The sequence below is a fragment of the Heteronotia binoei genome, chromosome 5 (assembly GCF_032191835.1).
Source record: "Heteronotia binoei isolate CCM8104 ecotype False Entrance Well chromosome 5, APGP_CSIRO_Hbin_v1, whole genome shotgun sequence".
Classification (NCBI taxonomy): Eukaryota; Metazoa; Chordata; class Lepidosauria; order Squamata; family Gekkonidae; genus Heteronotia; species Heteronotia binoei.
Genome location: NC_083227.1, coordinates 78,709,290 through 78,781,378, shown reverse-complemented (window position 1 = coordinate 78,781,378; position 72,089 = coordinate 78,709,290). Strand labels below are relative to the sequence as shown.

Here is a 72,089-nt window from a genome sequence, read left to right as displayed (position 1 = left end):
AGCAGATAAGGTGGTGCTGGTCCAAAGTAGGGTTGCCAAGTCCAATTCAAGAAATATCTCGGGACTTTGGGGGTAGAGCCAGGAGACTTTGGGGGTGGAGCCAAGATCAAGGCTGCGACAAGCATAATTGAACTCCAAAGGGAGTTTTGGCCCTCACATTTAAAGGGATGGCACACCTTTTCAATTCCTTCCATAGGAAATAATGGAAGGATAGGGACACCTTCTTTTGAAGCTCATAGAATTGAACCCCCTAGTCCAATCTTTTTGAAACTTGGGGGTTATTTTGGGGAGAGGCACTAGATGCTATACTGAAAATTTGGTGCCTCTACCCCAAAAAGCAGCCCCCCCAGAGTCCCAGATACTCACGGATGAGTTCTCCATGATTTTCTATGGGAATAAATCTCCATAGGGAATAATAGAGTTCCCAGCAGACATTTCCCTCCCCTCCACCCGCTTTCTGACAACCCTGAAGCGGGGGGAGGGCCTCCAAACCGGGGGATCCCCTGCCCCCACCTGGGGATTGGCAACCCTAGTCCAGTTTTTATTTATTTATTTATTCATTCATTCATTTCATTTCCGCCCTTTTCCATACGGGCTCAGGGCGGATCACAGTCATGGTAAAACAGTTACAATACAACAATAAGTTAATAATGTATGAATAAAACATAACTCAAAAATATACACAGGCAGGCAGGCACATATTTCAGATGAAAACATAATTTTTTGGCTCATTGTGGCTTTTCAGCCCATTGTGGGGGAGGGCAATAGATGGTTCAGACAGTGGAATGAGAGGACGTCCATTTGCCTCAACCAAAGGCCCAGCGAAACAGCTCCATCTTGCAGGCCCTACAGAACAGAAGCAAATCCGGTAGGGCCCAGATCTCTACAGGGAGCTGATTCCACCAGACCGGGGCCAGGGCTGAAAAGGCCCTGGCCCTGGTCGAGGCAAGCTGGATGTCCCTTGGGCCAAGGATGGCCAGAAGGTGCTGATTGGGGTGAGGCGGTCCTGCAAGTATGTTGGTCCCAAGCCGTGTAAGGCTTTAAATGTCAATACTAAAAGCTTGAAGCAGATTCGGTACTCAATTGGTAACCGGTGCAATTTGCACAGCATCGGCCAACTGCTTGCCCATAGAGGCAATCTAGTTAAAAGTTGTGCTGACACATTTTGCACCAGTTGGAGTTTCCGGATCAGCCCCAAGGGCAAGCCTGCATAGAGCGAGTTACAGTAGTCCAACCTGGAAGTGACCGTTGCATGGATCACTGTAGTTAAGTCATGTGGGGGGCGTCAGATAGGGCGTCAGCTGTTTGACCTGCTGAAGATGATGAAATGCAGATCGCACAACTGCTGTGACCTGGGCCTCCATAGAAAGGGAGACATCCAGTGTCATGCCCAGGCTCCTCACCTTCTGGGATGGCACAAGAGGAGCACCATCCAGGGTGGGGAGGCAGATGTCCGATCTTAGCCCCCGTTGACTCAGGTACAGGACCTCCGTCTTTGTTGGATTAAGCTTCAGCCAGCTTTACTACAACCATCCAGCCACAGCTTCTAGCACCCTGGTCAGATGATCTGGGGCAGCGTCTGCATGGCCATCCATCAACAGATAGAGCTGGGTGTCATCTGCATACTGGTGACAACCCAGACCAAAACCTCAGGCAATCTGGGCAAGGGGGCACATGTAGATGTTAAACATCATTGGCGAGAAAATAGCTCCCTGCGGCACACCACATTCAAGTGAGTGCCGTAGGGAGATCTGCTTGCCAATCCCCACCCTTTGTCCTCAATCACGGAAAAAGGAGAACCACTGTAAGGCTATCCCCTGAACTCCAATATTGGCAAGGCGGTGAGTCATTAGATTGTAATCGACCGTGTCAAACACTGCCGAAAGGTCTAACAACAATAGCAGTGCTGACCTGCCTTGATCCAGATGCCTTCTAAGGTCATCAGTGAGGGTGACCAAGGCAGTCTCCATCCCATGGCCAGGACGAAAGCTGGACTGGAAGGGATCAAGGATAGAAGTATCCTCCAGGAAGGCTTGGAACTGCTCTGCCACCGCTTTCTCAATTATTTTACCCAGGAACGGTAAATTTGAAAGGGGGTGATAATTGCCCAAGACCATCGGGTCCAAAGATGGCATTTTAAAGAGTGGACGAACCATTGCCTCTTTAAGTTTAGCTGGAAAAGTCCCTGTTTCCAGAGACAAATTAACAATATCAGCTAAAGGACCTTGCTTTAAGGCCCCAAAAACAAAACAAAAAAAAAAATCCAATTTATTACCCTTCATAAGAAGAGGATATAAGCTTATTCAGCTAGCTATATTGCATGTATTAGCAGAAAGGAGTGAACATTCCGTGTCAGATCTAATCAACCCACACAAAATGGAAGAAAGGTCAGAAAGAAGCTTGCACTTCCCCTAAAAACATTTTTATTTCCCTCCTCAGGAATCTCACCTCTGATTTTTATCTTCAGATTAACAGAAAATTGTGGATATACTGGCATGCAGCAGTAGTCAAACAAATGGTCCATTCTAGATTTTTGGGGTCATTGTCTATGATATGAATTGAGGGATGGCAAAAAACCACTCTTGGGATGTTATCTGAGCCATGAAAGAGGAAAATATATATATTGAAGACAAAAGAGGTATCTGGTAGGAGTTCCAGCCTTTCTTGGTACATAATTTTTATTTTTTGTTCACACAAATTGCACACAGCTCTAGCTGTATTCTGAGAACAAATTTAAAGTGATAAAATCCCTTAAACAGAAGGCATTTTTGAGCAGGCTGTGTTTGGATAATCACAGTGCATCCATTTTGCTGCAGCTCAATGTGATGATCTGCATGTCTTTAATGCTTCTTTTGTTTCCTTGTAGAAATTCAGTAATGTTTGAAGCAGTACTAATTATGCAGCTGTCGTGTTCTTTCCCTCACTTTTCCTTTGTTGACGTTCTCCATTTTTAGATTTGAAGATTATGGCCACAATGTTCTAAGGAACAGGCATACTTCTTAAAACCACTTATTTCAATGGTTTTACACAGTCTATTCTGCTCTGGATTATAGCCCAAGAGCTCTTCCAAGTCATCACAAACTTTTACTGTGAATGCATCCATCAACTCAAATAAGCAATGTGCTTTTCACAGAATTAAACCTCCCTTTTATTTTACCTATCTTATTTTCAAAGTCTACTTTTCAAAAATGGTTTCTTTACATTGTGATTACTTCACCCTCAACAGAAATGCAATCTGGTAACAAAGAAGATGCTCTGTTAGTCACAATCCTCCAGGTGGCAGGTTTTGCTAGGCTTTCTCATTCCCTTTCCAAAAGACACATGAAGCTTTTAGGCAGGAGTTTTAAAATATTATATGTGAATCCAGAGATATAGGTTCGGCTATGCAATTGGTGAAAAACATGTTTTAAAAGTACATAACTATTATTGTGAAAATCTAAACTATGCTGCTGCCTTGATAACAGAATTAATTGCCAGCCGGTCAGGAGGAAATAAGCCCCTCTTGTCTCTTTAACAAAACTTAATGTTTGGAACTGAGCAGATAAAGCTTTTCAAGGGATGGGTAAATAAAATTACCTGGTATTTGCTACAGATATTAGAGGGAAGCTAGAGGGACCAGTTTTTGCAACCCTATTGGGTAACAGAAGCCAAGCCAACCAGCTGATATGTTTATTCTCCAGGTGCCTGCTTATTTGTTATAATTTATCTGCCTCATGGAGTTCAGAGTGATGTATATAGTTCTCTACTGCTCTATTTTATACTCACAACAGGGTCAGCTGAGGGAAAATGACTTTCCAGTACCCTCTAAGTTTCATGGTACAGTGAGAATTCTTAGTGGGTGACCTTGAACCACTCTTCCTATTACACAAGCATAAACCAGTGACAAGTGGGTGGGACAAAAACATTCTAAAAGCACTGGATGGATACAGATCATAATCTTGTCTACTCTACTGTTGACATATTTTTCCCCATGACAACAAGAAATCTTACCTATTTTGAAATGTGTACCTTTTACAGACAAAGTAATTACTCCACATCAAATCCAGTAATCAAACCAGTTGTGAACTGGTGGCAGTCAAAAAAATCAGGGAAAAGAACGAGGGCTTTTTTTCTTTTAGCAGGAACGCACAGGAACACAGTTATGGCTGGCTTGACATCGGGGGTTTGCATAATATGCAAATGAGTTCCTGCTGGGCTTTTTCTACCAAAAAAGCCCTGTGTGGAACAATGGTGATGTCAGGGGGTGTGGCCTAATACGCAAATAATAATAATTTTTAATTTATATCCCGCCCTCCCTGCCGAAGCAGGCTCAGGGAGGCTTACATAACATAAAATACGACATTACAATGGTACAATAATAAAACACCCCAATTATATAGCAGTTATTCCTCAATTAAATATACAATTACATTAAAACCATCAATTAAAACAACAATTTAAAACCACAGGTTAATTTGGTGCTACGATCTTAGTGTAACATAGCTTTGTAACGATGGTACAATAATTTCACATTAAAAAGCCAGCTGGAAGAGGATGGTCTTGCAGACCCAGCAGAACTGGTTAAGGTCCCGCAAGACCTGTACCTCTTCTGGTAACTGGTTCCACCAGTGGGGAGCTGTAGCCGAGAAGGCCCTCTGCCTTGTCATTTTCAATTTCGCCTCCTTCGGCCCTGGAATTTTCAGCAGATTTTGTGAGCTAGATCTCAGTACTCTCTGGGGAATATATGGGGAGAGACGGTCCCTAAGGTAGGCAGGTCCTCGGCCATATAGGGCTTTAAAGGTAATAACCAGCACCTTGTAACGAATCCGGTACACAATTGGCAGCTAGTGCAGTTCCCGCAGCCTAGGCTGTATGTGCTCCCACTTAGGGAGTCCCATTAACAGTCTGGCCGCCGCGTTCTGCACTAGCTGCAGTTTCCGGGTTCGACACAGGGGCATCCCCATGTAGAGGGCATTACAGCAGTCTAACCTCAAGGTGACCGTTGCGTGGATCACTGTTGCCAGGTCATCACACTTCAGGAAGGGAGCCAACTGCCTCACCCACCTCAGATGAAAAAAGGCGGATTTAGTAGTGGCTGCTATCTGTGCCTCCATTGTCAAGGAAGGCTCCAGTAGCACCCCCAGGCTTTAGACCCTGTGCACTGTTTTCAGTGGCGCACCATCAAAGACTGGTAGGGGAATATCCCTTCCCAGGCCACCACGGCTCAGGCACAGGACCTCTGTCTTTGCTGGGCTCAACTTCCACCTACTCAGCCTGAGCCAGCCTGCCACGGCTTGCAGTGCCTGGTCCAGATTTTCTGGGACATCACCAGGCCAGCCATCCATCAGTAGATAGAGCTGGGTGTCATCAGTGTACTGGTGGCAACCCAGCCCATACCTCCAGGCAATCTGGGCAAGGGGGCGCATGTAGATGTTAAACAACATCAGGGAGAGCACCACCCCCTGAGGCACCCGACAATTAAGTGGGTATCTCTGGGACAGCTCTCCCCCAATCGCCCCCTTTGTCCCCAACCATCAAGGAAAGAGGAAAGCCATTACAAGGCCAGTCCCTGAATCCCTGCGTTGGTGAAGCAGCGTGTCAGTAACTGGTGGTCGACCGTATCGAACGCAGCCAATAGGTCTAACAACAACAGCACTGCTGAACCACCTTGATCCAAGTGCCGCTGGAGATCATCCATGAGGGTGACAAGCACCGTCTCCATCCCATGGCCCAGGTAGAAACCAGACTGGTGTGGATCTAGGATGGAAGCGTCATCCAGAAAACTCTGCAATTGTAACGCCACTGCCCTCTCATTAATTTTGCCCAAAAAGGGCAGATTTGAGACCGGCCGGTAATGTGCCAATTCGGTCGGGTCTGATGTAGTCTTCTTAGGAGGGGGCGGACCACTGCTTCTTTAGGAGGTGTTGGAAAGAGGCCCTCCGAGAGGGATCTATTTACAATGTCCCGTATAGGACACCTAAGCTCCCTCTGGCAAGCTTTAATTAGCCAGGAGGGGCACGGGTCTAAATCGCAAGTTGTTGGACGTACAATAGAGAGAATTCTGTCAACTTCCTCCAAGCTGAGTATGTCGAAGTGATCCAGGATTGAACCAGAAGACAGGCACGGAGCCTTGAGTTCACATACTGTATCCAATGTGGTGGGGAGGTCATGGCGGAGCGACGTGACCTTGTCTGCAAAAAATTTCGCAAAAACCTCACAGCCTATCTGTAATTCCTTAGCATTTGGCCTGCCTTGCAGCAGTGTCATAAGGTTCCGAATTGTCCTAATCAATTGTGCTGGGCGTGAATTTGCAGGTGCAATCTTAGCTGCAAAGTAAGTCTTCTTTGTGGCTTTGACTGCCATCTCATAGGACTTCATAAACTCTCTATAAGATGTTCTAGTCGCTTCGTCCCGAGTACGCTGCCATTGCCGCTCTAACCGTCTGAGTCCTTGTTTCAGCTGTCGCAGCTCCATGGCATACCATGGGGCCAGCTTAACGCGGGGGCGCAGAGGGCATTGAGGTGCAATCTCATCAATTACTCTGGAGAGCCTGCCATGCCAGGAGTCAACCAGATCATCAAGAGAGTCGCCAGGGGGCCAGGGATCCCGTAGAGCTGTTTGGAACCGCTCAGGGTCCATCAGACTTCATGGGCGAGCCAAAATAAGCTCGCCGCCCAAACGGGTTTGGGGTGGAGCATCCACATGAGCCTTGAGGGCAAAGTGGTCCGACCATGACACTGCCTCTGCAGTTATATCATCCACCATAACCCCGGCCGCAAAGATCAAATCTAACATGTGCCCTGCCTGGTGAGTGGGCGATGCAACAAATTGGGAGAGTCCTAGTGTCGCCATGGATGACACCAGATCCATCGCCTGACTAGAGGCTGCGTAATCAGCATGGACATTAAAGTCACCCAGGATCACAAGCCTTGGGTACTCCAAGGCCCAGCCTGTTGCGGCCTCAATTAGAGATGGTAAGGCGCTGGCTGGTTCGTTAGGCGGACGGTACACCAGCCAAATCGCCAACCCCTCCCCAACATCCCACGCCAGACCAGCACATGAATTCCTGCTGGGCTTTTTCTACAAAAAAATCCTGAATAGTATCATGCTGTGAGGAAATAATTGAACTATATTGTGTATTCATAATCTCTTTCTTGTTCTGTCCTGAAGTTTCAGAAATAGCAGTATATCCCTAGCTTCTTTTTTAAAATCCTTGCATTAAACCTGTGAGCTGTGTTAGGTTGACCTCACTAGGTGCTCTCTCTGAAAGGTAATTTTAATGGTGGAATCAGGGCTTTTTTGAGCAGGAACACAGTTCTGGCTGGCTTGGTGTCAGGGGTGTGGCCTAATATGCAAATGAGTTCCTGCTGGCTTTTTCTACAAAGAGCCCTGTGTGAACCAATGCTGACATCAAGAGGTGTGGCCTAATATGCAAATGAGTTCCTGTTGGGCTTTTTCTACACAAAAAAGCCCTGAAAAGAACTATGAATAAGGTCCAGGACTCTCAGATCTTGATCTGCTTCTCTAATCACTAGAAACTACTGGTTTCCTTCCCAAAGAAACTAACCTTGCACCAGACACCTGAGAAAAATGAAAACAGGGTGGCAATTAATGGCAAGATAGTGGGTGAACTGGGCATGGGCAACATTATGTTCATATGCCTGTCTTAAATTGACGTTAACATAAAGTATGAGCAAACAAGATTCAGGTGGGTATAGCCATGTTGGTTTGAAGCAACAGAATGAAGTTTGAGTCCACTGGTACCTTTAAGACCAACAAAGTTTAATTCTACATATCTGAAGAAGTATGCATGCACAAAAGCTTATATATAGAATTAAATTTTGTCTTAACTATGCCACTGGACTCAAACTGTTATATGAGTAAACAAGTATGTTCCATTGACTTTAATGGGCTTAGAAGGGTGTAAATTTGATTACAACGCCACTGTTAATTGTAATATCCCTTTGATATCTCTGCTTCATTTCTCAAAATAAAAAATTACAAGTAGCTATGATACAATCACTGTAGAAAACATCTAGAAAATATTTTTAAAATAATGTCAAATGGCAGGTTTTGTTTGTTTTTCTGGAATAAAAAAGTAAACATTCTCTACTTGACAACTACAAATGTACTTTTATATCTAACGACTCTATCCATTGGAAGAATTATGGGTGTAGGAAATACATTCAAGTATATTATTCATTCAAATATTGTCAATGCACAGGGTCCAGCACTGTCAATAGGGCTGCCAACTCTGGGTTGGGAAATACCTAGAGATTTGGGGAGGTGGAGCATGGGGAGGGTGGGGTTTGGGGCAGGGAGAAGACATTGAAGAAGAAGACATTGGATTTATATTCCACCCTCTACTCAAGAGTCTCAGAGCAGCTCACAATCTCCTTTATCTCCCTCCCCCACAACAGACACCCTGTGAGGTGGGTGGGGCTGAGAGGACTCTCACAGCAGCTGCCCTTTCAAGGACAACCTCTGCCAGAGCTATGGCTGACCCAAGGCCATGCCAGCAGGTGCAAGTGGAAGAGTGCAGAATCAAATCCGGTTCTCCCAGATAAGAGTCCGCACACTTAACCACTACACCAAACTGGCTCTCAGGGAGGGACTTCAGCAGGATATAATCCCATTGAGTCCACCCTCCAGAGCAGCCATTCCCTCCAATGGAACTGCTCTTGCTTGCCTAGAGATCAAATGTTTTAATAGCAAGAAATTGGCAACTCTCCCTGTCAAACAGATCCACACATGTATAGGGGCAATTTTCACCAATTCCTCCTTCCTGTGCCAGTGTTCCAGCACCCTTTTCATGCTTTTCATGGGGCTCAACCATCCCCCATGAACAGCATTTCAGGAGACACTTCCAGTTGCAGTGGGAGAGGGGAGGGGAGAACACCATGCTCTGCAAAAGGAAATTCTACTACCATCGGTAAATTTTGACAAGAACAAATACATATTTTCACAGTTTTTATTGAGAGGCATCACTCCAAGGTTTGGTTGCATTTGGTCCTGCAGGCAACAGTTATACCCTTATCTATTCCTGCTCAAGTGAGAAGTGCTAGGCTAGCTAACAACAGCTATTTTCATGGTTAGAATCAGATAGCTTCTGTTGATGCTTTTTAACAGGAAATATTGGTCATTAAAACATGCAGTTTCAGCCCAGTTAGCTCCTGAAGCAGTGAACTGTACTATCTCCAATAGTTTGAAACTATTTTCTTTTTAAACACCTCCGTATCTTCTTGACAGAGATGAAGTTATTTTTATTCAGCCAGAGGTATTTTTACCAAACCAGGGCTACTAATAGTATGACTCATCTTTAATATTAGACTTTATGTCCTGCTATTGAGTTGTTACTTGAAAGACCTACTGAATATAGCGAAGCTTGCTCCTAAACAATGCTTATATGATTGCTCTATAACTTTAGAACATGTGACGAGCTCTGCTGGATCAACTGTATGATTCAACTTAAAAGTATATTCTTCCTCACAGTTACAGACTCTTTTATGTTTTCTCTCACATTAACCCCGCTGTAAACTATTATTATTTGCTGTCAAACAGATTGTATGCAACTCAATAATTAATATAATAAATAAATAAATGCACAATGCAGACTGTGAGATGTAAATGGGTCAAGTTCCGAATGAGGAATTAAAATGTGGCTCAAGCTCCTACTTCCTACTCACACACAGATAATATGAAAATGCAATATTCACCTGGCTTGGAACCATCCTATTGACTTTTGATAAGATGAACTCCCTACTCCAGGAGATTTCTTGATCCAAAAGAAAAAGTAGGGTATAAATATTTCAATTAATAAATTTTATTTGCCCCATTCACAATTGGCCGTCTCCAAAATTTGTTTGAACTGTTTAGTCCAGGGGCATTTGATAGCCTTGACATGGTTTTGATTTTACATACTTTTACTCAGGAGTGGAATTCCAGCAGGAGCTCCTTTGCATATTAGGCCACACACCCCTGATGCAGCCAATCCCCCAAGAACCTACAAAAAAGAGCCTTGTAAGCTCTTGGAGGATTGGCGACATCAGGAGTGTGTGGCCTAATATGCAAAGGAGCTCCTGCTGGAATTCCACCCCTGCTTTTACTACTGATGAGTATTGCTGGGGTTTTCTGTTGTTGTTATTTTTCAGAGTTGGATTAATTGCTTCTATTATGCATTGGTAATTTACTGCTGTTTTTACTGTTGTTAAGGTTTTTTGTTATTAAGTGTTGTTATGCTGATGATGCTTAGGGAAATGTCTTTGGTTTTTTTAGTTTATTGTATTATTATATGTTTGCATACCTATTTCTACACTGCATTCAATACTTTTCTAGTAGGGCGAGGAAGGCATCCTCTACAGCAGGGCTTGTTAGATGGGATTTTCCACTCCCCTCTCTTATAGCATTTTTGAGCCCTTGGAGGTTGGCGGACTCAGTGGCATGGAAGGTAAAGTCGGGGAAGACAGAATTAGAACCCGTGCCATGCCAAAGGAAGTACCATTCTACTGTTTTGCCAGCAGAAGACAACCTTTGGATCCAAGCTATACACTAAATGCAAAATCTAAATTATAGTCTAGAAGAGTTATATTCTTAAAGTAAATCATACACTATTAACATGTTAGCTCACACATTTGAGTCTCTGTAACAGGACCATAAAGATGAGAGAAGAAGCAATCCAAATAAATATCCATGGCCAGTGCAATCCTAAGGGCTGCTGGGCACGGTTGGCCAAGTATTGACACAAAAGCAATGCCACTGATCCATTCCCTATGAACATTCTGCAATGAGAAATAGCAATATGTGCCCCTCTGCAGAGCACAGTTGGCATAGCTGGCACACTGGAGTCCATCCTGGCTAGGGTTTATGACTGCAGATGATTAAGGATTGTGGCTGTAGTTATAGCCAGAGCTTTTAGATGGGGCTACACTTGTGTGTGTGTGGGGGGGGGGGTGTTATGGTAGGAAGGGGAACCTGGCCTTTTCTGTTGCAAGGACATTTACATTGTTTTTGATGGATTAATTTTTTGCCAGCTGGGGCAGATATTCCCAGATTGGGGCAGTTTAGGGAGCTGACTAACTTCTGCCATGTCCATGGGCCTGCATCTTTTCCACAAGCACAGTGGCTTGATGCGGTGTTGTTTGGTGGTATTAGCATGCTGATGCCCAGATGGGCCACAGTGCTGTCAGGACACTCCACCAGCCCATCTTCATGATATACCAACATAGAGCCTCGTTGGGTCCCCGTGTGCTTCCCTGCCTACATACATACAGAGAGAGAGATGTAAATCTATTATTCATGTGAAAGAAATAAATCCAAAATGTGCTGCATAAGTTAGTTTTCACAGTCACTATTGCAGTGGTTGTAATTTTTTCCTATTTAAATATGCCTATCTGTTTCCCAGGTAACTGGGATCCAAGGTGGGTAGCAGCTTAAAAACCATATACATCTCAGAAAGGTTAAAGCATAAAATAGCCAGCAGAAACTGTACAAATCACATCCATAAAAGAGCCCTGCCACATGAACCAAAAGACTAGAGAAGTCAGCAAGTGATGTCCTGCCTTACCCCTCTTCAAAACTGCAAAACAGATGGGGCCTTCCTAATTTCTTCTGGGAGGCTATTCCAAAGGGCCAGAGTGGCAACAGCGAAAACAAAGTTGACAAAATAGGTGTGACATGAACCCTACAGCCAGTCCTAGCCAGCAGACAGGCTACTACATTTTGTACTAGTTACAGTTTACAGCTCATCTTCAAGAACATGTTAACAATAGTCAATTTTTGAGGTCAATGTTGCATAGATCAGCAGATCCATCAATCTCCAAATAAGGGGAAAGCTCATGAGCCAAATGTAGTTGGTGAGAAACACTTTTGGCCACTGTAGGACCAGTTCCTCCAGTAATATAGCTGGGCTCAACAAGACACCCAAACTCTTCACAATGTTTGTTAAAGAAAGCTAAACTCCATCTAACATGGGCTGATGACAGGCTTGCCAAACCCCTGCTGGGGGCAGGGGATCCCCTGGTTTGAAAGCTCCGCCCCCGCTTTCGGAGCATCCGGAAGCGGGGGACAAAATGACGGACATTGGCACCATAGAGACTAAGGAACATGCTAGAGCGTCGCTGCTGGAGGACTAACATCCTCTGTCTCCTCGGTGTGTTTTGCAAGTCCAGAAAGCAGGCTTGCCCCACCTTCCTGCTTAAAGAAGGCCCCCCCAAGCAACCTTCATTGAAGAGCAACAGATTTCAAGCCATTCCTCCATTTACTTCAACAGTATATTGGCTACTGTGTTAAGACATTACTACTGATTGAACTTAACAAAGTTTTATAAAGCAGTGGATTTCATTACAGCTCTACTATTGTCATTTTTTTCTCAAGATTTCACTGTCTCAGAGAACTCAGCAGTTCCTCTTCTTGCTGTCTTAGTAGTGCATACAAAGTTGTGACTTCTCTGTTCATATAATGAGAACTTGCATGGGTTTATTTGAAATACATTGAAACACAGAAACAGCTGCAACAAAAACCTGGAATGGATTTTTTCCAGGAAAGTCAAAAGATACTACAAGTGTCCTGGAATGGAATTGTCAGGGGGAGGGTGGGTTGCCACACTCTGGGACTGCATTGCCAGGGGACAGGATAGAAGGGCAGCCTTGGGGACTGGAGGTTAGCAAAGTACATTTTCCCCTGTCAATCCAGTCCTGGAGGATGGCAAACTACCTTTTCCCCTGTCAATCCCCTAAAGGCTGGCAGATTAGTTTTTCCCCTGACAATCCAGCCCCCTAGCAATGCAGTCCCAGAGTGTGGTGACCCACCCTGCCCCAGGACACTTGTAGTATCGTTTGACTTTCCTGAAAGAATCCATTCCAGGTTTTTGTTGAAGCCATTTCTGTGCTTCGATGTATTTCAATGAAGCCCATGCAAGTCAATGGACAATCTTCTCTCCCATTATATCCTATGGACAATCCAGGCTCTGCTATTGTTTCCTATGGACAATCTTGTCATTACATATTTAGTACTAATTACATATTTAGCTTTTCTTAAAAGTTTGTTAAAGATTAGATAGAAATAAAGAGTCTGTAACTGAAGAGCAACAGATTTCAAACCATTCCTCTATTTACTTCAACAGTATATTGGCTACTGTGTTAAGACATTACTACTGATTGAACTTAACAAAGTTTTATAAAGCAGTGGATTTCATTACAGCTCTACTATTGTCATTTTTTTCTCAAGATTTCATTGTCTCAGAGAACTCAGCAGTTCCTCTTCTTGCTGTCTTAGTAGTGCATACAAAGTTGTGACTTCTCTGTTCATATAATGAGAACTTCAGAATTAATAGGAGGGCTTATTTCTATGAGTTGATGTCTGACTAGCATTCTTTGATTTCTTTGCTATTAAGTGTTCATCTCCATATTTCTGAATGCTGTTTATTAAACATACAGGGCTGGTTCAAAACTCTGGTTTGGTGGTTTTAGAATACCAAATGAGCAGGGGAGACCTGGGGAGAGAAGGTGACAGGCATAGGTTGTATCTTTTGTCACCTTGCAGCCCACCCTTCTCCAATGGTCAGCAAAGATATTCTACAGCCATTTGGAGCTGGGGGTGGAGGTGGGGAAGAGACAGTAAATCAGTTTTGCTAATTATTTGGAAATCAAAGAAGAGAACTGCCTATGTAGCTGGAATTTTATTTCAGAGTTCTCAGCATCAATTAGTTCCAAATGCCCTCAAACACAAACCTCTGTGCAGTTTTCAGTACACCTTGCCTGGTTAGCAAAAGAAATTCCTGCAGTGAAGAGTGCAAGCAAAGCTCCTGCTGTGTATGGAGTAGTTCTTTCCCTTCATATTATGTACCCATCCTTTGGATTCCAGCTTTAGAGTGCTGGACTAGGGTCTAGGAGACCTGGGTTTGAATCTCTACCTTGCCAAGGAAGGTTGCTGAGTAACATTGGAATACTCTCAACCTCTCATGGAAGCAGCTTGGGTTCCCACTAAAAGTAGGGTATAAATCAGGATTGCCAGCCTCCAGATGGTGGCTGGAGATCCCCTGCTATTACAACAAAGGTTTGAGGGTCAGAAATCAATGTAAAGTGAGAAATTTAAATTTGGAAGGGGGAAATGACATCACAGGAAGGCGTTTGGATGCAATGTTCTGTAAGTGACATCATTTGAAGGGGCGGTGCTTGGAAATGACATCACTTGACCTTTGACCTGGAAGTGTCATCACAGGATATGACATCACAAAGTGATGCCACATCCTTTCTCCTGGCTCCACCCCCAAAGTCTCCTGGCTCCACCCCCAAAGTCCCCAGATATTTCCTGAATCAGACTTGGCAACCCTAGCTGATGACTTAACAGCCTCTGATTTGTAGAATTTGTTTTCAGTGTATTATTTTCTAGCCATCTGTCCTCAGCAGTCAGACATCAGCCGGGGGTTGTTCAGTCGCACAGTCTTTTTTTTTTTTTTCCAGGTTAATAAATGGTTTATTTGATAAAATTCTTAGTACAACTATAACTTGAAATAATACAAGGTTGCGTATATCTTAATGAGTTTGGTCAATTAAAAACAGCAAAAGAAAAGAAAACAAAAAAGAACATCCAACAATAAACAGTACATTTTAACCAGCAAAAGTTATATAACCAAAACAAAAAAAAGAGGGACAAGCCAATGTTAAAATTGTGTAATCATATACAGTGGAATGAGTTATAACCACAAGAAGTCTTTATATAATTTACTTTTGTTATAAGAATTTATATAAAATGGATCACTATCAATTCTTTCCAGGATAGGAAACCAAATTGCAATGTATTTAGAATAGGCTTGGTAGGGGTCGGTAGTGTCTAAAGACGCCTGAATCTTGTCCATTGCTATGTGCTCCCAAATTTTTAGGAGCCAGGTGTCGAGGGATGGGTTGTTAGAGTTTTTCCAGGATTGGGCTACCGTTGTTTTTGCGGCCGTTAAAAGTTTGGTCATAAGGGATCTTTTTGAAGATGACAATTTGGAACCAGGCCAGTGATTGAGAAGTATTATATTGGGGTCTTCAGGAATTATGGTTCCCAGTAAAGATGAAAGATGAGAGCAAATTGAAGACCAAAAAGGTCGTAATTTAGGGCATTCCCACCAACAGTGGATATAGGAAGCTTTAAGACCGCAGTCTCTCCAGCAAACTGGGGAAGTCGAAGTAATCATATGTGAGAGTTGGATAGGAGTAAGATACCAACGGGCAATTAATTTAAAGTTCTGTTGTGATATATTTATAATGTTGGTGTGCAAAATTTCGCTTTCCCAAATGGCGTCCCATTGGTCTGGAGAGAGCGTGAACCCACAGTCCTTGTGCCATGAGGTTGTGTATGAGGGTAGTGAGGATTCCAGTTTGGATAGGAGAATGCGATATATTCGTGAAATAAGACTCTTCGACCTTTCGGGGTCCTGCAGGTGGAGGATCAGGTATTCGAAGTCTGTTGTTGGGCGGGAAAGTGATGGTTTCAGTTGGGAGTCTTGAAGTAGATGTCTGATTTGAAAGTATTGAAACCAAGGTGAAGGGTTTGATAGTGTTTGGTCTAACTTATCCTTGGGTAAAATTTGTCTGGAAGAAGAAAAGAGGTTAAAGAGGAAAACTTTCAAAGAGTCACGCCAAATTTTGAAAGAAGAAGGGAGTTGAGCTGGGGGGAACCAGTTTTGGCCCATAAATGAGGAAATAATGGAGAGACCTGGTGCAAGGTAAGAACGTTCTGAGTCCCAAACAGAAAGAAGTGCCCTAAGAAATGGGTTTACAAAATGCCATAGAGGGCGATCTGATTTTTTGAGCCATAGAAGCTCATAGTATTTGAGGGGAGTAAAATGGGCCTCTTCTAGGAAAGACCAGGGTGGAGGGGGGGGGGGGCTGTTGGTATAAAATCTTGATCATTTGTGAAAGAATGGTGGCTTTGTAGTAACGAGTAATGTCTGGAACCGCCAAGCCTCCTTTAGCTCTTGAGCGACAAATAGTTGATAGCTTAATTCTGGCTTTTTTGTATTTCCATATGAAGGCAGTCAGGGTTTGCTGCCAGGAGTTTAGCAGGCTTTGAGGTATCTCAATAGGAAGGGCTCGAAATAAGTATAATATACGAGGGAAAATAAAGGATTTAATAGTATGGATTCTTTCCATCAAAGACAGTTGTCCATCAAAGTTGTTTCAGTCGCACAGTCGAGTCCGACTCTTTGCAGCCCCATGGACAAAGTCACGCCAGGCCCTCCTGTCTTCCACCATCCTCCAAAGTCTGCTCAAATTCATGTTTGTTACATTAGTAACGCTGTCTGGGGCACATAGCATTTAACTATATATAAAGCTGGATGTCATGCATATACTGATGACAACCTACAGTTAATCTCTGGATGAATTCATTAAAGAGAATTAGAGAGAGCATGGATAGAGTGTGGAACCCTGTGGAACTTCCCACAGCAGGTCTCACAATTTCTCATCTCATCTCCTGCCATCACCTTCTCAGCCTGAGCAATCACAAAAGACTCAATACACCTCAGAGCTACACCACCAACTTCTATATTTGATCTCAAATGCTCCAACAGTTGCAAGTGATCAACCATATCCCAAAAAGTCTGATAGGGAGACAATTTTCTTATCTAGCTGTAAAAGGAGATTTTTCCACTGAAGCCATCTGTCTCAAAGCCAGACCTCAAGCTACTGAGAGAATGATTTGACCAAATATACACAAGGAATCCATGATGGGACCTGATGCCAATTTTCAAAAGCCAGCTCTTTATCTATAGGACTATGCAGATTCTGCACATCAATCTGAAAGGCAGCCGATGCACAACCATGTATGTGGACAGTAGGGAATTTGCATAGTGCTTTCCCGAAATCCTGTATCTGAGCAGGGCTTTTTTGGTAGAAAAAGCCCAGCAGGAACTCATTTGCATATTAGACCACATTCCCTGATGTCACCATTGTTTCACATAAGAATTCATTTTCATATTAGGAGCAGCCTTCTATGGGGACTTTGTCTTGAGTCTGGCTGTTGTCAGGCTGCTGTTGCTTAGCTCTCTCCACAGCTATTCAGTCCTTCCTGGTCTACAGCTCTCTCAGCTCTTAGGTGTCTTCGACCTTCTCTGAGAATTCTTTGCTGCAGGGATCTAGATTTTCAGCTCTTTCCCTGTTTTCTGAAGTCTTCTAGAGCTCTTCCTTTGCACCCTCTTTCTGACCAAGCTAAGTCTACCTTTACATTGATGGGGGAACTGAAAAATCTAACTATAGATTGGTTCCTATCAAAGTTTGTTAAAGGGGACAATAGGATTGCTCAGGGCTTTTTTGAGCAGGAATGCACAGGAACAGTTCTGGCTGACTTGATGTCAGTGGGTGTGGCCTAATATGCAAATGATTCCTGCTGGGCTTTTTCTACAAAAAAAACCACCCTGTGTGAAATAATGGTGATGTCAGGAGCATGGCCTAATATGCAAATGAGTTCCTGCTGGGCTTTTTCTACAAAAAAAGCCCTGGGATTGCTACATTCTTCCTGCTGTCTGATTGGTTCCTCTCTAACCATGCTAAGGGATCAATATGACAGCTCTCCCCCCCTTCCTTCTTCTCTAATTGGTCAGTTTTACAAACTCTGAATTTACACGGTTGTTCAGCTAATACATATACAGACCTTAAATTCATTCTAATAATATACTTTTCTATGTACAATTATATATACAAATATATACATGGGGGGGTTATTACTTCACAAGACCATTCTATAGATTTGTTTGAAATCAGTTGGTCCTTTGGGATTTGTTATATGTTACAGCCAATTTTATGATTTTTCTTCAGCTTTTGTTGTTGTTTTGAGGCTTAGAAGGATAAGTACCACTCTGCCCACATCACCCTTCCAATAGCACCTGGCACCCACATCTATACTGGTATAGTAGTCATGCCAACACAGCATCAGTACACCTTGCCACTGATCTGTGGAGACATTAGCATAACTCAGAGCAACATTGTTGTAGTGCCAGAGGAAGTGGCAGCATTGGATGGCAGACACTATGGCATCACATCCCCGCAGAACTCTCTCTCCAGGCACCGCTTCCACCTCTGCCATAGACCAAAGTGGACTGCCTCCACACAAGAGAATAAATGGAAATACTCAGAAACCAGTAAGGGAACTTTTTATCCTGCTGATCATTCAAGCTTTTGATAAAGTTCCTCATCAAAGGCTCCTTAGAAAACTTGAGAGTCATGGAGTAAAAGGACAGGTCCTCTTGTGGATCAAAAACTGGCTTAGTAATAGGAAGCAGAGAGTCAGTATAAATGGGCAGTCTTCGCAGTGGAGGACGGTAAGCAGTGGGGTGCCGCAGGGCTCGGTACTGGGTCCCATGCTCTTTAACTTGTTCATAAATGATTTGGAGTTGGGAGTGAGCAGTGAGGTGGCCAAGTTTGCGGATGACACTAAATTGTTCAGGGTGGTGAGAACCAGAGAGGATTGTGAGGAACTCCAAAGAGATCTGTTGAGGCTGGGTGAGTGGGCGTCAACGTGGCAGATGCGGTTCAATGTGGCCAAGTGCAAAGTAATGCACATTGGGGCCAAGAATCCCAGCTACAAATACAAGTTGATGGGGTGTGAACTGGCAGAGACTGACCAAGAGAGAGATCTTGGGGTTGTGGTAAATAACTCACTGAAAATGTCAAGACAGTGTGCGTCTGCAATAAAAAAGGCCAACGCCATGCTGGGAATTATTAGGAAGGGAATTGAAAACAAATCAGCCAGTATCATAATGCCCCTGTATAAATCGATGGTGCGGTCTCATTTGGAGTACTGTGTGCAGTTCTGGTCGCCGCACCTCAAAAAGGATATTATAGCATTGGAGAAAGTCCAGAGAAGGGCAACTAGAATGATTAAAGGGCTGGAGCACTCTCCCTATGAAGAAAGGTTGAAACGCTTGGGACTCTTTAGCTTGGAGAAACGTCGACTGCGGGGTGACATGATAGAGGTTTACAAGATAATGCATGGGATGGAGAAAGTAGAGAAAGAAGTACTTTTTTCCCTTTCTCACAATACAAGAACTCGTGGGCATTCGATGAAATTGCTGAGCAGACAGGTTAAAACGGATAAAAGGAAGTACTTCTTCACCCAAAGGGTGATTAACATGTGGAATTCACTGCCACAGGAGGTGGTGGCGGCCACAAGTATAGCCACCTTCAAGAAGAGTTTAGATAAATATATGGAGCACAGGTCCATCAGTGGCTATTCGCCACAGTGTATGCGTGTATATAAATTTTTTTGCCGCTGTGTGACACAGAGTGTTGGACTTGATGGGCCGTTGGCCTGATCCAACATGGCTTCTCTTATGTTCTTATGTTCAAATAATAGCTTTAACGAGTGCAATAGTTAAGAAATAGAAGTGTTTCAAAGGAAGGCTTTCACTAGAAACTGCTCATGAATTTACAGGCTGATGTAAGACTTGGTCACAACAGAGGATGGCAGTGGCTAGCTCACTGACAGTCCTTTCTTACAGGCTTATTTATGCACACTGTTCATATTTATCCTACTTTACTAATTCATCCACAGTTGGGAGCAGTTCACACCCATTCTGAGTGGATCATTTACCTAAAGAGAGTTACACCAGTCTAAGCCTATTCATTTTAATGGGCTTAGACTGGAGTAAGTCTCTTTAGGATTGTACTGTTACTCTTTTGAATGCACCTTGTTTTATTTCTATGTGTTCTGCAATGGAATGGAACACACTTGTGCCTTGGAATACTGGGCCTGCTGGCATCTCTTTGTAATAATAACACTCCTTCCCCCGCCTTTCCATTTAGAGGTTTGTGGGCATGTATCAGTGCCAACTGAACGTACATGTTGTGCTGCTGGCTCAAGAAAACTCTTGTCACAAGACTTTTTTTTTATTGTTTGGTGGCAATGCAGCTATTCCTCTGGAACATCATGCTAACAGGTTAAAAACAAAACAGTAATGCTGTGAGCTGCTTTGAGCACCCTGGTCAAAACTCTGGGTGCAAAGATAACAGAATGAGGACTAGTTTAAAACAAGTTTATGAAGAGAAACTAAAGCACCTTGGGCAGTAGCTTCTAAGCCCAGTTACAGAACAAACTAAAATCATTCTTGGGCAAATCCACAAAGCGCCAGCTCGTTAATGCTGTCTTTAAATTGTTAAATTACTTAGGAATGTCGGCATACAAAGAGTGGCGCAAGCTCTTTCCACACATGCTTTGCGCTGTTGGTGAACTTGGTGACTGGAGACGTTGCTGGGGGGGGGGCGGTATTTACTTTGGCAAAGGTAAAAGTAATTCCCTGTACACACATACCTCATGTTTCCCCCCGATTAAAAACCAAGTTGTTAAAATTATTACTATAGCATGCGTGGGAAGGTATAATTTATTTTTATTTACCACAATACTTATAATCATATATTCAAGTATTTGGGTTACTTAAAAAAAAAACAGACATGACATCTCACATTATGCATAATAATGATAAAAGTGGGGTGATATCAACTGTAATCTAAACTCATAGTGCGAAAATCTTGTTGGTCTCTTAAAGTACGCCTGGACTCGAATCTAGCCGATCAGCTAGAAAGCATCAGAATTTGACGACGGGTCGCAATCTGTCCCTTTAAGCCCCAAGTGCCTCAGCGCCCCTTCCATTCGCTCCCTCTCATTGGAGCCAACCCTAGCAGCCTCATTCTATTGGTCCGTTTCCTCCGAAAGGCATGTGAGTATCCCCCATCGCGGTTTACGCGGGTCCCGTCTCCTCCTCTTCCCCGCCCCTGTCTGGTCAGAGTAGGTGGAGGGCGGTGTTAAACAGAGCTGCTTGGTTATCCCCCTCTTGCGCATGCGCTGGTTTACTGCCTTAGCTGAACCTTTGTCGTCGTTGTCGCCGCCGTCGCTGTAGTAGCGGCTGTATTTGCTCCGGCTGCATTTAGGCAAGGGCCGGACATGCCGCCCCCAGGCCAGGTCCGGATCCCGGACAGGGACTCGCTGAAGCTCCAGGTTCAGGCTATGATTGGCTCCCACCAGGTCATGATCTTCAGCAAAAGCTTCTGCCCCTACTGCACCAAGGTAAGCGGCAATGCGCCTCTGCTGGGGGAAGGGTGGACAGAGACGAGACAGCCGCCGCCTCTTTCTCTCTTCCCCCCAACGGCAACGGTCCATGGAGAAGGCGAAGGGAGTGGGGCGCGAAGGAGGCCCGGGTGGTCAGCCCCGCCAACTCGTTGCCCTTCTTTGCTCCTCGTGGGTGGGTGTAATATGGGGCCCCTTTCTTTCGGGAGGCTTTTCCGTCTTCCTCGAGATCGGGGTATTGCCCTCCCTCAAGCGCGGCGTGAAGGTCCCCCAGAGGTCGGGTGGGGGCCTCTCCTGTTGCTTTCTCCTGTGTACCTCCTGACTGGCTGGGATAGATGGGGAAGGGCTCGCTTTTGAAATTTCAGTCTTCGAGTAGATTCGACACTACTAGGGTGATAAGGAGCCTGTGTTGTTTTTTGCTGGAGTAACTCTTATCTAGTACTGGTGTATTCGGGTTTTTGTTTTAAACTTGATTCAGAATCAGGTTCAGAATCTCATATGTGTATAAAGTGGTCTGTAGTGTTCATTTAATTTTTCTTTAAAGTTAAAGGTAGTATGTGTAGGATTTGCAGATGATCTCCATCCAGGTGCTTAGAGGCAGACCTTTTCATTTTCCACAAGGTTTTTATTTTGATTGCTCACAAATCGTGCACTGGTATGTAAACATGTTGCTATAGAAGTAATCAGCGGGACCTGTGTTGTACTCAAGTACTGTAATTTGACTGATTTGGGAAGTGTGATTTATGGGCTTCCCTTAGGATTCAGAAAAGGAAGTTGAAGTACTAGGTGGAGATGCCAGGGTGGGGAAGCGGTACCTAGACCCACACTGAAAAACAAGAATTCTTCTTCAGTCTATTTCACAGAAAATCTGGTCCTCCTGTGAACTAAGTGCTGAAAGTCTTAAATGACGGCCACTTGACATAAGTCTGATTAGCTGAGTAAGACATTTAATAGGCCTAATGTATTATTCAAGGACTGTGTATTTAGCCCTTGAAATATCTTTCAAAATTTTCACAGTGGGGAGGGGATGTGACATAACTAGGTGGAAGAAAATAAAATAATGGAAATTAAGTAAAGGGTATGTTTTCTTTTTACAATTTTCTTTATGTATCTTTCTAACCACCCATGGGTTGTGGGGATAGACTTCCTTGATAGTAGGGTCTTTAATGCCTGGGGGCACCTTGAATTCCAAAAATACTCTAAAACTCTATCATATTTCTGTGCTTGCAGTTAATATACATATGCGTAATTTAGTCAAATAAGTATGACTAAAGCAACTTACATGACTTGAAGTATCGAGTGGATCACAGTCAGATTTCTTCTTTTATATCACTTGAATGTTTTATGAATTGCTGGTAAAACTTTTAATGTGTTAAGGAGCATTATTAGTTAATCTAGCTGTAAAAATACCCCATGTTGGTATCACTTCTCAAGTCTAGCACTAATATTTTTATCCTAAGGAGAAACTGCAATCACTGATGTTCAGGAAAAGGCCTTAACTTTTCTTTAACAGCTATTCAGTAAGACTGATGAAACCATAAACCAGTCTTCTGTTCTGGGTTTTGTTCTTTCTGTGGTCATCCTTCCGTCTCAGCTTCCTTATCACCCAGAGATGCCCTGCTTGCCCCTGCCCACAGAATATATTTAATCTGGCTTAATGTTTATCCTATTTAGGAGTGCTTTCCCCATCCCATATTGTACCATGGGGAGGGGAGGTCAGAATTCCTGACACTTTTACACTCATCTTGATTATAGGACTGAAGGTCCTGCATTTATTTTCACAGCCTTATGGAGTCCTATTAAGGGCTGGAGAATTTATCTTAGAAGCAGAGGATAAAGATCTTAGATAATCAACTTAGTAAGGAAGAGATGTTGGGGATATAATTATAGTGCACAAGATTGGTTCCTGCTAAGTAGAAAATGACAAACTGTTTTATCAAAGTAACTCAGTGGGTACAAAAATGAGTTTTGGGAATTAGTGGTTGTTACACCTAGGATGGGAAAGTAGAGGAAGGTGTTAACAGCTAAAACTATAATTTTCTTGAATAATCACCTGGAAGTGTGGGGGAGAACCTCACTGGTTTCAAACCTATCTAATTTATGGGTTCTCTTATACTGTGTGTTTGGCTCTATTACCTCAATTTTGTCTCTTGAATCAGGGAGTATTCACTGCGTCCTTCCCTCCCTTTTATGTTTCTGGTGGTTTCTTCTTCCTTCTGAGCATGAAGAATGTACCAGTTAGAGACAAAAGATACTTACCATTAATTGAAGTCTTAACGAAACTTTGGCAAAGATGGGTATGTTCTGCTCTTGAACAATTATTGTCCTTAACTTTGTTAGAATTTTTTTTTATCATGAGCCACTTGGAAAAGGACTCTGCAGGGGGCTTATGTTGTAGTGTTGGTCTTGCTTAGCTGCTTTGAGTTACGTAGTGCCATCAACTCTTCTGCCACAGCTCATTGGGTATGCTATAGGTTTGAATTGGTTGATAATGATGCATGGCTGGCTGCCTTGTTTCCATTGTGGTGTTATTTCTTGGCGCTCTTTGAAACACAAAAGTGTATTAGTATGGGGTACACAGCATCAGGCATCACAAGCCTGCACTGTACTTTTAGACTAGAACATTGATGAAACAGATAGGTTCAAGTGACTGCAATTAAATTTTGTCATGAATAGTGAGGCCAAGAAGGCAACCATGTAGCTTACCTTTATTTCATTGTGCATTCTGTAAGCAAAGGCAGAAGTCAAGGCTGCTTTCTCCCTAGCCTTGCAACATTGTATGTGAGAGTGCGGAGGACAGCAAAGCCAAATTTCTCCTATGGGCTTAACTTTATTTCTTCAGTTTCTGTGCTGCCTTTTTGTACATTGTGCTAATGACATCTTGCAAAGTAAACCGTGTTAGAACATAGATAATGTAAGTTCTAACACCAAAACTATTGAAATCCCACCACATATAAAAACAACCTAAACTGTATAGCACCTCAAAATGAGTCACGTATAATGCTTCTCAGTTTAGAAGTGGCCTCGAAAGCAAATTTGAGAGATCCTTAATAATCTGGAATATTTTTTTTAAAAAAAACCTATTAGCCTAGTGCCTAGAATATAGTCAGGTAGATACTGGGCAATGCACAGATGAGGTGCCACTGTTGAGAAAGTCCCATATTTGATGGGTGCCTGCCTCATCTCTGAAAGCACAGAAAGAATGGCTTCTGAGGAACAGCTTATTTATTTATTTGATTTATATCCCGCCCTCCCCACCGAGGCGGGTTCAGGGCGGCTCACAACATGAAATTCTAACAATAAGATTAATATTAAAATACATTAAATAATTTACAACAGCTAAAACAATAAAACAAAATGATCTAACAGTGTGGTGCTATTCTACAACCTTCCTTTGCAGTTTTTAGACACCAGTCAGTTATATGCCAACCGGAAGAGGACTGTCTTACAGGCCTTGCAGAACTGCCCAAGGTAACACAAGGTCCTCACCTCTTCTGGTAGCTGGTTCCACCACCAGGGGACTGTAATCGAAAAGGCCCTATCCCTGGTTGACTTCAGACGGGCCTCCTTTGTCCTGGGGATTACTAGCAGATTTTGCGAACCAGATCTAAGCACTCTCTGGGGAACATGTGGAGAGAGACGGTCCCTAAGGTAGGCAGGTCCTAGGCCATATAGGGCTTTAAAGGTGATAGCCAGCACCTTGTACTGAACCCGGTATGTTATTGGCAGCCAGTGCAGTCCCCGGAGCCCCGGCTGAAAGTGCTCCCACCTGGGGAGCCCTAATAACAGCCGGGCGGCGGCATTCTGCACTACCTGCAACTTCCGGGTTCAGCACAGGGGCAGCCCCATGTAGAGGGCATTACAGTAGTCCAACCTCAAGGTGACCGTTGCATGGATCACAGTTGCCAGATCCCTGTGCTCCAGGAAAGGGGCCAGCTGCCTCGCTCGCCTAAGATGAAAGAATGCGGACTTAGCAGTGGCTGCTATTTGGGCGTCCATTGTACCTCCAAGCTCTTGACCCTGTGTGCCACTATCAGTGGCACACCGTCAAAGGCTGGTAGGGGAATTTCCCTTCCCGGGCGATGTCGACCCAAGCAAAGGACCTCTGTCTTCACTGGATTTAGTTTCAATCTACTCAGCCTAAACCATCTAGCCACAGCTTGTAACGCCAGGTCCAGATTTTCTGGGACACAGTCAGGCCGGCTGTCCATGAGTAGATAGAGCTGGGTGTCATCAGCATACTGGTGACAACCCAACCCATACCTCCGGGCCGTCTGGGCAAGGGGGGGCATGTAGATGTTGAACAACATCGGGGAAAGCACCGCCCCCTGAGGCACCCTGCAATCAAGCGTGTGTCTCCGGGACAGTTCACCTTGACTGATGGATGGGAGGAAGTGGTCTATCAAGTGCCTTGGCTGCAAGCAATTTAAGGCATTTAAGAACCAGATCTTTGAATTGTGCCTGGAAACAGATGGGCAGCAGTTCAGATCTTTAAGCACAAGGGTTATAGGGATCCCTGCATCCCACCTCTGACAGTAGCCTGGCTGCCATACTGTGGACCAACTGAAGTTTCTGTACAGTTCTCAGAGGCAGCTCCAGGTTATAGTAACCTAACCTGGGTGTGATGATGCTTCCTGAGGAATATCAGCTGAATGTAACAAAGGGTGCAGAGGGGGATTAGGCAGGCTGGTATCCCACTCATCAAGCACCTTTGTTTCCCAGTTGTGTCCCAACAGAGCATCAGTTCATTGGGTCTTGTCCATCCAATTTCCTTATCCAGGCACCTGTTTAGGACTTCACCAGCCCTACTCAACTGTTAACAGAGGAAAAGCTAGTTGGCATCTCACTCCAGATTCCTTGACCTTTCCTTGTGGTTTTATGTAGATGTTGAACAACAAAGGAAATGAAACAGAACTCTGTGATACGTGATAACATACTGTCACTGGTCTGAACTGTAGTCTCATAGCTCCGCATTCTGGAATTGGCCAGTCAAGAGAGAGTGGAACCACTGAAGTGAGTTGCCAGTCTTCCCAGAAAGATAACATGATTAGTAGTATTGAAAACTGCTGAGAGGTGCAGGGAAGTCAACAGGGACACACTACCTTGTAACTCTTGAGGCAAAGACCTAGGATGTTTCATTCCAAAACGCAGGCCAGGATGCAGATTGAAATGGGTCTAGATAATTTATCCTCAGCAAAACCACCTGAAACTGCATAGCTACCACCTGCTCACATGTCTTGCCCCTCAAAAACAAAGTTGGCTGGTGGGCAATGCTTATATAGATTTTTGCAGTCCAGGGATATCTTCTTCAAGAGGAGTCTCAACCACTTCTTTCAAAGCAGTTGGAGCTACATCGTCCTGTGGAGAGTCATTTATCACTGCCTGGCCTATTCAACCAAACCAGACTACCTTAATGCCAACACCCATAAAGGTGAAGGGGACAGCCTAGACATGATGGGCCATGAGTGAAAGAGGCCTGCTCTAGCCTATAGGCCCTATTCCACTAGGGTCTCCAAGGTTTTCACAATCCCTAGAGAGGATTCTTTCTAATAACCTGTCACCACCACGTGACCTGGAAGGATCAGGACTTCCAGCTTCCCTTCCAAGCTCTGAGGCTTTGCCTCTGTGTCTCACACTTCCCAGTATCTGATCACCATGGGGACAGTTTACTGCCTTGTGCACCCTTGGTGAATTAGGCACGTGCCAACTGACTGCCTTCCCCCAGTATTCCTTTGAAGATAGTGTGTCCAAAATGGTGGAAGTCTATGTGGTACAGAGAACCACTACGAACACCAAAGGTTATAAAGTATTTATTAAAAAGAAAATATTCACAAGCATACTTTTAGCACAAATTGAGCAAGGGATTCAAAAGAAATTGGTAAAACGCAGTTCATCTGTCCATACATGCCCTACAGAAGGTAAAGGTAGTCCCCTGTGCAAGCACCAGTCGTTTTCAACTCTGGGGTGATGTTGCTTTCACAGTGTTTTCACGGCAGACTTTTTACAGGGTGGTTTGCCATTGCCTTCCCCAGTCATCTACACTTTCCCCCCAGCAAGCTGGGTACTCATTTTACCGATCTAGGAAGGATGGAAGGCTGAGTCAACCTGGAGCCGGCTACCTGAACCAGCTTCTGCTGGGATCGAACTCAGGTTGTGAGCAGAGGTCTCTGACTGCAGTACTGCAGCTTTACCACTCTGCGCCACGGGGCTCTTTAGTACATGCCCTGCTAAATGTTAAAATACAGGACATGCCATTTTAGCTTAGGATGTTACAGATCTCTACATAGTTTATATTACCTTAAATCTTTATCCAGCTCTCTAGGTGAGCATATGGTCAGTGGCTGCCTCTTTAGTGGCGAGCTCTGTCTGCTGTCATGGACTCAGCACCTGAAGAAAGAGATCTTCCTTCTCACTCCCCTGAGTTTTATTACATCTCTTTTCCCCATCCACTCTCCAGGTCAGGCCACTCAGAAGCTCTTCCTGAAGTTTCCAGAATTTTCCTTCCTGAAGCCCCTCTAGTATTTAACTCCTTCATATCTGTTCCCTTCTTGAAGGGATGGGAGGGGGAAGCTTGACCATCCCATTTGATCTATTAGCATTCATATGAAGGTGGGCTGTGGTAAGTCTGGAAAGCATTAGAACTGACTTCCTCCCTTCCTGCCTGTTTACTGCCCAGAGAGGGGAAAAAGAAAAAGATATTGGATTTCTATTCCGCCCTCACTCCGAATCTCAGTCTCAGAGAGACTCACAATCTCCTTTATCTTTCTCCCCCACAACAGACACCCTGTGAGGTGGACGGGGCTGAGAAGACTCTAACAGCAGCTGCCCTTTCAAGGACAACCTCTGCCAGAGCTATGGCTGACCCAAGGCCATGCCAGCAGGTGCAAGTGGAGGAGTGGGGAATCAAACCCGGTTCTTCCAGATAAGAGTTCGCACACTTAACCATACACCAAACTGGCTCTCCATCAAACTGGAGAAAAAAAACTTTAAAAACTCAGTGAAAGTTTTGCTTATTTCAAACCTCCAGAGAAAAAACACACTTCTTCCTCTGAGGCAGGAGGACATCTTGTGGGTGATTCCTAACCTACTTGCATGGAGGCAGGACTTGAAGTTTCACTTCCTGTTCTGGTTAAGAGTCACTCATCCCTCAGTTCTTTTCCTGCCTCAGAAGGGAGAGCACCCACATCAGGCTTCGCCTGCTTCAGTTTTTTCTTTCAAAAATACTTGTTTTTTTTTTTCTACAATTCTATACTATACTATCTTATCTCTTATCTGTATCCTTCTATTCTATACTTCTGTTCTCAGCCAGAGAAAGAGTCCTGGGGAGTTTTAGACAGCCGTTTGGCTGTGGGAGCGCCTTTTTTTCGGCCACGGGTTGTTCCAGCAGCCATTTTAAGCATGGTTTTTTTTCATGCCGATGCAAGAAGAACTGGGGGAGCTTGAAGGGCCTTTTGGCCTAGAGCAAGGCCAAGGGACCTGGATTCCTGCTGATTCGCAGGTGGGCCAACCTGGGGCATCTTTTGGAGTGGAGCCGACAAGATCCGTAGCTGGCTTGTGCGGATCTCCCTATCACAGCCGCCATATCGTGTTATTTCTTGGGCGCAAGTGCACCTGGCGTCAATCCGGGCCGAACATATCAGGGGAGAGGACAACACCAGAGCAGACTGGGGAGTCGCCAGGAGATCAAGCAGTCGGAATGGTCTCTCAACCCCAGAGTGTTCAAACAGATTGTGGAACATTTCGGTTGGCCTCAAGTAGATCTGTTTGCCTCCAGCTCAAACTATCAGCTGAAGTGGTTCTTCACAAGGTGTTATTGTCAGATGATGGAAGCAACAGATGCTCTAACAACCCTGTGGACAAGGGAGCTGCTATACGCATTTCCACCCATTCCTCTTATACCCAGACTGATCCGGAAAATCAGGGAGAGGAGGGCCGATGTGATACTAGTTGCACCCCACTGGCCACGACGCCCTTGGTTTGCAGATCTAGTAGAGTTATCTCTGGAAATTCCAGTGACACTTCCGATTCAGGAGGACTTAATCCAGCAGGGTTCCATAGTACATCCGCATCCAGAGTGGCTACACTTAACCGCTTGGAAATTGAGAGGGAAAAGTGTTTAGGTTTAGGATACTCTAATTCAGTAACAGAAACTATAGTCGCTTCTAGAAGACCATCTACCCAACGGATATACAACATTACCTGGAAGGCGTTCGTTCAATGGGGTCGCCATAAGGGGATTAATTGTATGAGACCAAGATTGAGAAATGTTTTGTACTTTCTTCAGGAGCGTCTGACCTTGGGTCTTCGTGCCACCACTTTGAAGAGGCAAGCGGCAGCTTTAGCATCGGGTTTGACAAGATGTTCCTGTCTAAGCATCCTCATGTATTGCATTTTCTTAGGGGTGCGACATTGTCCCAACCACCACAAGTGCACAGGTTTCCTACATGGCACCTCAGTACAGTTCTTGAGGCCCTAACCAATCATCCGTTCAAGCCCATTCAGGAGTCTTCCTTGAATCATCTTCAAATGAAAGCACTCTTCCTTACAGCAATTACATCGTCTCGGCAGGTATCAGAGCTAGGAGCCTGGTCTATCAAATCTGAGTTATGTGTTTTTCATAAAGACAAGGTTGTGTTTTGGACAGACCCCACTTTCAGACCTAAAGTGTCATCCGCATTTCATCTGGAGCAGGAGATATACTTACCATCCTTCTGTCCACGTCTGTCGCACCCAAAGGAAAAGATGTGGCATTCTTTGGACATGAGGCATGCACTCAAATGTTACATTGTTCAAACTGAGAAAATACGCAAGATGGATACTCTATTTATAAATGTTTCTCCCCCTTATATGGGGAAGAAAATGTCAGCTAAGAAAATGCTTCTATTAGTAAGGCTATTAGGCTTTGCATTACCAAGGCATATAAAATCCAGAACGTTCCAGTGCCCAAGAATATAACAGCCCACTCTGTCCGTAGCACAGCCACCAATGCTGCATTTAATAGGAGAGCTTCTGTTCAAGAGGTCTGTAGGACTGCCACCTAGTCGTCCCTATCCACATTTATAAGACATTATAAGATAAATGCCTACTCTTCAGCGGATGTGGCTTTTGGCCGTTGAGTGCTGCAACAGATACTGGAGGAGGAGAACAACATTTCCACACCCTGAATTGGGACACTGCTTTGGGATGTCCCACAAGATGTCCTCTTGCCTCAGAGGGAGAATGACCATTGGATACTTACCGTGAGGGGTCCTTCTCCTCTGAGAACAGGAGGACATCTTGGCCCACCCAGGGTTTGTTCTCCTTCTCCAGGCACCTGTTCCAAAAATTCATCTGTCTATTCATCTGTAAAAAAAATTAATAATCATACACCAGAGAGAGTTAGGAAGTGCCTAAGGCGAAAGTATGGATATTTACCTTAGCGGTAGGGTACATGACCTTAGTACAGGGTTATCATGGTACCAATAACTGTTTGTTGAAGCTTTACGTTTCAAGAGAAAATGCTGCTCTTATTTCTTTTCCTGTTCTGGAATGTTTCCCTCTTGTTGAGGTTATTAATAGTTTTATACAAGTCTTTTTTCCAATGAGTTACTGCTTCTCGGAGTACCCGAACTGAGGGATGAGTGACTCCTAACCAAAACTGGAAGTGAAACTTCAAGTCCTGCCTCCCTACAAGTAGGTTAGGAATCACCCACAATATGTCCTCCTGTCCTCAGAGGAGAAGGACCCCTCACGGTAAGTATCCAATGGTCATTCATAGGTCACATACATCCAAGCAACTTGTCCAGTTCAGTCAGACATTACCAACTGAAAGTTATCCATGGAACTAGGACTAGACTCTACTTCAGTGGTATCCTGAGATAGAAATGAGACTGAAAAGACAGGACTCCAGGCCAGATGGCGTTCAGTTGGCTATTGGAGAAGAGTTGAGGACAAGCACAAATAACACTGGACTAAAGCTACGTGGATATTCAGTTGTTGACATGAATGACTGCAAAAGGAAAATCTAATGCTGTTCGATATCAAACACAGTAGGAAGATGGAGGAAGTATGAATCAAGGTAAATTCAAAATCGTAAAACAAGAGATGGAATGTTTAAACATTGCAATCCTGATATGAGCAGACTAGAGTGATTAGGACATTTTCAGTCAGAAGATTGCAAGTGTTTTACTCTGGAAAAGACAAACACAGAAGAAACTGAGTTCTAATAGTGTAGTACAGATAGCTAGGGGCTATAATGTAAAGTCTGAGCAAATAATATCAATTGGACTTTATGGGAAGCCTAGCAACATTGTTTAACTTTATCCCCAACTATGGATACTGGAGAGGGATAAATTGAAAATTTTTATATAAGTGTCCAGAAAGAAATTGATTACACAGCTAAACAAGACGTAGTGATAATCATAGGTGACTGGGATGCAAAAATAGGAAACAATGCAGCATCAAATAATGTTTGAAGATTTGGGCTAGGAGCACAAAAGTAAAAGAGAGACTTGTAGAATTCAATGAAGACAGTTTGTTTACTGCGAGACATCTTTCAGGCAACCAAATAGACAATTGTATCCATGGACATCACCAGATTGCCTATATTGAGATAAAATAGATTACAAAATTAGAAGCAAAAGATGAAGAAGCTAAAACAATTTTTTGCTAAAACAAGACCATTTTTTTTGCTATTTTTTGCTAAAACAAGACCAAAGACTGATTGTGGTACAAACCACAAATTGTTAATATTGAAAATAAAAATAAAGCTGAAGAAAAATACCAAAACATTCATAGTGCCAAAGTACAATCTAAACATTTTTCCTGGAGAGTGTAAAGAACAGATTTGCATTACTAAGTTCAAGTGAACATGAACCAGAATATTGGTTTAAACCAGAAATAGTATCAAGGAAGAATTTCAAATACTCTTCCTGTAGCCAAAAGAAATGAGGAGCCTTGATGAATGACAGATTAAACTCTTTAAAATTGCTAAGGATAGACAAGAAGCAAAAGTAAAAGGTGACAGAAACCGAATCAGAAGTCTAAATGCAGTATTCCAGAAATTAGCATGTAGAGGCAAAGAGAACCATTATACTAAGCAGTGTAAAGAGATAAGAGAACAACAAAAAAGGACAAAGAAGAGATCTGTTCCACAAAATCCAAAAAATGAAAGGGAAATTTAAAGCACACTTAGGCATTTTGAAAGATCAACTCTAGGGATGGGCACAAATCAGGAAAATGAGGTTTGGTTTGAGGCCTGGAGGTTTGTTTGCATTGAACTGGTTTGTGGTCCCACAAATCCCATTGAAAGGGACCCCAGTCCCTATAGATGGAGCTTGTGGAAAGCCTGAAAAACTGCTGAGTGACAGAGAGCTTCTCGGAGCTGTTTCAGGCTGTCTTGTACAGTTGCTTCAAACAGAAAAGCCAAAAGAGCTGAATGGTGGGGAGCAGCTTTCAGATGCACAGCTATTTTGGGGGCTGTTTTCTGCCATCTCTTTAAACTTCACAGGGATGGCAAAAGATAGTCCAAAACAGCTGAGTGGCAGGGAACAAGCTGCTCCCCATCCCTCAGCTGTATTTCTGATGCCCTGAACTTTAACTTTATAGCCACCTTCAAGAGGGGTTTAGATAAAAATATGGAGCAGAGGTCCATCAGTGGCTATTAGCCACAGTGTATGTGTATATATAAAAAATTTTGCCACTGTGTGACATAGAGTGTTGGACTGGATGGGCCGTTGGCCTGATCCAACATGTTCTCTTATGTTCTTAAAGGGACTGCACAAGACATCTTGAAACAGCTGAGTATCGGGGAGCACCTCCCTACTGCTAAGCTGTTTTTATGGGAAACAGGAAGCAGGGGGTTAAAGGGACTTGGGCAGTCTGTATCAAGCCACTTCTCTGAACATCCTCCATGCCCCAGTTGGTGTCACCAGAAGTCATAGAAGCATAGAGTTGGAAAGGACCTCCAGGGTCATCTATTCCAATCCCCTGCACAATGCAGGAAACACAAATACCTCCCCCTAAATTTACAGGAACTTCATTGCTGTCAGATGGCTATCTAGCCTCTGTTTAAAAACATCCAAGGAAGGAGAGCCCACCACCTCCTGAGGAAGCCTGTTCCACTGAGGATGTAAAGTCACCATGGCTTCCAGGCATACATGCAAGCATACGCACACACAATATTTTTTTAAGCTCTTAGCCGTCACAAACTTCTGCTGACAAACCATGAACAGGGCAAAATTCATAATGTTTTATTTTGTGGTTCACTTCGTGCCTGTTCCTAATCAACACAAATACAATAATCGAATAGGAAAAGAAAAGATGTGAACAATACAGTGAAGAATTATACAGAAGAGATGAAACTGACATATTCCTTCAAAGAAGAATCTTTTGAAGAAGAACCTGCAGTTTTAGAAGATGAAGTGAAAGATACTCTGAAGGCACTTGGGACAAACAGATCACCAAGGAGTGGATAGGATAACACTAGAGTTATTTCATATTGGTGAAGTGGATTCCAATTAAAATCTTAACAAGAACATGCAAACAAATACAGAAAGCAAAACCTTAGCATGACCCACAGACTGGAAGCACTCCATTTACATCCCAGTTCCAAAGGGAGATCAAAGACTGCAGCAACAAGAAAATCAGCTTGTGTTTCATAGACTACCACAAAGCTTTTGACTGTGGATCATCAAAAGCTGTGGTTAGTTTTAAAAGAAATGTATGCCTACAACATCTGACTGTTCTGATGAACTGCCTGGACTCCAAACAAGAGGCTACTATTAAGACAGAATATAAAGAAACAGAATGGTTTCCAGTTGTCAGAATGTCAGGCAAGGTTGTGTTTTATCTCCTTATCTTTTTACAATCTACCGTATATGCAGAACATACCTTAAGGAAAGCTGAATTAGATTTAAATGAAAGTGGAGTGAAAATTCTTGAAAGGAACATTAAAAATTTGAGATACGAAGATGACACCATGTTGGTGGCAGAATATAGTAAAGACTTGAAACATACTGATGAAGGTTAAAGCAAAAAGTGTCAAAGCAGGATTACAGCTGAACATCAATAAAAGTAATGACTGCTGGAGAATTATGCAACTTTTAGGTTGATGAAGAAATTAAATTTGTTACAGATTTTCTGTTGCTTGACTTTTATCAACCCAAAGAGAGACTGCTACCAAGAAATCAGATAGAGGTTGTGATTGGGAAAGGTAGCCATTAAGGAGCTAGAAAAGATTCTTAAGTGTAAGGATATATTGCTTGCAACCAAGATCAAGATAATTCATGCCACAGTACTCCCAGTTTCTGTGTATGGGTGTGAAAATTGTACAATGAAGAAAGCTGATGGGAAGAAAGTCGATTCATTTGAAATTTAGTGTTGGAGAATGACTTTATGGATACTGTGGACCACCAAAAAGAAAAATAAATGGGTTCTAAATCAAAACCTGAACACTCCTTAGAAGCTAAAATGACCAAACTGAGAGTATCTTACTTTGGCCACATTATGAGAAGACAAGAATCAGTAGGAAAAAAGCCCTGACCAGGATAGCCCAGGCAAGCACAATCTTGTCAATCTTGGAATCTAAGCAGGGTTAGCTGTAGTTAGTACTTGGATGGGAGACTGTCCTTGAAATACCCAGTTGCGTGGTGGGGGCAGGCTTATTCAGCCACCTCCCTGAATATCCTCCAGGCCCCCAGTAGGGGTCAGTTACCAGAGGTCAACATGACTTCCAGGTGCAACCACACACACAACACATGAAAAATACAAACAAACTCCCAAAAAATCATGAGAAAAGGACTATGCTAGGAAAAGTTGATGGCAGCAGGAAAGGAGGAAGACCCAATATGAAATTGATCGACTCAGTCAAGGAAGCCACAGCCTTCAGTTTGCAAGACTTGAGCAAGGCTGTTAACAGATTTTGGAGGTCATTAATCCATAAGGTTGCTGTAAGTCAGAAGAGACTTGATGGCACTTAACCCATGTTAAGATGATAAGACAAGGTTTGCTTTACCAGGCCACTGGGCCGCTTAATCCACCATTCTGTTTCTTACAACATGCAGATACCAATGAGCAGGATCAGAGATTAAAGACTCCTTCTTGTTGTAGTCTCTTTCCCCCACCCCCAATTTTCAGAAGCACAATATCTCTGAACATAGAACTTCCATCAGATCAGCCATCCAGAGCACCACTCACATAGGGACTTCTCAGTTCCCCCTTCCAGAGACAGTGCCTGATGAGGTACAAGGGGCTGCCACCAGAAGGAAATGTAATATCCCACATGTGCTTGAAAGCACTCTGCTCATGCAAAGTAGGATTTGGATTCCAGCCTTTATATTCTCATTTTTTTCTGTCAGCTTCTACTGAAAGAACATACAGAAGGCTGTTAGGCTTTCTCACAGTAGGCCCTCAGGCCTCTTGGTGACTGTACTGAAACTTGATGTTTGATAATCCAGGAGGTGCAAACTCTTCTGATCACTTCACCACATTCACTGGTAGAAATGATTGAAAACTTGTATGATCCCAAACAATCTGGATCCTTGAGAAATGTGGATGACATAACCATAAGTGCACATGACATTTAGCAGCAGTTCTATAAACTCTTTAGGTAGAATATATATGTGTGCATGCTCATCATGACCTGCCAAGCCAACTTAATTTGTTACAAAATCCTAATTGGTTTATGAAACAGCAGGTATGTGCGCAAGCTAGTTAGCTTCACTTAAGGTTGATGAACTGGTTTAGAGTAACAAAAGCAAATTGTCAGCAGTTGCTTTAAGAAAATACATGGTCACACCAAACTGTTAAAATAGTACTTGAAGTAGCACAGTAAAAGCTTTCAGGATAAGGATTTTGTATCAGGCAAATAAAAGAAAGGATTTCATGACTTTGTTAATAGTATTTGCTTCATGTTCTTCTCATACTTAAGAAGTCTTGCTTAACACTGTGGCTTTGATTTATGGGTCCCCATGGCGCAGAGTGTTAAAGCTGCAGTACTGCAGTCCTAAGCTCTGCTCACAACCCGAGTTCGACCCCCGGCAGTTCGAGGTTGACTCAACCTTCCATCCTTCTGAGGTCGGTAAAATGAGTACCCAGCTTGCTGGGGGGAAAGTGTAGATGACTGGGGAAGGCAATGGCAAACCACCCCATAAAAATGTTGTGAAAGCAATGTCACCCCAGAGTCGGAAACGACTGGTGCTTTCCTTTCCTGTATTGTAAATCCTGGGGGGAATTGTTCCCATTGCCTTGGTTTGCAGCTGTCTGAGGGTAGTTAACAGGTGAAGCAAGAAACTAAGGCTGTTTCATTTCATTTATTTCATTTATATCCCGCCCTCCCCCACCTTGGCAGGCTCAGGGCGGCTAACAACATTCCATAAAACATACCGTAATAAATAAAACCTTAAATTTACAATATAGAACAATAAGACATTAAAACATTAAATTAAAACCAATCCAATAAATACAGTTATGGTGCGGTATAGATCTTTAGACCGCATTGGCGGACCTTTGATTACCGTTTTTCTTAGCAGTCCGAATATGCTAATTTAAAAAGGGTGGTCTTGCAGGCCCTGCGGAACTGTTCAAGGTTCCGCAGGGCCCGCACCTCCTCGGGGAGTCGGTTCCATAGGGTAGGGGCCGCGATCGAAAAGGCCCGTGCTCTGGTACTCTGATATTTAATTTCCTTCGGCCCAGGGATAGTCATTAGGTTTTTCCCCGTTGACCTCAGTGCTCTCTGGGGTTCATATGGGGAAAGACGGTCCCTCAGGTAGGCAGGTCCTCGGCCATATAAGGCTTTAAAGGTAACGACCAACACTTTGTACTGGACCCGGTATATAATCGGCAGCCAGTGCAGTTCACGTAGCCCCGGCCATATATGTTCCCGTTTTGGGAGTCCCAACAACAGCCTGGCCGCCGCGTTCTGCACTAGCTGCAATCTCCGGGTCCGGCACAGAGGTAGCCCCAAGTAGAGGGCATTACAGTAGTCTAGTCTTGAGCTGACCGTTGCGTGGATCACTGTTGCAAGGTCCCGGCGCTCAAGGAAAGGGGCCAACTGCCTTGCCCGCTTCAGATGGAAGAATGCTGACTTGGCAGTGGCTGCTATCTGGGCCTCCATCGATAGTGAAGGCTCCAGTAAAACACCCAGACTCTTTACCTGGTGCGCTGCTTTCAATGGCGCACCATCGAAGGCCAGGAGAGCTATTTCCCTTCCCAGAGCGCCGCGACCCACGCATAGGACCTCTGTCTTCACTGGGTTCAGCTTCAGCCCACTTAGCCTGAGCCATGTCGCAACAGCCTGTAATGCCCGGTCGAGATTCCCTGGAGCGGGGTCGGGCCAGCCATCCATTAGTAGATAGAGCTGGGTGTCATCTGCATATTGATGGCAACCCAGCCCAAACCGCCAGGCAATCTGGGCAAGGGGGCGCATATAGATGTTAAACAACATCGGGGAGAGAACTGCTCCCTGAGGCACCCCACAATCCAGTGTGCGCCTCCGGGACCGCTCGCTCCCGATAGCCACCCTCTGTCCCCGACCTAGGAGAAAGGAGGAAAGCCATTGCAAGGCCGACCCCTCAACCCCAATGTCGGTGAGGCGGCGCGTCAGTAGCCGATGGTCGACTGTATCAAATGCAGCCGACAGATCTAACAGCATCAGTACCGCAACGCCGCCCCGATCCAGTTGCCGTTGGAGGTCATCCACTAAGGCGACCAGCACCGTCTCCGTCCCATGGCCCGGCCGGAAACCAGACTGACATGGGTCTAGGACAGAAGCGTCATCCAGAAACCCCTGTAGCTGCAACGCCACGGCCCTCTCAATAATTTTACCTAAAAACGGTAAATTGGACACCGGCCGGTAGTTCGCCAATTCGGCCGGGTCTGCTGTAGCTTTTTTCAGGAGAGGGCGGACCAAGGCCTCTTTCAGAGGTGTTGGAAAATGCCCCTCTAAAAGGGATCTATTTATGATGTCCCGTAAAGGACATCTAAGCTCCCCTTGGCAAGATTTAATGAGCCAAGAGGGGCAAGGGTCCAGATCACATGTTGTCGGGCGAGCAGCAGAGAGGATTCTGTCGACTTCCTCCAGGCTGAGTGGGTCGAAGTGGTCCAGCACTAAACCTGAAGACAGGCACGGAGCCTCAATTTCACTCATTGTATCTATTGTGGTAGGCAGGTCTTGGCGGAGCAGCGAGATTTTATCTGCAAAATATTTCGCAAATGCCTCACAGCCTATTTCTAATTCTCTAACATTTGGTTTGCCTTGTGGCAACGTTGTAAGATCCCCAATTATTCTAAATAATTGTGCTGGGCGCGAATTTGCAGATGCAATCTTGGTTGCAAAGTAATCTTTCTTTGCAGCCTTGACTGCCACCTCATAAGACTTCATAAACGTTCTATAGGATGTTCTCGTTGCTTCGTCCCGAGTATGCCTCCACTGCCTCTCTAGTCGTCTGAGCCCTTGTTTCAGCTGGCGCAACTCCAAGGTATACCATGGAGCCAGCTTCATACGAGGGCGCAGAGGGCGCCGGGGTGCAATTTTGTCGATAGCCCTGGACAGCTGGCCCTGCCAGATTTCCACCAGGTCATCGAGGGAATTGCCAGTGGGCCAGGGATCCCTCAGGGCCGTTTGGAACCGTTCCGGGTCCATCAGGCCCCGAGGGCGAGCCAAAATAGGCTCTCCGCCCATACAGGGTTGGGGCGGCGTCCCCACACGGGCCTTAAGGGCTAGGTGATCCGACCATGGTACCGCTTCTACGGCGATATCGTTCACCAAAATCCCGGCTGCAAAAATCAGGTCTAATGTGTGCCCGGCCTGATGCGTGGGAGTCGTGACAAATTGAGAGAGTCCCAGTGTCGCCATGGACGACACTAGGTCCATCGCCTGAGTGGAGGCCGTGTCGTCGGCATGGACGTTGAAGTCACCCAGGACCATAAGCCTTGGGTACTCCAACGCCCAGCCTGCCACTGCCTCCAATAGTGATGGTAAGGCGTTAGCTGGTGCGTTGGGCGGACGGTACACCAGCCAAACTGCCAACCCCTCTCCAACATCCCATGCCAGACCGGTGCATTCAATCCCATCAATCTTTGGATCCGGGAGAGCCCGAAAGGAGTAATCCTCCCGTATGAGTAATGCTACCCCTCCCCCCCGCCTGCTCATCCGTGATTGGTGAAAGACCGAGTATCCTGGGGGGGACATCTGGGAGAGAGCTACTGTCTCCCCGTCCCTCACCCAGGTCTTGGTCATGCAAGCCAGGTCCATGTTCTGCCGTAGCAGAAACTCCCTAAGGGTTGCGGTCTTATTATTTATGGACTTGGCGTTACATAACACCAATGACAGAGGCGAGCATTTCCTCTTGGTCCCACTACCTGCTACCATTGGGATGGGAAGTAGACTGGAAGGTGGCCGAGCACCATTTTGTCTCTGTCTCCTTCCCTTATATTTCTGTCTATTCCAGATGCCACACTTCCAGAGTTAGTTTGTGTGCATGAATCTGCTTTATTGTCAGTCCACTACATGCCCCTGTTCTCATCACATGGTATATTGTCTTTATAATTCATTGTCATCTCAGTTAAAGGCATTTTAACAAATTGAGGATTGTTTCTTTCCCAGTAACCAGGTGGCTAAAAATCTCAGTTACTGGAAAAGAATCAAACCACAATTTAAAGTTCCTGGATTCAATCACCATGACAAAGTGCAGTTAATCTTCAATGGTAACATGCTGCAGACCCGGAAGAATAAAATACACAAAGCCCATCAATAAAGCAGGTTTTATGGCTTTTAAACAAACTCTGCTTTGTTTGATCTCAGTAGAAGTTAAACCTTGGTGATTGCATGGCTGTATGTGCAATTGTCCCATGGTGTTGGTAGGTCCATGTCATTGGGGGAAAGGTCATTTGAGTACCCAGTTCATTGCATGTTGCATTGCAGAGCTCCATACTGTTTCTGGATGATTTTTAATTGTGCTTTGCTATGTGTCATTTGTAAATAACTTTGTTATAAGTAAAACCTGAATGGAATATAAATATGTCGATATCTACATACCTCAAAACTATACTCATGGCTCAGAGCACACTGCATTCAAGCCTGCTTTTCTATGAAAAACGGGGTGGAAGTTATTGATTTGAGGAAAACATAAATATCTTAAAAGGCCTTTATTGTGGCAAATCAGTAATAATTATGATGCTGTTACTCACAAAGGATCAGTCATTCTCTACCGCCCGAAGAAAAGCTCTTTAGCCCAGTAGCTACCACCTTCTCTTCTAAAATGTTCAGGGCATTTGGTTCATAGCCCCATGTTGTCTTTTTCCTTTGAGTACTATTAGGACAACACAGGGTGGAATAGTAGTATTGGTTTGATTGGTGAAACTGCAGAGAGAGCTAATGCCCCCTCATTATGGATTTTTAAAACGGTTTTTTTTAAATGCTGGAAGCATCTCACCCAGGTCTTTTGACCCTTTATTTCATTTTTATACTGCATTATCTTCTGTACTATCATGGAGCAGTTTACAATAAAAACATTTGACAATAATAATTATAAAGTTTTGTAAAGAGTGAAGCACTAGTCTCTTGTTGTCTAAGAGGAGCCCTGGAACACTGTTAGGGAATTTTGGGTAAATAGTAGTCCAGAAGGGCCAGATGAGATCATGTGTAGTTCTTTGCATATAGCTCTAGGAAACCATTAACATGTGAGCATTCCTGGAGGGGGGCACATTTTAAGGGAAGCATAGAATATAGGTTTAAAAACATTATAGAAAGATTTGTAATGTAGGATTTTCATATTTTTATCCTACTTTGCTATCATGTCTGAAGGAAAAATATAAAGTGCATGCTATATTAGGCTGATCTGTAAATTCTTTCCCCTTAAAGACTGTTAAAGATTCCACTTGAAATGTTCCTGTAGACTTGTTTGTGATGGATACAAAGCTGGTTAAAAATTGAATTCATGTGCTTCATCATGTGGAGGTTGAAAGCCTTGCTGGTTCCTGAATTTGAGCTGGTTTAATCGCTATCCCATGAAATAGGACATAAGAACATAAGAGAAGCCATGTTGGATCAGGCCAATAGCCCATCCAGTCCAACATTCTGTGTCACACAGTGGCCAAAAAATGTGTGTGTGTGTGTGTGTGTGTGTACACACACACGTACACACTGTGGCTAATAGCCACTGATGGACCACTGCTCCATATTTTTATCTAACCCCCTCTTGAAGCTGGCTATGCTTGTAGCCGCCGCCACCTCCTGTGGCAGTGAATTCCACATGTTAATCACCTTTTGGGTGAAGAAGTACCTCCTTTTATCCGTTCTAATCCGACTGCTCAGTAATTTCATTGCATGTCCACGAGTTCTTGTATTGTGAGAAAGGGAGAAAAGGACTTCTTTCTCTACTTTCTCCATCCCATGCATTATCTTGTAAACCTCTATCATGTCACCCCACAGTCGATGTTTCTCCAAGCTAAAGAGCCCCAAGCGTTTTAACCTTTCTTCATAGGGAAAGTGTTCCAAACCTTTAATCATTCTAGTTGCCCTTTTCTGCACTTTTTCCAATGCTATGATATCCTTTTTGAGATACGGTGACCAGAATTGCACACAGTATTCCAAATGGGACCGCACCATCGATTTATACAGGGGCATTATGATACTGGCTGATTTGTTTTCAATTCCCTTCCTAATAATTCCCAGCATGGCGTGGCCTTTTTATTGCAATCGCACACTGTCTTGACATTTTCAGTGAGTTATCTACCACGACCCCAAGATCTCTCTCTTGGTCAGTCTCTGCCAGTTCACACCCCATCAGCTTGTATTTGTAGCTGGGATTCTTGGCCCCAATATGCATTACTTTGCACTTGGCCACATTGAACCTTATCTGCCACGTTGACACCCACTCACCCAGCCTCAACAGATCCCTTTGGGGTAATAATAATATTTTATTTTTATATCCCGCCCTCCCCGCCAGGCGGGCTCAGGGCGGCTAAGTACCTCACAATCCTCTCTGGTTCTTACTACCCTGAACAATTTAGTGTCATCTGCAAACTTGGTGACTTCACTGCTTACTCTCAACTCCAAATAATTTATGAACAAGTTAAAGAGCATGGGACGCAGTACTGAGCCCTGCGGCACTCCACTGCTTACCGTCCTCCACTGCGAAGACTGCCCATTTATACTCACTCTCTGCTTCCTATTAATTAGCCAGTTTTTGATCCACAAGAGGACCTGTCCTTTAACTCCATGACTCTCAAGCTTACTAAGGAGCCTTTGATGAGGAACTTTATCAAAAGCTTTCTGGAAGTCAAGGTAAACATCTATTGGGTCTCCTTTGTCCACATGTTTGTTCAGCCCCTCAAAGAAATGTAACAGGTTAGTGAGGCAAGATCTTCCCTTACAGAACCCATGCTGAGTCTTCCTCAATAACTTGTGTTCATCAATGTGCCTACTCATTCTGTCCTTGATAATGGTTTCTACCAACTTTCCCGGTATCGAAGTCAGACTGACTGGCCTGTAGTTTCCTGGATCTCCTCTGGAACCCTTTTTAAAGATGGGGGTGACATTTGCTACCTTCCAGTCCTCAGGAACGGAGGCAGATTTCAATGAAAGGCTACGTATTTTTGTCAGAAGATCCACAAGTTCCACTTTGAGTTCTTTCAGAACTCTTGGATGTATGCCATCCGGACCTGGTGACTTATTAGTTTTTAATTTGTCTATCAGTTGTAGGACCTCCTCTCTTATCCCCTCAATTTGACTTAGGTCTTTCAACTCCCCTTCCAATATAAGTGTTTCTGGAGCAGGCAAACACTTCTCATCTTCCACAGTGAAGATGGAGGCAAAAAAGGCATTCAGCTTCTCAGCCATTTCCCTGTCCTCCTTCAGTAATCCTTTTACCCCTTGGTCATCCAAGGGCCCCACTGCCTCCCTGGCTGGTTTCCTGCTTGTAATATATTTGAAGAAATTTTTATTGTTGGTCTTTATGTTTTTTGCAATATGCTCCTCATAGTCCCTTTTTGCCTGCCTGATCACAGTCCTGCATTTGATTTGCCACAGCCTGTGTTCCCTTTTATTAATCTCACTTGGACTAGCTTTCCACTGCTTAAAGGAGTCCTTCTTACCTTTTACAGCTTCCATTACTTTGTTTGTTAACCATGCAGGCCTTCTCTTATACCTGTTTGTGCCTTTCCTAACTTGTGGTATATATTTTATCTGAGCTTCTAGGATTGTAGTTTTAAATAGCCTCCAAGCTTCCCCAAGGGTTTTGACTGTATTTACCTTTCCTTTCAGTTTCCTCTTCACATGCCTCCTCATCTCAGAGAATTTACCCCTTTTAAAGTTAAACTTGGTTGTGCTGGTCTTTTGGGGCAACTCTCTATTTATACAAATGGTGAAATCAATAACGTTATGGTCACTGCTCCCAAGCGGTGCAATCACTTTTACATCTCTCACCAAGTCTTGGGCATTACTTAGGACCAAATCTAGGATCGCCCCACCCCTGGTATGTTCAGAGACCATCTGCTCCATAGCACAGTCATTGAGAGCATCTAGAAACTCAATCTCTTTCTCTCGACCAGAATACATATTAACCCAATCAATCTGCCGGTAGTTAAATGACGACACAGTTTTTATGTCTAGCCACTATCTTTAAGCCTTCCATCATATTATAGTCATCCTCTATCTTTTGATTTGGTGGGCGATAACAAACTCCCATAGTTAAATTTCCTTTTGGGCCCTCTGTTTCAACCCAAAGCATTTCTAGAAGGGAATCTAATTCTCTGACCTCAGTCTTACTGGACCGTATGCCCTCTCTGACATACAGAGCCACCCCACCTCCAACCCTTCCCTCCCTATCCTTCCGATATAACTTATATCCAGGAATCCCCATGTCCCACTCATTCTCCTCATTCCGCCAAGTTTCTGAAATTCTCACAATGTCTATGTTTTCTCCCAACACTAAACATTCCAACTCACCAATTTGACTTTGAACACTTCTAGCATATGTGTACAAACATCTATAATTTCCCGGGCAAGCTAGGCCCGCCACTTTCCTCCTGCCGCCTCGAGACTCTGGCAGTCAGTCCATTCTGTTTGTCACCATCTCATTGGACAACTCTGATCCATTACCCAGTAGAAAAGTAACAGCTAACCCTTCATCTCTTTGAGATGAGTCCTCCCGAACCAGAGACATTTAATCTCCTGTCGGCTTTCCCCCAAGATTTAGTTTAAAAACTGCTCTGCCACCTTTTGATTTTAAGCGCCAGCAGCCATGAATGACCATGAATGTCATGCCATTCTGGCATGACTGTTAACAACTTGCCCAAGACTCTGAAACAGGAGACTACTATGTTGATTCCCTTTTCAGGGATTTCTTCAAAAAACACATATTTTCAGGAATGCACATTCAGCAAACAATACTTTGACAATCTTTGTTGTACTATCAGTTTCCACACCCCTGTCGCAATGGGAAAAAAATGAAGTAATTGTGACATTGTCTAGTGTCAGCAGTGCTAAAGAAAAATCAACCTGTTGCTAATTATGGAGTATCGTATTATTGAAGAATGTGTTAGACTGCAGTACAAATGAGACTACCATAAAAATATTAAGTCAAAGTTAGAATGTTTGAACCAGATACTGTTTCATGATGTAAACAGCTAGACTGTTTTGGTAAGCATAGGTTTTACCTGATAGTTTGTAGTGCCATAGTGTTGAAGATAAAATGGATGGTACCAACTTTCAATGGACAGATTGTGCCCAAAGTCTCTGCTGTCATGCTTGTTGGACATTCTAAAGAATCAAAGGTTGTGTATGATCCAAGTGACAAGAAACATCAAGGACAGGAAATGTAAATGTAGGTCAGCATTTACTACAAAGGGGCCATCATATATGAAGAACAGGAGTCTATATTAAAAGTGAAGAGATGGCCCCAACATCAGCTAAGTTCCCGGACTAGTTTAAAAATCAAAACAATGGAATTTATATCCAGCAATTTCAGGAAGTATAGTAATCACGGTCAATACAACCATTTTTTTTTATATGAGAAAGTTACTAGGCTCTTTCAGACACTATTTCAGCTTCCACAGAAACACAATATCATTATACATTGTGAACAAATGATGATAGAGTGGGCAAAAGGGAGATGCTGTTGATGCAGAAGATGCTGTCAGTCTCGCAGCATATGCATCATACCAAAGAGAAAACATTTGATAATTGTTTTAGTTCAAGGAATTTAAAAAAAAATGGCTAATACTGTTTTTGTAGTTCATATTGGAGAAGTTGTAATGTCTGGATTTTAGGAGGCATGGCAGAAACCAGTATTTTAAAGTAAAGTGGAATCAGAAGATTCCAAAAAACTATTGAGAAATGCTGAGCAGAGTTTTCTAGTGTCTACTAAAAGTGCCCCAAATTAGATGTGATGGGAGGGGGGAGGGTTTCAATGTATATTTCAGCAACTTGGCCATTCATGTGTAAAGTTGGAAGCAAGGAGGATCGGGTTTGTTCTATACAAAGGCATTGGTGAGAGGAGCTAATCCCTCCTCCCTCCCTCACCTTATTCATCTCCATGTTCTGTACCTTCCAGCCCCACTTTTGACATCAGAAGCTGGTCATGACTGGGGAAAAAAATCAGCTAGTGGAAATATACCTTGTTGAGGAGAGACAGTAGCACTCTTGTGATTTTTTTAAATGAGAAAATGAAAGCATCAGCCTTTTTTTAGCTTAATACATGAATAGGAGGACATGCATTAGACCAGGGGTGTCAAACATGCAGCCTGCAGGATGGATCCATCCCACAAGCAACTGGCCCTCTTCTGCTTCCTCGTCCCTCTCTCCTTCTTCCTTCTGCAACACAGCTTGCTTTGCCAGGTTCTCTCAGTTGCACAAGAGCTACAGAGGAAAGCCTCTCTTCCCTCCATTGGCTGAGGCTCCACTCCCTCCTCATCCCCTGAGAGAGGGAAAGAGCAAGAACTTACTTTGCCCAGTTCCCTCAATCACACAGGAGAGATATAAAGCACCTTTAAGACCAACAGAGTTTTATTAAAGGTATGAGCTTTTTGCCTTGCTGCACAGAGAGAGAATGTGTTTTGTTGGGCTCATTATGCCAGAGCTCTCCTGGGTGCAACTGGGTTCCCCACCTCTTTTCACTCTATTCATGTGCTCATGATCCAGTCTTTCTCAGTAGGAAAGCAATTTAGATGAGGAATAACAATGCAGTGAGATGGATTAGACTGAGTGTGTGTGTCCAGACCAAGTTCAGCAAAGTTTCCATTGTAAACTGGGGATTTTGAACTTAGACTTCCCAGATAGCCTGATACTGACCACTGTATGTGGTGGTCTGTTTATTGTTGCACTGCCTCATAGGAGCTGTAGTTATTTTTCTGAGGAAGACTAGTTTTGTAGACAAACACATGGCCCTCACTCTGTGTCACAGTGTCTTCACATGTTGTTGACCAGCAAATAAAGCAGCTTATGTACAAAAGCTCAATGCTCAGCCATTTCATGTTTTCCCCTGGGTCTTAGGCTCAGAGCATTGACCATGAGATTTCTGTAATGAATCTCAGTAAATCAAAAGTAGGTTTGCAACATACAGATACAAACCTGAACAGCATACTCTTCTTGTGGCATGCAGAAGAAATACACTCCCCTTCCTTTGCTAGACTCCAGCCCAGTAGCACCTGGGACCAACAAGATTTTCAGGGTATAAGCGGGGGGTGGCCAAATTTGCTTGATGTAAGAACCACATAGAATAGGATGTTTGAAAGCCGCAAGACAGGAAGGCAGGCAGGCAAATAGATGGGGGAGAGAGAGGTGGTGGAAAGAAAGCAACTTTAACTTTAATGCATTCTTCAAGCCAGCTGATAGCGCAGTGGGGGCTTTGAGAGCCACACAATGAATTGTCTCCTGAGTTTCATGCAGTAATTCAGAGCAAGATGTGTCAGTTATCAAAGACTGTTAAATAAACAAAATATTGCAAGAATGCTAATGTTTTAAGCATGTTTTGAGTTTTTAAAAAATCTTTAATTGTGTTTGTCTGTGTCAATTATATAAAGTTTATATCTCCGCTACCTGGCATTACATTTTATAACGCACATGGCCCAGGTATGTCTTATTTATGTGAGATCCAACCCTCATAACAAATGGGTTCAACATCCTGCATTAGACTGTTAAATCTAGTTTGACTCTTAGTGGGTGAATGTGAGGGGATAATAGCACAAATATTACTGAATATAAATCAGTGTGTGCCAAATATAGGCTTTGTATACACCTTTAGTTACCTATTTGGGCACTTTAACTTAATTAGCTGCATGGCCCACAGAAACCAAATAAAAGGCTAACTCCCCCATATAGAAGAGCAGGTATTTTTCTTTTCTAATTAGAGTAATTCTAGTGGTGACAACATTCAAGTTTTATGCTTTCTAATTTCTTCCTTTTTATTGTTCTTTTTTGTTCTAGGTAAAAGAACTCTTTCGCTCTTTGGGAGTAGAATATAGTGCTTTGGAACTTGACAAGATAGGTAAGTTTAAAATGGGCAGATACACCAACCTACATAGAAATTGGTTTTCCTGCTGTCGTCTTTTCTTTTGCATTAGCTATCTGTTCAGGTCTTTGCAAACCAATTAGTATCTGGCACAGTATTTCCTGAAATCTTTTGAGTTGCCTGACTTCAAGGTCTGAAGCCTAATCTGCCTGTTGGCACAGAAATAAGCCTGTGCTTGAAATTTGAAAAAATTCAGCTGGCCTGCTATGTAGAGCTGTTTCTGTCTTCAGTGTGTAGGCTGCTTTTCTGCAAACTCCTCTTCTCTTGTATTGTTTGTTAATTTGTTAATGATTGCTCCAGCTCATAAGAAGCCTTCATGAAGAAAGTGGTTGAGTCATTTGGCTTGAACACGGATCTAACAAAGAAATTGTAATAGGTGTGCTAAGCAAAACATTCTCTTGAGTTTCACTAACTTACTAGGTTAATACTTCTTGCATGCAACAAGTAGTTCTTTAAACTGATGATAGTATTGCTCCAAGCTAGATATGCTCAGGGATGAAAGCTGTGAAGTTACTGCCTTTTACTCATTTTACCTGTTTGAATTGACTTGTACTAGGGTTGAATATATGAGTTTTTTACTTGTGTAGAGCTTTCAGGAAGAATGAAAGTAAGTATAAAGCTTGGTATATTATATCTCTTCACCAGCATAAGCTGACCAAATTAAAGGTTTCCCATGACAGCTTTTGTATGCTGCATATTCCGGGATCAATTCACTAGTAGATGCTAACCACCATTCTTTGAGTTTTAAGCACCATACCAAGAGCTCAGAGAATAATTTCTTTAAAGTTAGATCCAAATAGGCAGCTGTGTTGGTCTGAAGTAGAACAAAATAGGAGTCTTAAAGGTGCAGTTGACTCCTATTTTCTTTAAAGTGTTATATGTTACATTTGTTGTTTGCTAAAGGAAATGGCACCAAAGTCAGACTACCAAAAGAAATGATAGTAATAGCACAAGCAGATAAATCTGTGCTTAATTCACACAGAATAACTTTACCATCTTCATAGGCTGTAGTGTGTTATTTTTAAGTTGGTTTTTATGTTTGCTATTTTGACTTCTTTATTAATCTACCACTGTGCATGATGCTTTAAAAATATAAGAACCCCCTATCTGGGGGGCATATAACTTCTAAAAATTGACATAGGGCAGACAACAAAAGGGTGGAAAAGAGTTAGAAACAATGTGTTCATTCTGGGTATAGATGCTGAGGCTAATATTCAGCAAGAAGGAAAGGGTATGTCCAAGGCTTTGTGGCTTATTTTGAGGAGAGATTTGAAGAGATGTGGTATCAGTTGAGGGTGGATAAGTGAAGGCCTAAGTATATTGGTATAGAAAACAGAGGTAAGGCCATGTAAGTTTTTAAAAGAAGGAATAAGGAGTTTATGATGAATAGGAAGCCAAGGAAGGATCAGAACAAGAGAAGTTAAAGGTTTTGGAAGTAGGTGACATGATGTAAGACCAGGTAGAAGATTGCAGTAGTTAAGCATGAACCCCAGAGGTTTTGTTAAGAAGGGCTACGCTTGCAGTGTTGTCAGACAGAATAAGAGAAGTGAGTTGAAATCAAAAGCTAAGGCTTTGCATATGTTTTGCAGAGTGGATGGTGACCTTGTCAATTAATATGAAGAGTGTACAAGAGAAAGTGGCAATTCATTATGAAGAGTGTACAGTGATTAGAAGAGTCGACCTGGGTGTTGTCTCTGAGTAGATTCTTCCTGCTGCTCCCCATTGTCTTGCAGGTGCACAAGCATCTTCCACTGCCATTTCCCCTGTACCTTCTAGTGCCATTGGTGGGGTGTGCTGATTATGATTTATTATGTTCAATTTATGAATCACCTATTCCTTATGATGTAAGGCTCTAAGTGATATACAACCAGTAAAAAACAAGTTTTTGTTTGTTTTTTAAAGATGGGTTCTGTGCTGGATGAGGCCAGTATCTATCAACACCAGTTTCTTTTCCAACTTCCAGGGTTGGAAAATGCCCAGCTGAACTGCTTCTCAGAAGGGGAGCAGGCTGGAACTTCTGTTTGGGGTAGTGGAAGGCAATTTAATGCCTACTGCCTACTTTTCTGTCAGAGATCAGTCCAAGATATGCACAGGAAACTTTGAGGAGATTTACCTTGGCTAAAAGGGAGTCCGGGGGGGGGGGCTCCTTTGAGGCTTTGAGGGGTCTCCGGAGACGAGTTGCATTTTCATCATCTGCAGAAGTTTCCAGAGTCATTTATTTGACATAAGCTCGACAGGATCCTAATTTTCTTTGATACTACTAAACATCTAAATCTACACAAGACCGGTGTTGATCTGGATAACTACAGAAAAGGTACAGATCGCTATGTTTCATTCCGAGACTAATTAAAGTTAAAATAAAATCAGAAGGTGGGAAATTGAAATCTAGAAAGCTTGGAAGAAGAAGGGGAAAGGGGGCAAAATTTGGACTTTGTAAATTTAAAGGACAGTGCTAAAAAGTGGAAAGGAATTTATTGTTTGGTCTACTTGCGGTTTTTGAGAAAAAGCCCCATCGTCATAGAATTGCAGATCCCACAGTCAACACAGGAAATATGTTAAGTATTGTGAGATCTCTCTACCAGTGAAAATGGGATTTGGTGGCAAGTAAAGCAGGAAGCATTGGATGGAAAAGGGAAATCATCGAAGCAGCCAGCCTACTCTAGGATTATAATATCATAGAAAAACATTGGCAGCCATTGCAAAAAGGCTAAAGTTTAAATAAAATTTTTAAAGTGTTTGGGACATTAAAAATTGGGGAGCCGACAGAGGTGACGTTTATAAGGTAAATGCTATTGGACATTATTGTTAATAACTATTTTAGAGGCCTCTAGAGAAAAAAGAAAAAAAATTAAAGTGAGGCAGAAAGTCACGACTGCCATTTTGGAAAAAATAAAAAATTTTAAAAATAATATCTGAGCCCAGGAGGCTCTGAGGACAGTGAAATTAGGCTTATTGAAGAAAGCAAGCTTCACTCTTTTAAACCTGATAGTTGAAATTTAATTTGGTGAGGTCAAAATTTTCGGTGTTTTTACATGTCAGACCACAAGCAAACCCGAGCAAGGACAGCTTCACTGGAGAAAATGCAGGACCAATTAGATGCAATGGAAGCCAGGATAATGAAAGGGATGAAGGATATGATAACTGCTTCCAAAAAAGAAATTAGAAAAGATATTGAAGAGCTAAAAAAAGATATAGAAGATCTCAGAAATGAGACTGATAACATCAAAGAAAGTGCAAGAGGTGGAAGGCAGAGTGAAAGTACATGATTCCACCTTGTTAAAAATACAAGAGAAAGTGGCAATTCATTACTGCAAATTGATAGAGACCCAGATACGTCTGAGAGGAGTACCTGAGGATGAAGAAACTGATTTGAAAGAATATATAATAAAAATAATTGCGGAATTTCTGGAGGAAGATCCTGAAGGGACTAGAAATATGTATGACTATGTATAGTGTGAACTCACTTTATGCAAAAAAAAAAATCTATCACAAGGTGTGGTTATAAGATATATGACAAAAGAAATGGTGGGAAAAATCATGAATAAAAACTTTGAAAAGACATTGATAGTGGGAGGCAGCAGAGTAAGAATTATGAAAGAGTTGCCAAGACAAGTGATAAATGACAGAAGAGCATATAAGAAACTGACAGAAAAATTACGGGACAATGAAATGAGGTATAGATGGATAATACCTGAAGGTTTGAGCTTTGAACTTCAAGGAAAAAGGATTACAATTACAAACACACAGGAACTGCGTAGATTTTGTGAAGAACATAAAAAATTTGCACCATGATGGATTACAAATTATTATCTTAGAATGTAAATGGACTAAATTCACCACAAAAAAGAAAGGCAACGTTTCATTGGATTAAAAGGCAAAATTGTAATATAACTTGTTTACAAGAAGTACATATAAAACAAAAGGATTATAAATTTTTATGGAATTAGCAATTGGGACTAGAATTTTATTCATTGGCTGAACCGAAGAAAAGGGGACTGATTTTTTTATATTAAACAAGAATTGAAGTCGAAATTAGTGTTTAAAGATAAAAATGGAAGATTTGTAGCAGTAGAAATAATATTAAATGCAAAAAAAAAAGTTGTTATTGGGGCTGTATGCACCAAATGGAGCAAAGGATGCTTTTATTAAAGACCTTATACAACAATTTGATGAAGTGACATATGATCAAGTTTTGATAATAGGGGATTTTAATGGAACAATCCAGAATACTCTGGATAGGTCTGGGGGGGGGGGGGGGGAATAATAAGGAAGGAAAATTGCCAACGTCTTTTTTTGAATTGGTCAAACAAGAAAACCTGGAAGATATAAGGAGAAAATTTAACCCTGAAGTACGGGACTATACCTTTTTTTCAGCAAGACAATACTTTTTCCAGAATTGACATGTTGTGGGGCACTAAGGATTTAGGCCTTATAACAAAGAAAATAGAGATTTTACCTAAAATAGGGGCTAATCATAACCCAATAATGTGGGTTACAAAACTGTCTAAAAAGTCGAGAAGATGGAGATTAAATGAAGATTTACTACAGAATATGAAAATAGTGACATCTCTAGAAAATGAAACTAAAGCTTTCTTCCAAATAAACGATAAAGATATAGAATTTCAGACGGTGTAGGATGCTTATAAAGCAGTAATGAGAGGAACATTGATTACATTGAATAATAAAGACAAGAGGGAAAAAGAAAAACAGATGTTGGACATTCAAAATGAAATAAAGAAAAAAGAAGGGGAACTGAGAAAAAGACCCGGGAAAAAGAAAATTATGAGGCAGATTACAATATTACAAACACAAATGAGACATTTGTTAAATAAAGAACTGGAATGGAATCTGAAAAGATTACAGCAGAAATCTTTTGAGGGAGCAAATAAACCTGGAAAGTATTTGGCCTGGCAACTGGGAAAAAAAAGAGAAAGTAAAATTATTAATAAAATTGTGGTTAATGGAAGACAGTTGGTAGATCAGGAAGGAATAAAAAGAGAATTATGCTAAATTATTTAAGGGTGTTAAAATAAAGAAAGAAAAAATGGAAACATACTTACAAAATATTAAAATAGCACCCTTAACTGAAAATATGAAAAAAGTTTTGAATGATCCAATTGAAAAAATAGAAATTGAAGCAGCAATTAATGTAATGAAAAATGGAAAGGCACCTGGGCCAGATGGATATACAGCTAAATTTTATAAAATCTTCAAAGAGGAATTAATACCGAAACTTCAGAAATTGATGAACATTATAAGAATAAAAGGGAAAATACCAAGTACATGGAAGGAAGCTGTTATTTCGTTGATTCCAAAAAGAAGATAGAGATGTCATGAATGTAAGAAATTATAGACCAATTTCACTAAATAATAATGATTATAAAATATATCCAAGAATATTGGCAGAACGGCTTAAACATCATTTAATAAATTTTATAAAGGAGGATCAAGCGGGGTTTCTTCCCGAAAGGCAAATAAGAGACAATATTAGAACTGTTGTAAATATTGTGGAATATTATTAAAGGCATCCAGAAAAGGAAGTTGCATTATTCTTTGCGGATGCAGAGAAAGTAATTGATAATTTAAACTGGGACTTTATGTTTGCAGTAATGGAGAAAATGGGAGTTGGGGGGAAACTTTATAAGGATGATAAAAGCAATATATACTGAACAACGTGCAAGGCTATGTATAAATGCAGATCATACAGAAGATATGACAATTAGCAAAGGTACAAGACAAGGCTATCCACTTTCCCCACTGTTGTTTATAATGACTCTTGAAATCTTACTGATGCAAATCCAAAAAGACAAAGAAATAGAAGGATTAAAAGTAAAAGGATTTACTTATAAATATAGAGCATTTGCAGATGATATAATGTTTATAAATGAAAATCCCATACAAGTAACTCCTTTGTTGTTAGTTAAAATACAAGAATATGGAGAACTAGCAGGACTTTATATTAATGAAGAAAAATGAAAACTTCTATGTAAAAATATGCAAGTAAGCAAACAAAAGGAACTGCAGAAGCTAACGGGTTGTGAAGTTACTTCTAAGGTAAAATATTTGGGTGTGGAGATAACAATGAAGAATATTGATTTGTTTAAAAATAATTATGAGAAGCTATGGCATAAAATGGATGAAGATATGATAAAATGGAATAAACTCAATTTGTCATTGCTTGACAGAATAGCTGCAATTAAGATGAATATTCTGCCAAGAATAACGTATTTGTTTCAAACTATTCCGATTGTGAAAGACAGTAAACAATTTAATAAATGGCAAAGGAAAATTTCAGTTTGTGTGGGCTGGGAAGAAACCAAGGATCAAAATGAAACTTTTAACAGATGCAAAAGAGAGAGGAGGATTCCAGTTACCAGATTTAAAACTATATCATGAAGCAGTTTGTTTAGTGTGGATAAAAAAATGGGTGACTCTGTTAAACAAAAAACTCTTAGCATTGGGTGGTCATGGGAATAAATTTGGCTGGCACGCTTATATGTACTATGGGAAAAAAAGATTGATGGTTTTTTCTCACCATTATATAAGAAACAATTTGCTAAATATATGGATGAAATATAAGAAATATGGGGATGAGAGAAAACCGTTATGGATAGTGTCAGCAGAAGTAATAAAAATAACAGCTGAGATGGGTGAAGAAAAGTGGTTGTCATATAATCAACTATTAAAAATACAAAGTGGCAAAATAGAATTGAAAACTGCTGAAGAGCTGAATAATAAATATGATTGGTTCCAAAAGCAACAAATAAAGAGCTTGATGGAAAATGATATTAAAACTGAAGGAATAAGAAAAGAGCAAACAGAAATGGGAAAAGTTCTGCTTGGAGACAATGAAAAATTAATTTCAAAATTATATAAATTACTCTTAAAATGGTCTACGGAAGAGGAAGCAGTGAAATCTCAAATGATTAAGTGGGCAATTAATGTAAATAAGGAAATACAGATGGAAACTTGGGAATATTTGTGGAAGAATTCTATAAAGCTTTCGCCATGTCATAGTATTAAAGAGAACTGTTTTAAAATGATGTATAGATGGTATATGACTCCTAAAAAGTTGGCAAAGATGAACAATAAAATGCCAGATAGATGTTGGAAATGTAAAAAAACATGAAGGTTCTTTCTACCATATGTGGTGGACTTGTGAAAGAGCAAAAAAGTATTGGCAGATGATTCAACAAGAAATTTCTAGGATCTTGGGATATGAATTTAAGAAAGTAGCAGAGACTTTTCTGTTGGGATTACAAATGGAAAAATTTCCAAAAGAAGATAGAACTATAATTTGGTACTTGCTTTCAGCTGCTAGGACATTGTATGCACAGTTGTAGAAGCAAGAAAAAAATACCAGAAAAATGGGATTGGATTGTAAAAGTTATGACATGGAGTGAAATGGACAAATTAACAAGAATTTTAAGAGACTATGACTTAGAAGTTTTTAAGATGGAGTGGGAAAAGTTTAGAAGATATGTAGAAAAAGAGTGGAAAATAAAAGGACATTGGACAATTTTTGATAATGATTAAGTCTTAGAAAGAAGAAGAATATTAATTTTTGTTTTTATTAGTTAAGGGTACCTTTAAATATTAGTATTTTAAGTAAATAGCACCGGCGGGGGTCAAGTAACGGGGGGAGGGGTGGTTAGAAAGTAATATATGGGATAGATAAAAAGAAGTTATTAATGATGCAAGAAATAGATATTGTTACCATATGTTACTAAATAAAATTGTTTTAAACTGAACACCAGTTTCTTTTCCTGCTACCCAGTGCTGGAGTATCTGAGATTCTTGGTTAATATGTGTGCTGGTTTTGTTTTTCTATAGATGATGGCCCCACTATTCAGGATGTATTACTAGGATTAACAGGCCAGAGGACTGTCCCCAATGTGTTTGTCAATGGAACTCATGTAGGTGGATGTGATCAGACTTTCCAGGTAATGTTTCACTTCATCTTTGACATGAAAATGAATTGCAGTAAGATCATGATGGGGTTTGTTACCAGATTTCTCCAGTCAGGTTCATTTTTTTTCCAGCCTTTCATTATGGGTTAACAATACAGTAGTGAATTGTTTTAACTTGTCTTGTATGACCTGATTGTTGTTGGTGGATTGATGTGGGATGGATGGGAGAAGGTCCTGTCCCTTTCTGAAAAAAAACAGCAATCCCCTTTAATCCTGTTTGGTGTGTGAGCAGAGCAGCTAACAGCTAATCAGGATCCCTGGAGGAGTCGGGGGTGCGGGGTGCGCAGGGGAACCAAGAGAGAAAAAAGCTGTTAACACTGTCTGCTCAGGTCAGATAGGGTCTCAACCTTCAGATAAAGAGACTGGAGGGATCCTGTCTTTGGCTTTCTTGTGTGTAATCAAGCTAAACCAATGATGGGTGAAAATAGGGTTTGTGTCTTCTGAGTGTTTTTATTTATTTATTGGATTTATATCCTGCCCTTCCCTGCAAGCAGGGTTCAGGGCTAAGAGAGAACCTGTATCAGAAGACTTTAGAAGCTTCAGAAACCTGTCTTTTGTGATAAAGCTTGAGGAAGAGATTGTAGTTGTCGCAAAGCCTCAATTGCTGAGGGAAATTTCTGAATAGAGGATTTGTTTCTGAGAGATCATTCACCTTGTGAGAATCCTGAGGTCAAGGTGGAAGGTAAGTATTCATCTCAAGCATACAGACTGGACTGCTAACTTCTCTCTAGACTCCTAAATTATCAACTGTAACTTTAAATGAATGAGCTCCGTAAGGCTACATTACACCTGCATATAGTTTCTATCCTCTTTTCTGAGCTACCTTTATTCCTTATCCCTGAGAGTAAATTTTTCTTTTTGGCTTATGGGTCTTGAACTTAGTAAATTCAGAAGCGACTTGGAATAAGTCTGTCAGGTAGAGGGTTGGGTAGAGACCACACTGATTTTATATCATGCTGCCTCTGTTTCAACATCATTTAAGATCCCCACCTTCACACCTTGCTATCTTTTAAAGTTCAGGCAAACAATAGGAGGAACAAGGGCTGACTATTGGGTTTGTGACTCCTTAGATGGGTAAAATGGGGCTCTATAAGTGTCTAGGCTTAGTGTCACAGGCACAGCTTAGAAAGACTTAAAAACATGTGCTTTCTTATTACAGGCTTACCATAGCGGCTTATTGCAGAGGCTTTTAGGGGATAGCAAAAATGAAGTGATGGAAGACTATGATTATGACCTAATAGTTATTGGTGGAGGATCTGGTGGACTTTCATGTTCCAAGGTACGAATTCTATAGGGCACTTACTTGCATATGGAAATCTTGCACGCTTTTTGACTTTTTAAAAACTGTTGTAACTTCTCCCATTTGCTGTATAGCTGGGTAGATTGATTTAAATCAAAGAACTCTAAATCAGTGTGTTTTTTTTAAATTTTCAAGAGCCAAGACTAATCTTAACTATTTAAATATTTTTTTGTTTCTTATGTTATTTAAACAAAAGGGTATATTTCTAACTGTAAATGTAGTGACTTAAAGCTGAATAGAGCCTTATAAAAACCAAGGGAACACAATAAGCTGCTTAAATACTTAACATTTTTTTTTACTAAAAATTAGCAATGCTCATACACTAAAAAAATAAAAAAAAATACTGCCTACAGCTGTCACATTTTTTAAGCAAGTGCTGGTTGGACTTAATAGAAGGTTCTTCTTTAATCCAATTTTTTTCCTGTTTTTGTATGCTCACTCTGTTGTGTAACTTGCTCTGATTATGACTTGACTGTTCTACCCCACAAAAAAGAAAATAAAAGGTCATCCAGCTAGATTAGGAGGTGGCATCTAGACTGGTTTGCCAGTCCCAGGCCCCCTAATCCTTTTTTCCATATCGTAATTAGTAACTCTCCAGCCACGATGCATGTTAGAGCGGCACCACAGTGAAAGCAGATTTTCTCCTAGAGCAGGAATACTGAGGAAGCTTTCAGGGGAGGTATGTGTTGCTTAGATATCACTCGGGTAGATTTCTTATGCAGAAGCAGAAAAAGTTTATTTGAAGTGAACCAGCAAAGCAAACACTTATTACAGCCTTGTAGCATGTTACCAAGACTGAGGTCCTGCCAGAACTAAATAAAAATTAAACCAGATAACTGACACACATTCTCCTGCTCAAACCTCCCATCAGAAGTCATTCAAATTGGGTTCTCAGACTGATGTTTTCCCCAGCCAAGGCCACGCATTCCAAGGTAGACACTTCTTGGTTGCTGCTTGTCTCTGTCTTCCTGGAGATGAGATAAACGTTCTCCCAGATGTTTTCACGTTTGAGCAGACTCACTCTCATATATGCTGTTCTACTAACATTAGCTTAATGCTTTAAAATGTTCAGTGTTACCAAATAACTTGTTAAAATGCATTGTGGTTAGTTCCAAGTGAATACATATAAATAACTGAATATATGAATACATGGTGAAAGTTATTTGGCTAAATATAAAACAATTGGTGCATAATAAGTAATGACAGTAATACTAGAATAATCCAAACCAATCAGAATGAGTATACAGCACTTAAAATTTGAATTTCAGGTAAAGAAAATTCATGGGGATGCTAATGGACTGATGTCTGGGGTTATGTTCTAGTATATTTGGAAGGTTCTGCATTAACCTGGAAGTAAAAACTTCCCCCAGTGTATTTTACTCTGTTCTAATCATTCTAATTGCCCCAGTCCCTCTTACATCATGTAAATTAACATGGTGTGAATAAGATTTCCAGGTCATCTTTAATCCAGAGATTGGTTTGATTTGTTTAAGCTTCAGCAAGGTTCATGTGCTTTCTAAGGCCTTCCAAGTGTACTGGGACCAGTCAGACACTCCCCCACCTTCAGGTATCATGTACACCTCACATTTTTAGCTCATGTAGCATAGAACTCCTTCGATTGCATTTCTTGGGAAGTTGTTCATGGAATAAACAATTTTTGCAATTACCTTAGGAAAATAAAACAGGTAATGATTGGGCATGTGGAAAGGGGGCTGATTTGGAGTAAAATCATTTAATACTTCTTGATGATAGAGGAACATTCAGTCATATGCAGAGTTACTCCAATCTAGCCATTTTGAAATCAGTGAACATCAACTAGAATAAATCTGCATCATTGGATTGCATGTTACATGATGTACTGAACTGTGTTCAAGAAATAGATGGGTGGTGCTGCACTTCAACCAATGCCTACTCTCTATATCGGTACTCTTCCCTGCCTCTTGGCATGACATTTTATGAAATCGTGTCTTTTTTGGGCAAAGCATTTCCATCTACTTAATTCTAATACTCAGCTGTTTATTTACAGGAAGCTGCGATGTTAGGAAGGAAGGTCATGGTACTAGATTATGTTGTACCGACACCCATGGGTACTACATGGGGTATGTCTTTCACATTTGAACAGTTTTCAGTATTGCCATTGCTAATATGATTGGCTTTGATTAGTAAAAGACCATGTCTTACTATGTGGATTGCGATGGGGGGGTGGGTGGCAGTAGCATTGGTCAACATGAGTTGCTTCCTAACCTAGAATTTCAGTTCTTTTCAGAACCTCAGAAAACCTCTTCAGTCTTTGTTCTAGATGCATGACTATTCTACACAGTTGCTTTTTGTAGGAGAATATTTTGATTTGGCATAGAGAAGAATTAAACACTTAAATTGTTTACTACTCAAAATTCTTGGAGGATGCAAAATCCCATTAATGTAGAAAAAGGGATGGATATGTATTATGTGTTTATAGCAGAATTCCTTAACTCTTAAATGTAGCTTGTGTCTATGTAGTGTCTGGAGAATTCTTGTATATTTAGAAGGCTGAATTGGCTTTTACAATAAATGTGTCACACCTTTAAATTGGTAGTTTTGCTCCATTACATAGGAACTTACTGATGGATGTTGTGACTTCCAGATGAATGTTGTGATGATGAAACATGAAAACAGATGCAGTGACTTGGATGGTGTCAGATTCATAGGGCACTAAAGAACAGAGTACAATTTAAATCATTCGAGTATTGCATCCATCTTTTGTTCTTAGAATAGTGTATTAATAATAGTGGTGGCGCTACCACTTCGCTGATCAATAGCAGATACTTCAGAGGTAGAAATGTTGACAGTTTTATCTTGTTCCAAATACATTGACACTGGAGCCCTGCTCTTGGCATCCCCATAACCCATTCGCAAGGTTTCTTCAGCCTGTAGGTGACAGAGCTAACATTGCCATAGTTGCTTTGTACATTCTAGATTCTGGTGATATGTGAAATTGCTTTCAACTGAAATAAAAGAATGCTTTTAAAACTATTGGACTTCCAAACTTTGACAACCAAACTACATATTACATTAGGGATCATTGATCAGCACTCCCATAATTCATTGCATGATCCTTAGATCTCACATGGGACTGGTTTTTGTTGTTGTCTTTTTACTACATTATTAGTAGTTGTCTTTTTACTACATCATTATTAGTTGTCTTTTTACTACATCATTAACTCCATTAATAACTACATTATTAATGGAGTTAATGATTGGAACATCCTGCTTTACATGAAGTGAAGTTCATATATGGGGCTCTGCATGAAGTGAAGTGGTACATGGGTTGGGGGAAAATGCCTGTACTTGTACAGTGGTAGTACTACATATAACTTTATGCCTGAAATGCACAAGTATTGCTGTATGATAGACAGATAAGTATTTAAGGGATAAATATTTAATACTTTGATAAGTATTTAAGGGAAACACTTTTTAATAGAACTTCATGTTTCAGGACTTGGTGGCACATGTGTAAATGTGGGCTGCATTCCTAAGAAGCTGATGCACCAGGCTGCCCTTTTAGGCCAGGCTCTTCAAGATTCACGGAAGTTTGGTTGGGAGTACGAAGAGCAAGGTATGTAAGGCAACAATATTTATTTATTTATTTAGTGGACTTATATCCCGCCCTTCTCACCGAAGTGTCTCAGGGCGGCTCACAACATAGTGATTCATACAATTCGATTTAAAACATTTACAAATACAATAAAATCATAATTAATAAAACAAAGATAAGATAAGATGAGATAAAATCAGCGGTCTATAAAAGCATTTTGTTCCATCCGGAGGTGTTCTCATTATCAGTTAGGTGTTATAGGCCTGCCGGAAGAGGGCTGTCTTACAGGCCCTGCGGAACTGCCCTAGGTCCCGCAGGGCCCGTACCTCCTCCGGCAGCTGGTTCCACCAATGGGGTGCCGCTATTGAGAAGGCCCGATCCCTGGTGGATTTTAGGCGGGCCTCCTTTGGCCCAGGGACTACCAACAGGTTTTGCGAACCCGGGCGTAGTACTCTCTGGGGAACGTGTGGGGAGAGACGGTCCCTAAGGTAGACAGGTCCTAGGCCATATAGGGCTTTAAAGGTAATGACCAACACCTTGTACTGGACTCGGAATATTACTGGCAGCCAGTGCAGATCCCGGAGCCCCGGCCGAATGTGCTCCCATCTTGGGAGCCCTAATAGCAGCCGGGCAGCAGCGTTCTGCACCAACTGCAGTTTCTGGGTCCGGCACAAGGGTAGCCCCATGTAGAGGGCATTACAGTAGTCCAACCTCGAGGTGACCGTAGCATGAATCACTGTTGCTAGGTCGTCGCGTTCCAGGAAGGGGGCCAACTGCCTCGCCCGCCTAAGATGAAAAAAAGTGGACTTGGCAGTGGCTGCTATCTGAGCCTCCATCGTCAGAGAAGGCTCCAATAGCACCCCCAGGCTCTTGACCCTGCCCGACGCTGTCAGCGGCGCGCCGTCAAAAACTGTCAGGGGGATTTCCCTTCCCGGGCCGCAGCGACCCAAGCAAAGGACCTCTGTCTTCGCCGGATTCAGCTTCAGCCCACTCAGTCTAAGCCACCTAGCCACTGCCTGTAACGCCCGGTCCAGATTTTCTGGGGCGCAGGCGGGCCGGCCGCCCATAAGCAGATAGAGCTGGGTGTCATCAGCATATTGATGACAACCCAGCCCGTACCCTCGGGCAATCTGGGCAAGGGGGCGCATATAGATGTTAAATAACATCGGGGAAAGTACCGCCCCTTGAGGCACGCCGCAATCAAGCGTGTGTCTCTGGGACAGTTCCTCCCCAATCGCCACCCTTTGTCCCCGACCATCAAGGAAAGAGGAAAGCCATTGCAAGGCCAGCCCCTGAATCCCTGCGTCGGCAAGGCGGCGCGCCAGAAGCCGATGGTCGACCGTATCGAACGCTGCCGATAGGTCCAACAACATCAGCACCGCCGAGCCGCCTTGATCCAGATGCCGCTGAAGGTCATCCACCAGGGCGACCAGCACCGTCTCCGTCCCATGGCCCGGGCAGAAACCAGACTGGTAGGGGTCAAGGACAGAAGCATCCTCCAGGAAACTCTGTAGCTGCAACGCCACTGCCCTCTCAATAAGTTTGCCCAAAAAGGGCAGATTCGAGACCGGCCGGTAGTGTGCCAATTCAGCCGGATCTAACGTTGTTTTCTTCAAGAGGGGACGGACCACCGCCTCCTTGAGCGCTGATGGAAAATGCCCCTCCAGTAGGGATCTATTTATGATATCCCGTATAGGATATCTTAGCTCCCTCTGGCAGGTCTTAATAAGCCAAGAGGGGCATGGGTCCAATTTACAAGTTGTTGGGCGTGCAGATAGGAGGATCCTGTCAACTTCTTCCAGGCTGAGCGCGCCAAAGTCGTCCAGAACACGATCCGAAGACAGGCACGGAGCCTCAGGTTCGCTAGCTGTATCTAATATGGCAGGGAAGTCGGAACGGAGTGATGCGATTTTATCCGCAAAGAAATTCGCAAAAGCCTCACAGCCAATTTCCAATTTGGTCTGCCCTGTGGCAGTGTTGTAAGGGTCCGGATTGTATTGAACAGTTGGGCCGGGCGCGAAATTGCGGACGCAATCTCCGCCGCAAAGTATGCTTTCTTTGCGGCCTTGACTGCCATCTCGTAGGACTTCATAAACTCTCTATAAGATGTTCGAATCGCTTCGTCTCGAGTACGCCGCCATTGCCTCTCTAATCGTCTGAGTCCCCGTTTCAACCGCCGCAACTCCTGGTTATACCAGGGTGTCGGCCTTGAACGAGGGCGTAGAGGACGCCTAGGTGCGATCTCGTCAATGGCCCCGGCAAGCCTATTATTCCAAGAGTCCACCAGGTCATCGAGGGAATCGCCAGGGGGCCTGGGATCCCGCAGAGACGTCAGGAACCGTTCCGGGTCCATCAGGCTCCGCGGGCGAGCTAAAATAAGCTCGCCGCCCAAACGGGTTTGGGGTGGGACGTCCACACGAGCCTTGAGGGCATAGTGATCCGACCATGGCACTGCTATAGGAGCAAGATCGTTCACTAAAACTCCCGACGCGAAGATCAAGTCTAACATGTGACCCGCCTGGTGGGTGGGTGTCGTAACTACTTGGGAGAGTCCTAGTGTCGCCATGGAAGACAAAGTCATGGGGAGGGAGCAAAGCCCTGCAGTTTGTGCACAAGTAATTAAGCTATTAACTGTGTGTGCAGCTTGTATGGAATTTGTGATTCTGTAGTCTGTGTTTATTCCCCTGTCCTTCAGTATGCTTCTCAGCCTTGGTTACTTGGCCAAGTGCTTGTTGTGAATAATGACGTGTGGTTTCTTTAATGAACAGCTGGAATCTGAGTCTTTTTAAAATGATGTTGAGCCTAGTTTCTTTGTTGCAAGATCTGTATAGATCTTTATCTAGACACATCACACTAACAGATTTATTAAATGATGCAAAATTATAATTGAATTTGCTTTGTAGTACTGTTTGGTCAGGTGAATATGGCCAACACCTTTTTAATTTTGTACATGCAAATGTTGTTTGTTGCTAGTAAAACACAATTGGGAGACCATGGTAGAAGCTATTCAGAACTACATTGGATCCTTGAACTGGGGATATCGGGTAGCCTTGCGTGAGAAATCTGTGACATACCTCAATGCATTTGGAGAGTTCGTTGGGCCTCATAAAATTAAGGTATCTTCAGCATAGATTTGGTTTTTGATCTATCAAAGTGTTATTTTCTAGTTGAAACGTTGGGTAATGAAGTTTGTTGCTTTAAAAACCCTGGTGGTTCCTGTATTGCAAAAGCCAACTATAGTTGGATTTGCAAAATATATTGCAAAATACGTTGAAGTAGTATCTTAACAGGTTTTACACTGTCATAAGTGGGAGGGGGTAAGTTTCCCTTTCTTCACATGGCTTTTATCCTACATGGCTTTTATCCATACATTCCATGATCCCCAGCATACCCTCAAAAAATCATGTACAGATGATATAATGGGTACTACACCTAATAGCCCAGTACACCACCCCCCTGCAGTGCAGAGGGGGAGGGGAATGGCAAAGGGAACATAAAGGGCTATGGTAGAGGCAAGGGCAAAAGGGAGAGGTAAAGTAACATATCCAATCCTGAAGGGTGCTTTTTTTCCAAGCTTTATCCTGGTTCTCTTCATAAAACCCGATTTTTGAATAACTAATTATATTAGAAGCTTGCTTTTAAAATGGAGGCTGCCATTCTCAGTGGATGTTCTTGCTGCTGAGGCTTATGTGTAGGGGAAGCTACCAGCTCTGCTGTAAACTGCTAAATATCCTTAGTTATATTATTACATTTCAGCTTCTAGCCTGAGGGTACTTGTGATACACACGCCAGAAGTTTGGAATCTAATTCCCCAGTGACATCTTGCTGACATCATATGATCCCTCATTTATATTTAAATATACTAGAAATATAAATCTGAATAGTGCTTGCTTGATTTTTTAAGGGGATTGGTAGTATCTACCTTTCTTAGCATTCCTGTGTAGCTGACCAAACTTGCAATATATAGCTCTTATAACAAGAAGCTTGCGAAGAAGTCGTATTATTTAAAAAATACAATAAAATAAAATGTAGAATTTAAATAGAACAAAATAGCCACTTATATCTTGGGCTAGTCCTGGATCCAGTGGGCTGCCTTATCAAAGGACACTGCTTGTGAAGCAATGCCCAAATATACCTGGGGAAGAACTTACAAAACCTCAAGTTTCAATACTAAAGCTGGCAGCAATGTTTCTTTCAGTCTGCCTTTCCTGTTCATAAAAAGTCCTGCTGGATTGGAGCAGAGGTCCATCTAGTCCATCATCCTGTTTCCCAGAGTGGTCAACTAGATCAAACAGGGCATAGAGGCCAAGGCTTTCATCTTACGCCACCTCCTAGTTCTGGTATTTAAACAGAGGCTGATTGGCCATTAATGCCACTAGGGAAAATTCCAGTGGGCCTATGACCTGGAGTCAGATTTCTTTGAAGGTGGGTGTCCCCAGAAGGGCAGCTGGAGTGTGTATTGGCAGTATTGAGGTGGATACAATACGATTTTTGACTTGATCTTGCCCACTCCTTTCTTATAGTCCTACATGGATTTTGCCATGTGGGTTCCATTATCCCCAGCATAGCCTTTTGGGTGGTCAAACAGGAACGTCCCTTTCCTTTTCACCAGCTGAAAGGCTGCTTACATCCACCCCAGTAGCCAAGTGTGTCATTTAAACATTGCAGTTAAAGTATTTGTATTCCCTTTTAATGAAGATACAGTGGGAGTTTCAGTTAATATTACCCATAATAATGGTCTTGGATGGATCTGCTGGATCAGTGCTACATATTACAGTATAATTAAACTGGTAAAGTATATTTTGATGGCAGCAGTTTGCAGAAAAAATGTTTAGAGGAATGCTGGTACTACATCATGTTTCTTTGTAATAGGCAACCAACAGGAAAGGACAAGAAACTTTCCACACAGCTCAAGCATTTGTTATAGCCACAGGGATGAGACCTCATTATGAAGGTTTCCCTGGAGATAGAGAATACTGTATTACAAGGTGAGCTGAAACTCAATTTATCAGGGTTTTTTTTAAATTAAAAGATAGTATTTAATACATTTGCCGTAACATTTGTGGGTTTTTTTTCAGTGATGACCTCTTCTCCTTGCCCTACTGCCCTGGAAAGACTTTAGTTGTGGGAGCTTCTTATGTAGCTTTGGAATGTGCAGGATTTCTTGCTGGCCTTGGTATGGATGTTACAGTTATGGTGCGCTCTATCCTCCTACGTGGCTTTGACCAAGAAATGGCAGAGAGAGTGGGTGCATATATGGAAACTCATGGTGTAAAATTCATCAGGAAGTTTGTTCCTGTTGAGGCAAGTATCATCACTTGTTTAATCAAAATGCAGAGAGAGGAGTGCTGTTAGAATCTTCTCTGTATGACTAGAATTGCCAAGAGACTTGGAGAAAAACATTCTGTCACTTTAATAGAGACTTAATGTGTGGAAATGAAGTTTCTCATTGCGTGGAGGTAAATAGCATCCCTTTAAGCCTTTGTTAAAAGGACAAGACACTTTTATCCAAGCCATGTCTAACACTTGAGTAATATCACAGATGTTCTGACATTGTTCTCTAAGGTTTGGATGTCAAGGTAGTCGTTGTTTTGGAACAGTGTTACTCTTTGGGGTGAGAGTTCTTAAAGTTTGCAGTCATTCTCTGCAGGTCATGAAGTTAGAAGACAACATGCCTGGGAGACTCAAAGTGATTGCAAAATCCACTGATGGATCACAGACATTTGAAGGAGAATACAACACTGTAAGCACTTTACATTTTATGTGTATGTAGAGTTGTTTTGAACACGACATGGAGTCTAGCCATTGTCTACCAAGATTGTATATATTTACCACTCAGCCTGACACCAGCTATCAAAACACAACCGAAAAGTGTTTAATGGATTGTTTCACTTGAATTGTACTGCTGCTCTACAATAGTATTAAATGGTTGGGGGTGGTGGAGGTGAGCTTACCATGAGCATTTTGAATTGTTTTGAGAGACTGGTTTCAGAAATCCAGTTAAGAGTTGTCTCTGCAGTACAGACATTTGTTCCTTTTTTGTGCAGGTTTTGATAGCTATTGGTCGCGATGCTTGTACCAAAAACATTGGCTTGGAGAGAATTGGTGTCACAGTTAATGAAAAGTATGTATTTAGTTTTTGGTATTTATTTCATATTTCTGCCAATCTTCTTCCAAGGAACTTGAAACAGGTTATGTTGGTCCTCCTTTCCTTCGCTTTACCCTCACAACTCTGAAGTAGGTTAGACTTTCTTAAGGTCATGTTCTGAATCACATGGCAGTGTGGAGATCTGAACCAAATGTCCCCGCTCCTACTTCACACACTAACTGCTATACCGCACTGACTGTTAACTTTTTAAGGAACATTGTTATCTCAGTACCTACCGATTCATGTCAAAGTCTTTTTTTAGGCTTCTTCCCCAGACTGTTTTGCCTTCCCACTTGTCAGCTTTAAACTGATCTATAAATGCTTATAGTTCATTATTTTTAAGATGTAGTCCACTCTAATTCTGGTATGGTGTTTGGTTAAAATTAGGCCCATCTGTTTGCTTCATAATTACAAATCAATTTATCATGTATACAGAGTTTAAATATTTACCCAGAGCAAAATTTGAAGTTATTTTGTTTCCATCAATCATTAGTAAGCTAAGTCCTGGTCTTTCTACTCATTAACATATGATGCTTCTTGAATCTGTGTCTTTATGTTGAGATACAAATCTGTTTTGTTGAATTAAAAAAAATATGTGGTGACAAAAACCTGCTACCTTCTGCCTGGAATGATTGAAAGGATTCTGTAGCTAAAAATTCTTGTTCGGTCAAATAATGAAGAAACAATATCAGAGTGCAAATGTGTTTTCTTTCCAAAACAAGGAATGGAAAAATATCTGTAAATGATGAAGAACAAACCAATGTGCCTTATGTTTATGCTGTTGGAGATATTTTGGAAGGAAAGCTTGAACTCACACCACTAGCCATACAGGCAGGCAAACTGTTAGCCCGCAGGCTTTTTGGAGGGAATTCTACAAAGGTAAGCATTTAATTCCTAACGGTAGTTTGTAGGTTTTGGGCAAAGAGCTGGATGTAAATTGCATGGTAGGTTAAGGAAGCTGAACCATGATCAAACCTAGTAGTGATGATATTGTTACTGATAATTAGCCCTGGCTTTAGCTGAATTATTGCATCAGTGCAACTGGTTGTAGAATTGGGTTTAAGAATGCCAGTGAAAAGTCCAGTAGGTGTCCTGGCTATACTTCTGATCCTTGTCTTGCTATCTATAATTTCTTTTTCAATTATATTGTTGAATATTCTCTGCCCCTGAGAAGAGTTGCAAGTGGCACACTGGAACTTATGTAGTTGGAGCGGAGAGTAAGGCAGACAGTGACTGCATCACGTAATAGTATCCCAGGTACCAGTAGGTTGGCCTTGAAGCTCAAACTTAGCCATGCCCATTGTAAGTTAAGAATGTTGCTGTTGTTGTTAGCATATAAAACTGGCCAGCAAGCAGCTCTATAGGCTGGAATTGCTGGTTTCCTCATTGCTTTTGATGTTTTACATTGTTGTGGGTTTTTTTTAGTGTGACTATATTAATGTGCCAACTACAGTGTTTACACCTCTGGAATATGGCTGCTGTGGATTATCAGAAGAGAGAGCCATTGAACGGCTTGGACAAGAGAATATAGAGGCAAGACTTAGCACTTCTGTTTTAAATGCAATCTTACTTTAGGTATCTTTGGAGCAGCAATGAGTTCCTTCACTAAAACATGATACAATTTATAGTATGTAATTTGGAAGAGATTCTTTGTAGGGACTTAATTGAATAATTGAGAAGGCACTAGCTTCTTCCAGATAAATTGTGGTAATGATGCTATCTTTGAGAATTAGATTCCCCCAAAAAGTTTCTGCAAACCAAAATCTGTTCAGCAGAACATCTAGTTCCTTGATGCATCATGGCTCTAAAGACTGATCTTTAGATAAACTATTCTACCTATTGTTCTCTTTAGGTAAACTATTCTATCATTTCAGTCATTTTCCAAATTGTAATTTTTCTTTTCTGACCAAATCTTAATTTGAGAATAGATGCAATTTATGTTTTCATTCGTACTTTTAATGCCATTTTACATAGGAAGCACTCAATTGCATTAAAAAATTATAAGTATTTTTTAAAAATCTATAATAAAGCACATGAGTTGAGAAAGCTGATGCTAATTTTAGCTACCTATACTTTTGATGGCTAAAGGCTTTTCAGAATAAAATTTCCTTTAGGAGTCATGTAAAAAATACAGAATTGGCTAAGTAAGCATCTGGGGGCAGGGAGTCCCATAAATAAGGTATCACAAACTAGTGTGTTCTAGACCTCATGAATGCCTGCTGTCCCTCCAAGTGGTTAATTAGTTAGGTTGTGTTAGAGCAGGGAGTAGGAAGGAACTCAAAGGCATTCTTCAGTTAACTAATTTCCATCATCTACTTGTCAGTCTTTCAACTAATGAGGGGTACTGCCCCTTCCACTGATGAAATAAATTTCTTTCGGTCCTGAAAAAACTGAGGGATGGTGCTTCTTGGGGTTCCCTGACAAATTTAGGGCAGCATGCACAACTTGAAGATCCTGCTAGTTTTTCAGATGGGTGTGGGAAGCTTCCTGCTTCTGTTGGAGTAGCACCTGGGTCCTTTACTGTCCAAAAAATGCCATCCTATTTTAGAAATGAATGGTTATTGCATTTCCACGGATCAGTGATCAGTTCATAGAGGAAAACAAACTTTTAAAATCTTAACTTTTTCTTCCCCAGGTGTACCACCAACTTTTCTGGCCACTTGAATGGACAATACCTGCTAGAGACAACAACACTTGTTATGCAAAAGTAATCTGCAATAAACTTGACTGTGTATGTATTTATTTTCTTTGTATCTCAAGTTTGTAAAGTATAAAGAGAAGCTAGGAATCTTAACAATTTACTGTTGAGTATCCTGTAATTTTCACTGTGTAAATGTTCTGCAGAATGTACCAATTGACTTTAAAGTGGCTTGCAGTTCACTGGCTCCTTACTTAGCTACTGTTCACTGCAGTCACAGAGGAAGCACACTTAAAGATCAGCCAATTGAAAAGTGCACCTCTGAATAAGCACCTTGAACCACCCCAATTGAGCCATCTTGTTACCATTTCCTTGTCATGTGGCCTTGGTTTAAAATAAGGTCATATTGCAGGAGCCATGAGCATGAGTGCATAAGGAGCAAACTGCAGCATATATTCATTTGGAAGCAGCAGTCTGACACAAATCTGTTTTGTGTTACTACGTGTTGTGTATTAGTTGCTGTAGAAGTGTGTAGGAAGCACTTGCTTTCTTCCCAATCCAGAAATGGACTCATGATATCTCTCCTTATAAATATAATCTAATTTACTTAACTCTCTTCCTCAGTAACTAAAGATGTTTAATTTAAGAGTTTCTTGAATCCAACAACTCTGTGCTTTCTTACCATATTTAATGAGTTCTAGTATTCTGCAAATAGAGATAGTAATTGGATTACATTAGCATCTGCATATATCAGTCATTATCTCCCTTTAAGCAGCTGTCTGTAATGAAAGGTGAAATACTAACTGGATTACTCTGTTCCCACCCTTTCCTTTGAACAAAGAACCGTGTGATAGGATTTCATGTTCTTGGACCGAATGCTGGGGAAATTACTCAAGGCTTTGGAGCTGCAATAAAATGTGGCATCACCAAGGAACTGCTTGATGAAACAATTGGTATACATCCAACATGTGCAGAGGTAAAGCAGTAGTTGAGCATTTTGATTTGAGCAGTAGGTAACTTATGTTTATCTTTTTCTGTTAACGATCACCCACCTTTAGATGGATAACTAACTGTTCTGGTACCATCTGGCAGCGTTTTTTTCCCTTCTCCCTTTTGATTCTTTTAGATTAGCAGTTTTTAGAAGTGGTACTCATATGAGGCCCTCACGATGCACATTGCCTATGAGGCAGACAGAAGACTGCCATAGCAGTCAGCATGTTTCCACAGTCTTATTTATTATAAGTGCCAGAGGCATCCATTTTCTTACTGTGAAAATATAAAGCAGAGTTAACACCAACTTTAAGTTCAGTTAGATGGGAGGAATGGTGTTGGATGAAGGGGAGTCTTGAAAAGCATTAAAACATGTTTCATTCTCTCACAGGTGTTCACAACAATGGAGATTACAAAAGCTTCGGGGCAAGATATCAGTCAGGCTGGCTGCTGAGGTTAAATCCTGCTGTTTAAACTGTTTCTTGTTGGCCCCACTTAACCTATATTGAAGGTTTTCAGAAGCATTTAAGTACACATGGGTAAGGTTAATTGAGAATGCTATCAGATTGCAGTATACTGCTGCTACAGATGATGCATTTCTGAAACTTCTTTGAAGGGTAATGGTGTCTTCAGGAAACACTAAACAGCAGGTAAACTAATGCCTGACTTGCTTAGAATGGCACTTAAATGCCTTTTTGATGTTTCGGTTCTGAACCTCTTCCAAAGGCGGGCTGCAACTGATGACTTCTCTGCAATGTCGGGAAAGCCTATTCGTCCAAACAAGCTGAATCCCTGAACAACCTCTGAATCGCACAAATCAAGTTCTTTAGTGCTTTGTATGAATGCATTGGGCACAGCTGAATGAGTAGTTAATCATTCTTGCTGGCAATTACTCTGAGCTCAGTTCGGGTCACTGGTACATTTGTTCTCTAATGTGGATGTTTCTTATATTTTTAAATATCCCAAGTTGTCATTCACTGAAAAGCATGTTTGGACATGTATTATGTCCCTTTTAAAGAGATGTCAAAGCTCATAGAGCATATAGTGGGGATTTTTAATCCCCCGTTATTTGTTGGCAGAGGGCAAAATTATCACTGCTATGAACTTTATGGAAAAGCTTGTGCTTCAGTAAAGTCCAACAGAGGAATTCCCTAAGAAATTAAATTTCCACAGTCCCTCCCTACATTTTACTTCTAGGGGGGGGGAAATATTGGTAAACTTGAACTTGTCCCTTTATGCAACAACCACGTAGTTTCAGCCATAAAATGAAATGCATTTGGTCTGGAAAATTACTAGTATGCAAATGATTCATTTAAATTCTCATAGAGAACACTGGGTTTATAAAACAAATCTGTGTACATAAGTAGTGTGAATTCATGTGTCTCCCTTGGCATTCCTTATTTTTAGAAAGTACGCTTGGGTTTCACTCATTTTGTTTTAAAATGTGAGTTTGAAATGCTTTGTCAAACTGTATCATATATAAACAGTTTTAAACTATTTATGGTGTATCATGGAATTTAAAGTTCAATAAAATGAGCAGTCACATGGTATACAATGTTAAATATGTGAAACTTGCATTCTGGCAGAAGACTACATACTAAGAACTTCCAAAGTACAGAACTACCTGGGGAAAGATTGTATAAGCACTCTCCTTCCATGATGGTGGCGTTGTAGAAGAGCTGCTATTCCTAGCCTTTGATGTATGCATATTGAACCTGTTTAGGAATGCATCTAACTAGCCTATCTATATATTGCAAGGGAAAATCAGGGAAAGCTGGCTTTTTCATTGCCCCCCCCCCCCACACACACACACCAAAAAAAAAAAAAAACCTCCAGGATTCTCCAGAAGCAGTTAGGAAATTCTGGCTTTTATCTTTATGCAATAGTATCAGTTGATTTCAATTGCTTCTTTCTCCTGTTATTATTAGAGTGTAAGAATGTACCTACTCTTTCTACCCC

At 42.0% G+C, this 72,089-nt stretch overlaps 1 protein-coding gene across 1 annotated transcript; it reads left to right on the top strand.

Annotated features, from left to right (window-relative positions):
- Positions 1-20,665: 20,665 nt before the first annotated feature.
- On the top strand, positions 20,666-71,680 carry TXNRD3 (thioredoxin reductase 3). Its single transcript, XM_060239675.1, has 16 exons — positions 20,666-21,021; positions 47,426-47,486; positions 55,344-55,453; positions 56,640-56,759; positions 58,807-58,879; positions 60,256-60,375; positions 63,328-63,470; positions 65,227-65,342; positions 65,433-65,658; positions 66,005-66,097; positions 66,402-66,478; positions 67,225-67,381; positions 67,928-68,041; positions 69,144-69,233; positions 69,982-70,116; positions 70,522-71,680. The coding sequence occupies exons 1-16, from the start codon at positions 20,899-20,901 to the stop codon at positions 70,582-70,584; spliced, it is 1,821 nt and encodes a 606-aa protein (XP_060095658.1). The 5' UTR covers positions 20,666-20,898; the 3' UTR covers positions 70,585-71,680.
- The last annotated feature ends 409 nt before the right edge of the window (positions 71,681-72,089 follow it).

Coding starts and splice junctions, on each gene's coding strand:
- TXNRD3 (XM_060239675.1), top strand. CDS start 20,899: ATGCCGCCCCCAGGCCAGGTCCGGATCCCGGACAGGGACTCGCTGAAG. Junction 65,659..66,004: donor GGAAGTTTGTTCCTGTTGAG/GCAAGTATCATC, acceptor CATTCTCTGCAG/GTCATGAAGTTAGAAGACAA. Junction 66,098..66,401: donor TTGAAGGAGAATACAACACT/GTAAGCACTTTA, acceptor TTTTTTGTGCAG/GTTTTGATAGCTATTGGTCG.